Genomic DNA, 69,718 nt, shown 5'->3' with positions numbered 1-69,718 from the left:
GGCTGAAAGAGAGGGACTGAAACAGAGGGGCCCTAACAGAGGGCGAGAAACAGAGGGGCTGAAACAGAGGGCGAGAAACAGAGGGGCTGAAACAGAGGGCGAGAAACAAAGGGCGAGAAACAGAGGTGCTGAAACAGAGGGGCTGAAACAGAGGGGCTGAAACAGAGGGGCTGAAACAGAGGGCGAGAAACAGAGGGGCTGAAACAGAGGGGCTGAAACAGATGGCGAGAAACAGAGGGGCTGAAACAGTGGGCGAGAAACAGAGGGGCTGAAACAGAGGGCGAGAAACAGAGATCGAGAAACAGAGGGCGAGAAACAGAGGGGCTGAAACAGAGGGGCTGAAACAGAGGGGCTGAAACAGAGGGGCTGAAACAGATGGGCTGAAACAGAGGAACTGAAACCGAGGGGCTGAAACAGTGGGCGAGAAACAGAGGGCGAGAAACAGAGGGCGAGAAACAGAGGGGCTGAAACAGAGGGGCTGATACTGAGGGGCTGAAACAGAGGGTCTGAAACAGAGGGCGAGAAACAGAGGGGCTGAAACAGAGGGCGAGAAACAGAGGGGCTGAAACAGAGGGGCTGAAACAGAGGGGCTGATACAGAGGGGCTGAAACAGAGAGGCTGAAACAGAGGGGCTGAAACAGAGGGCGAGAAACAGAGGGGCTGAAACAGAGGGCGAGAAACAGAGGGGCTGAAACCGAGGGCGAGAAACAGAGGGCGAGAAACAGAGGGGCTGAAACAGAGGGGCTGAACAGAGGGGCTGAAACAGAGGGGCTGAAACAGAGGGCGAGAAACAGAGGGGCTGAAACAGAGGGGCTGAAACACAAGGGCTGAAACAGAGGGCGAGAAACAGAGGGCGAGAAACAGAGGGGCTGAAAGAGAGGGGCTGAAACAGAGGGGCTGAAACAGAGGGGCTGAAACAGAGGGGCTGCAACAGAGGGCGAGAAACAGAGGGGCGGAAACAGATGGCGAGAAACAGATGGGCTGAAACAGTGGGCGAGAAACAGAGGGGCTGAAACAGAGGGGCTGAAACAGAGGGGCTGAAACAGAGCGTCTGCAACAGAGGGCGAGAAAGAGAGGGGCTGAAAGAGAGGGCGAGAAACAGAGGGGCTGAAACAGAGGGCGAGAAACAGAGGGGCTGAAACTGAGGGGCTGAAACAGAGGGGCTGAAACAGAGGGCGAGAAACAGAGGGCGAGAAACAGAGGGGCTGAAACAGAGGGGCTGAAACAGAGGGGCTGAAACAGAGGGCGAGAAACAGAGGGCGAGAAACAGAGGGCGAGAAACAGAGGGCGAGAAACAGAGGGGCTGAAACAGAGGGGCTGAAACAGAGGGGATGAAACAGAGGGGCTGAAACAGAGGGGCTGAAACAGAGGGGCTGAAACAGAGGGCGAGAAACAGTGGGCGAGAAACAGAGGGGCTGAAACAGAGGGGCTGAAACAAAGGGGCTGAAACAGAGGGGCTGAAACTGAGGGCGAGAAACAGAGGGCGAGAAACAGAGGGCGAGAAACAGAGGGGCTGAAACAGAGGGGCTGAAACAGAGGGGCTGAAACAGAGGGATTGAAACAGAGGGGCTGAAACAGTGGGGCTGAAACAGATGGGCTGAAACAGATGGCGAGAAACAGAGGGGCTGAAACAGTGGGCGAGAAAATGAGGGGCTGAAACAGAGGGCGAGAAACAGAGAGCGAGAAACAGAGGGCGAGAAACAGAGGGGCTGAAACAGAGGGATTGAAACAGAGGGGCTGAAACAGTGGGGCTGAAACAGATGGGCTGAAACAGAGGGGCTGAAACAGAGCGGCTGAAACAGTGGGTGAGAAACAGAGGGCGAGAAACAGAGGGCGAGAAACAGAGGGGCTGAAACAGAGGGGCTTATACTGAGGGGCTGAAACAGAGGGTCTGAAACAGAGGGCGAGAAACAGAGGGGCTGAAACAGAGGGCGAGAAACAGAGGGGCTGAAACAGATGGGCTGAAACAGAAGGGCTGAAACAGAGGGGTTGAAACAGAGGGGCTGAAACAGATGGGCTGAAACAGAGGGCGAGAAACAGAGGGGCTGAAACAGAGGGGCTGAAACAAAGGGGCTGAAACAGAGGGGCTGAGACAGAGGGCGAGAAACAGAGAGCGAGAAACAGAGGGCGAGAAACAGAGGGCGAGAAACAGACGGCGAGAAACCGAGGGGCTGAAACAGAGGGGCTGAAACAGAGGGGCTGAAACAGAGGGCGAGAAACAGAGGGGCTGAAACAGAGGGCGAGAAACAGAGGGGCTGAAACCGAGGGCGAGAAACAGAGGGCGAGAAACAGTGGGGCTGAAACAGAGGGGCTGAAACAGAGGAGCTGAAACAGAGGGGCTGAAACAGAGGGGCTGAAACAGAAGGGCTGAAACAGAGGGGCTGAATCTGAGGGGCTGAAACAGAGGGGCTGAAACAATGGGCGAGAAACAGAGGGGCTGAAACAGAGGGCGAGAAACAGAGAGCGAGAAACAGAGGGCGAGAAACAGAGGGCGAGAAACAGAGGGCGAGAAACAGAGGGGCTGAAACAGAGGGGCTGAAACAGAGGGGCTGAAACAGAGGGGCTGAAATAGAGGGCGAGAAACAGAGGGCGAGAAACAGAGGGCGAGAAACAGAGGGGCTGAAACAGAGGGGCTGAAACAGAGGGGCTGAAACAGAGGGGCTGAAATAGAGGGCGAGAAACAGTGGGCGAGAAACAGAGGGCGAGAAACAGCGGGGCTGAAGCAGAGGGGCTGATATAGAGGGGCTGAAACAGAGGGCGAGAAACAGAGGGCGAGAAACAGAGAGCGAGAAACAGAGGGCAAGAAACAGAGGGCGAGAAACAGAGGGGCTGAAACAGAGGGGCTGATACAGAGGGGCTGATACAGAGGGGCTGAAACAGAGGGCGAGAAACAGAGGGGCTGAAACAGAGGGCGAGAAACAGAGGGCTGAAACAGAGGGGCTGAAACAGAGGGGCTGAAACAGAGGGGCTGAAACAGAGGGCGAGAAACAGAGGGAGAGAAACAGAGGGGCTGAAACAGAGGGGCTGAAACAGATGGCGAGAAACAGAGGGGCTGAAACAGTGGGCGAGAAACAGAGGGGCTGAATCAGATTGCGAGAAACAGAGAGCGAGAAACAGAGGGCGAGAAACAGAGGGCGAGAAACAGAGGGCGAGAATCTGAGGGGCTGAAACAGAGGGGCTGAAACAGAGGGGCTGAAACCGAGGGGCTGAAACAGAGGGCGAGAAACAGAGGGCGAGAAACAGAGGGGCTGAAACAGAGGTGCTGATACAGAGGGGCTGAAACAGAGGGGCTGAAACAGAGGGCGAGAAACAGAGGGGCTGAAACAGTGGGCGAGAAACAAAGGGCGAGAAACAGAGGTGCTGAAACAGAGGGGCTGAAACAGAGGGGCTGAAACAGAGGGGCTGAAACAGAGGTTCTGAAACAGAGGGCGAGAAACAGAGGGGCTGAAACAGAGGGGCTGAAACAGATGGTGAGAAACAGAGGGGCTGAAACAGTGGGCGAGAAACAGAGGGGCTGAAACAGAGGGCGAGAAACAGAGAGCGAGAAACAGAGGGCGAGAAACAGAGGGCGAGAAACAGAGGGGCTGTAACAGAGGGGCTGAAACTGAGGCGCTGAAACAGAGGGGCTGAAACAGAGGGGCTGAAACAGAGGGCGAGAAACAGAGGGCGAGAAACAGAGGGGCTGAAACAGAGGGGCTGATACAGAGGGGCTGAAACAGAGGGGATGAAACAGAGGGCGAGAAACAGAGGGGCTGAAACAGAGGGGCTGAAACAGAGGGCGTGAAACAGAGGGGCCCTAACAGAGGGGCTGAAACAGAGGGGCTGAAACAGAGGGCGAGAAACAGAGGGCGAGAAACAGAGGGGCTGAAACAGAGGGACTGAAACACAGGGGCTGAAACAGAGGGCGAGAAACAGAGGGCGAGAAACTGAGGGCGAGAAACAGAGGGGCTGAAACAGTGGGGCTGAAACAGAGGGGCTGAAACAGAGGGGCTGAAACAGATGGGCTGAAACAGAGGGCGAGAAACAGAGGGGCTGAAACAGAGGAGCTGAAACAAAGTGGCTTAAACTGAGGGGCTGAAACAGAGGGCGAGAAACAGAGGGCGAGAAACAGAGGGCGAGAAACAGAGGGTCTGAAACAGAGGGGCTGAAACAGAGGGGCTGAAACAGAGGGCGAGAACCAGATGGCGAGAAACAGAGAGCGAGAAACAGAGGGCGAGAAACAGAGGGCGAGAAACAGAGGGTCTGAAACAGAGGGGCTGAAACAGAGGGGCTGAAACAGAGGGGCTGAAACAGAGGGGCTGAAACAGAGGGCGAGAAACAGTGGGCGAGAAACAGAGGGCGAGAAACAGCGGCGCTGAAACAGAGGGGCTGAAACAGAGGGGCTGAAACAGAGGGCGAGAAACAGAGGGCGAGAAACAGAGAGCGAGAAACAGAGGGCGAGAAACAGAGGGCGAGAAACAGAGAGGCTGAAACAGTCGGGCTGATACAGAGGGGCTGAAACAGAGGGGCTGAAAAAGAGGGCGAGAAACAGAGGGGCTGAAACAGAGGGCGAGAAACAGAGGGGCTGAAACAGAGGGGCTGAAACAAAGGGTCTGAAACTGAGGGGCTGAAACAGAGGGCAAAGAAACAGAGGGCGAGAAACAGAGAGCGAGAAACAGAGGGCGAGAAACAGAGGGCGAGAAACAGAGGGGCTGAAACAGAGGGGCTGAAACAGAGGGGCTGAAACAGAGGGGCTGAAACAGAGGGCGAGAAACAGAGGGCGAGAAACAGAGGGGCTGAAACAGAGGGGCTGATACAGATGGGCTGAAACAGAGGGGCTGAAACAGAGGGCGAGAAACAGAGGGGCTGAAACAGAGGGGCTGAAACAGAGGACGTGAAACAGAGGGGCTGAAACAGAGGGGCTGAAACAGAGGGGCTGAAAGAGAGGGACTGAAACAGAGGGGCCCTAACAGAGGGCGAGAAACAGAGGGGCTGAAACAGAGGGCGAGAAACAGAGGGGCTGAAACAGAGGGCGAGAAACAAAGGGCGAGAAACAGAGGTGCTGAAACAGAGGGGCTGAAACAGAGGGGCTGAAACAGAGGGGCTGAAACAGAGGGCGAGAAACAGAGGGGCTGAAACAGAGGGGCTGAAACAGATGGCGAGAAACAGAGGGGCTGAAACAGTGGGCGAGAAACAGAGGGGCTGAAACAGAGGGCGAGAAACAGAGATCGAGAAACAGAGGGCGAGAAACAGAGGGGCTGAAACAGAGGGGCTGAAACAGAGGGGCTGAAACAGAGGGGCTGAAACAGATGGGCTGAAACAGAGGAACTGAAACCGAGGGGCTGAAACAGTGGGCGAGAAACAGAGGGCGAGAAACAGAGGGCGAGAAACAGAGGGGCTGAAACAGAGGGGCTGATACTGAGGGGCTGAAACAGAGGGTCTGAAACAGAGGGCGAGAAACAGAGGGGCTGAAACAGAGGGCGAGAAACAGAGGGGCTGAAACAGAGGGGCTGAAACAGAGGGGCTGATACAGAGGGGCTGAAACAGAGAGGCTGAAACAGAGGGGCTGAAACAGAGGGCGAGAAACAGAGGGGCTGAAACAGAGGGCGAGAAACAGAGGGGCTGAAACCGAGGGCGAGAAACAGAGGGCGAGAAACAGAGGGGCTGAAACAGAGGGGCTGAACAGAGGGGCTGAAACAGAGGGGCTGAAACAGAGGGCGAGAAACAGAGGGGCTGAAACAGAGGGGCTGAAACACAAGGGCTGAAACAGAGGGCGAGAAACAGAGGGCGAGAAACAGAGGGGCTGAAAGAGAGGGGCTGAAACAGAGGGGCTGAAACAGAGGGGCTGAAACAGATGGGCTGAAACAGAGGGCGAGAAACAGAGGGGCTGAAACAGAGGAGCTGAAACAAAGTGGCTTAAACTGAGGGGCTGAAACAGAGGGCGAGAAACAGAGGGCGAGAAACAGAGGGCGAGAAACAGAGGGTCTGAAACAGAGGGGCTGAAACAGAGGGGCTGAAACAGAGGGCGAGAACCAGATGGCGAGAAACAGAGAGCGAGAAACAGAGGGCGAGAAACAGAGGGCGAGAAACAGAGGGTCTGAAACAGAGGGGCTGAAACAGAGGGGCTGAAACAGAGGGGCTGAAACAGAGGGGCTGAAACAGAGGGCGAGAAACAGTGGGCGAGAAACAGAGGGCGAGAAACAGCGGCGCTGAAACAGAGGGGCTGAAACAGAGGGGCTGAAACAGAGGGCGAGAAACAGAGGGCGAGAAACAGAGAGCGAGAAACAGAGGGCGAGAAACAGAGGGCGAGAAACAGAGAGGCTGAAACAGTCGGGCTGATACAGAGGGGCTGAAACAGAGGGGCTGAAAAAGAGGGCGAGAAACAGAGGGGCTGAAACAGAGGGCGAGAAACAGAGGGGCTGAAACAGAGGGGCTGAAACAAAGGGTCTGAAACTGAGGGGCTGAAACAGAGGGCAAAGAAACAGAGGGCGAGAAACAGAGAGCGAGAAACAGAGGGCGAGAAACAGAGGGCGAGAAACAGAGGGGCTGAAACAGAGGGGCTGAAACAGAGGGGCTGAAACAGAGGGGCTGAAACAGAGGGCGAGAAACAGAGGGCGAGAAACAGAGGGGCTGAAACAGAGGGGCTGATACAGATGGGCTGAAACAGAGGGGCTGAAACAGAGGGCGAGAAACAGAGGGGCTGAAACAGAGGGGCTGAAACAGAGGACGTGAAACAGAGGGGCTGAAACAGAGGGGCTGAAACAGAGGGGCTGAAAGAGAGGGACTGAAACAGAGGGGCCCTAACAGAGGGCGAGAAACAGAGGGGCTGAAACAGAGGGCGAGAAACAGAGGGGCTGAAACAGAGGGCGAGAAACAAAGGGCGAGAAACAGAGGTGCTGAAACAGAGGGGCTGAAACAGAGGGGCTGAAACAGAGGGGCTGAAACAGAGGGCGAGAAACAGAGGGGCTGAAACAGAGGGGCTGAAACAGATGGCGAGAAACAGAGGGGCTGAAACAGTGGGCGAGAAACAGAGGGGCTGAAACAGAGGGCGAGAAACAGAGATCGAGAAACAGAGGGCGAGAAACAGAGGGGCTGAAACAGAGGGGCTGAAACAGAGGGGCTGAAACAGAGGGGCTGAAACAGATGGGCTGAAACAGAGGAACTGAAACCGAGGGGCTGAAACAGTGGGCGAGAAACAGAGGGCGAGAAACAGAGGGCGAGAAACAGAGGGGCTGAAACAGAGGGGCTGATACTGAGGGGCTGAAACAGAGGGTCTGAAACAGAGGGCGAGAAACAGAGGGGCTGAAACAGAGGGCGAGAAACAGAGGGGCTGAAACAGAGGGGCTGAAACAGAGGGGCTGATACAGAGGGGCTGAAACAGAGAGGCTGAAACAGAGGGGCTGAAACAGAGGGCGAGAAACAGAGGGGCTGAAACAGAGGGCGAGAAACAGAGGGGCTGAAACCGAGGGCGAGAAACAGAGGGCGAGAAACAGAGGGGCTGAAACAGAGGGGCTGAACAGAGGGGCTGAAACAGAGGGGCTGAAACAGAGGGCGAGAAACAGAGGGGCTGAAACAGAGGGGCTGAAACACAAGGGCTGAAACAGAGGGCGAGAAACAGAGGGCGAGAAACAGAGGGGCTGAAAGAGAGGGGCTGAAACAGAGGGGCTGAAACAGAGGGGCTGAAACAGAGGGGCTGCAACAGAGGGCGAGAAACAGAGGGGCGGAAACAGATGGCGAGAAACAGATGGGCTGAAACAGAGGGCGAGAAACAGAGGGGCTGAAACAGAGGGGCTGAAACAGAGGGGCTGAAACAGAGCGTCTGCAACAGAGGGCGAGAAAGAGAGGGGCTGAAAGAGAGGGCGAGAAACAGAGGGGCTGAAACAGAGGGCGAGAAACAGAGGGGCTGAAACTGAGGGGCTGAAACAGAGGGGCTGAAACAGAGGGCGAGAAACAGAGGGCGAGAAACAGAGGGGCTGAAACAGAGGGGCTGAAACAGAGGGGCTGAAACAGAGGGCGAGAAACAGAGGGCGAGAAACAGAGGGCGAGAAACAGAGGGCGAGAAACAGAGGGGCTGAAACAGAGGGGCTGAAACAGAGGGGATGAAACAGAGGGGCTGAAACAGAGGGGCTGAAACAGAGGGGCTGAAACAGAGGGCGAGAAACAGTGGGCGAGAAACAGAGGGGCTGAAACAGAGGGGCTGAAACAAAGGGGCTGAAACAGAGGGGCTGAAACTGAGGGCGAGAAACAGAGGGCGAGAAACAGAGGGCGAGAAACAGAGGGGCTGAAACAGAGGGGCTGAAACAGAGGGGCTGAAACAGAGGGATTGAAACATAGGGGCTGAAACAGTGGGGCTGAAACAGATGGGCTGAAACAGATGGCGAGAAACAGAGGGGCTGAAACAGTGGGCGAGAAAATGAGGGGCTGAAACAGAGGGCGAGAAACAGAGAGCGAGAAACAGAGGGCGAGAAACAGAGGGGCTGAAACAGAGGGATTGAAACAGAGGGGCTGAAACAGTGGGGCTGAAACAGATGGGCTGAAACAGAGGGGCTGAAACAGAGCGGCTGAAACAGTGGGTGAGAAACAGAGGGCGAGAAACAGAGGGCGAGAAACAGAGGGGCTGAAACAGAGGGGCTTATACTGAGGGGCTGAAACAGAGGGTCTGAAACAGAGGGCGAGAAACAGAGGGGCTGAAACAGAGGGCGAGAAACAGAGGGGCTGAAACAGATGGGCTGAAACAGAAGGGCTGAAACAGAGGGGTTGAAACAGAGGGGCTGAAACAGATGGGCTGAAACAGAGGGCGAGAAACAGAGGGGCTGAAACCGAGGGCGAGAAACAGAGGGCGAGAAACTGAGGGGCTGAAACAGAGGGGGTGATACTGAGGGGCTGAAACAGAGGGTCTGAAACAGAGGGCGGGAAACAGAGGGGCTGAAACAGAGGGGCTGAAACAGAGGGGCTGAAACAGAGGGCGAGAAACAGAGGGCGAGAAACAGAGGAGCTGAAACAGAGGGGCTGAAACAGAGGGGCGGAAACAGAGTAGCTGCAACAGAGTGCGAGAAACAGAGGGGCGGAAACAAAGTGCGAGAAACAGATGGGCTGAAACAGAGGGCGAGAAACAGAGAGGCTGAAACAGAGGGGCTGAAACAGAGGGGCTGAAACAGAGGGTCTGCAACAGAGGGCGAGAAAGAGAGGGGCTGAAAGAGAGGGCGAGAAACAGAGGGGCTGACACAGAGGGCGAGAAACAGAGGGGCTGAAACTGAGGGGCTGAAACAGAGGGGCTGAAACAGAGGGCGAGAAACAGAGGGCGAGATACAGAGGGGCTGAAACAGAGGGGCTTAAACTGAGGGGCTGAAACAGAGGGCGAGAAACAGATGGCGAGAAACAGAGGGGCTGAAACAGAGGGGCTGAAACAGAGGGGCTGAAACAGAGGGGCTGAAACAGTGGGGCTGAAACTGAGGGGCTGAAACAGAGGGGCTGAAACAGAGCGCGAGAAACAGTGGGCGAGAAACAGAGGGGCTGAAACAGAGGGGCTGAAACAAATGGGCTGAAACAGAGGGGCTGAAACTGAGGGCGAGAAACAGAGGGCGAGAAACAGAGGGGCTGAAACAGAGGGGCTGAAACAGAGGGGCTGAAACAGAGGGTCTGCAACAGAGGGCGAGAAAGAGAGGGGCTGAAAGAGAGGGCGAGAAACAGAGGGGCTGACATAGAGGGCGAGAAACAGAGGGGCTGAAACTGAGGGGCTGAAACAGAGGGGCTGAAACAGAGGGTCTGCAACAGAGGGCGAGAAAGAGAGGGGCTGAAAGAGAGGGCGAGAAACAGAGGGGCTGGCACAGAGGGCGAGAAACAGAGGGGCTGAAACTGAGGGGCTGAAACAGAGGGGCTGAAACAGAGGGCGAGAAACAGAGGGCGAGAAACAGAGGGGCTGAAACAGAGGGGCAGAAACAGAGGGGCTGAAACAGAGGGCGAGAAACAGAGGGCGAGAAACAGAGGGGCTGAAACAGAGGGGCTGAAACAGAGGGGCTGAAACAGAGGGGCGGAAACAGTGGGGCTGAAACAGAGGGGCTGAAACAGAGGGGCAGAAACAGAGGGCGAGAAACATTGGGCGAGAAACAGAGGTGCTGAAACAGAGGGGCTGAAACAAAGGTGCTGAAACAGAGGGGCTGAAACTGAGGGCGAGAAACAGAGGGCGAGAAACAGAGGGGCTGAAACAGAGGGGCTGAAACAGAGGGGCTGAAACAGACGGCGAGAAACAGAGGGCGAGAAACAGAGAGCGAGAAACAGAGGGCAAGAAACAGAGGGCGAGAAACAGAGGGCGAGAAACAGAGGGGCTGAGACAGAGGGGCTGAAACAGAGGGGCTGAAACAGAGGGGCTGAAACAGAGGGGTTGAAACAGAGGGCGAGAAACAGTGGGGGAGAAACAGAGGGCGAGAAACAGAGGGGCTGAAACAGAGGGGCTGAAACAGAGGGGCTGAAACAGAGGGCGAGAAACAGAGGGCGAGAATCAGAGAGCGAGAAACAGAGGTCGAGAAACAGAGGGCGAGAAACAGAGGGCGAGAAACAGAGGGGCTGGAACTGAGGGGCTGAAACAGAGGGGCTGAAACAGAGGGGCTGAAACAGAGGGCGAGAAACTTAGGGCGAGAAACAGTGGGGCTGAAACAGAGGGGCTGATACAGAGGGGCTGAAACAGAGGGGCTGAAACAGAGAGCGAGAAACAGAGTGGCTGAAACAGAGGGCGAGAAACAGAGGGGCTGAAACAGAGGGGCTGAAACAGAGGGGCTGAAACAGAGGGGCTGAAACAGAGGGCGAGAAACAGAGGGCGAGAAACAGAGAGCGAGAAACAGAGGGCGAGAAACAGAGGTCGAGAAACAGAGGGGCTGAAACAGAGGGGCTGGAACAGAGGGCTGAAACAGACGGGCTGAAACAGAGGGGCTGAAACAGAGGGGCTGAAACAGAGGGCGAGAAACAGAGGGCGAGAAACAGAGAGCGAGAAACAGAGGGCGAGAAACAGAGGGGCTGAAACAGAGGGGCTGAAACAGAGGGGCTGAAACAGCGGGGCTGAAACAGAGTGGCTGAAACAGAGTGCGAGAAACAGAGGGCGAGAAACAGAGGGGCTGAAACAGAGGGGCTGAAACAGCGGGGCTGAAACAGAGGAGCTGAAACAGAGGGCGAGAAACAGAGGGGCTGAAACAGAGGGGCTGAAACAGAGGGGCTGAAACAGAGGGCGAGAAACAGAGGGGCTGAAACAGAGGGGTTGAAACAGAGGGGCTGAAATAGAGGGCGAGAAACAGAGGGCGAGAAACAGAGGGGCTGAAACAGAGGGACTGAAACAGAGGGGCTGAAACAGAGGGCGAGAAACAGAGGGCGAGAAACAGAGGGCGAGAAACAGAGGGCGAGAAACAGAGGGGCTGAAACAGAGGGGCTGAAACAGAGGGGCTGAAACAGAGGGGCTGAAACAGAGGGCGAGAAACAGAGGGGCTGAAACAAAGGGACTGAAACTGATGGGCTGAAACAGAGGGCGAGAAACAGAGGGCGAGAAACAGAGGGCGAGAAACAGAGGGGCTGAAACAGAGGGGCTGAAACAGAGGGGCTGAAACAGAGGGCGAGAAACAGAGGGCGAGAAACAGAGAACGAGAAACAGAGGGCGAGAAACAGAGGGCGAGAAACAGAGGGGCTGAAACAGAGGGGCTGAAACAGAGGGGCTGAAACAGAGGGGCTGAAATAGAGGGCGAGAAACAGTGGGCGAGAAACAGAGGGCGAGAAACAGCGGGGCTGAAGCAGAGGGGCTGAAACAGAGGGGCTGAAACAGAGGGCGAGAAACAGAGGGCGAGAAACAGAGAGCGAGAAACAGAGGGCAAGAAACAGAGGGCGAGAAACAGAGGGGCTGAAACAGAGGGGCTGATACAGAGGGGCTGATACAGAGGGGCTGAAACAGAGGGCGAGAAACAGAGGGGCTGAAACAGAGGGCGAGAAACAGAGGGGCTGAAACAGAGGGGCTGAAACAGAGGGGCTGAAACAGAGGGGCTGAAACAGAGGGCGAGAAACAGAGGGAGAGAAACAGAGGGGCTGAAACAGAGGGGCTGAAACAGATGGCGAGAAACAGAGGGGCTGAAACAGTGGGCGAGAAACAGAGGGGCTGAATCAGATTGCGAGAAACAGAGAGCGAGAAACAGAGGGCGAGAAACAGAGGGCGAGAAACAGAGGGCGAGAATCTGAGGGGCTGAAACAGAGGGGCTGAAACAGAGGGGCTGAAACCGAGGGGCTGAAACAGAGGGCGAGAAACAGAGGGCGAGAAACAGAGGGGCTGAAACAGAGGTGCTGATACAGAGGGGCTGAAACAGAGGGGCTGAAACAGAGGGCGAGAAACAGAGGTGCTGAAACAGAGGGGCTGAAACAGAGGGCGAGAAACAGAGGGGTTGAAACAGAGGGCGAGAAACAGAGGGGCTGAAACAGAGGGCGAGAAACAAAGGTCGAGAAACAGAGGTGCTGAAACAGAGGGGCTGAAAGAGAGGGGCTGAAAGAGAGGGGCTGAAACAGAGGGTCTGAAACAGAGGAGCTGAAACAGATGGCGAGAAACAGAGGGGCTGAAACAGTGGGCGAGAAACAGAGGGGCTGAAACAGAGGGCGAGAAACAGAGAGCGAGAAACAGAGGGCGAGAAACAGAGGGCGAGAAACAGAGGGGCTGAAACAGAGTGGCTGAAACAGAGGGGCTGAAACAGAGGGGCTGAAACAGAGGGCGAGAAACAGAGGGGCTGAAACAGATGGGCTGAAACAGATGGCGAGAAACAGAGGGGCTGAAACAGTGGGCGAGAAACAGAGGGGCTGAAACAGAGGGCGAGAAACAGAGATCGAGAAACAGAGGGCGAGAAACAGAGGGGCTGAAACAGAGGGGCTGAAACAGAGGGGCTGAAACAGAGGGGCTGAAACAGATGGGCTGAAACAGAGGAACTGAAACAGAGGGGCTGAAACAGTGGGCGAGATACAGAGGGCGAGAAACAGAGGGCGAGAAACAGAGGGGCTGAAACAGAGGGGCTGATACTGAGGGGCTGAAACAGAGGGTCTGACACAGAGGGCGAGAAACAGAGGGGCTGAAACAGAGGGCGAGAAACAGAGGGGCTGAAACAGAGGGGCTGAAACAGAGGTGCTGAAACAGAGGGGCTGAAACAGAGAGGCTGAAACAGAGGGGCTGAAACAGAGGGCGAGAAACAGAGGGGCTGAAACAGAGGGCGAGAAACAGAGGGGCTGAAACCGAGGGCGAGAAACAGAGGGCGAGAAACAGAGGGGCTGAATCAGAGGGGCTGAACAGAGGGGCTGAAACAGAGGGGCTGAAACAGAGGGCGAGAAACAGAGGGGCTGAAACAGAGGTTCTGAAACACAAGGGCTGAAACAGAGGGCGAGAAACAGAGGGCGAGAAACAGAGGGGCTGAAAGAGAGGGGCTGAAACAGAGGGGCTGAAACAGAGGGGCTGAAACAGAGGGGCTGCAACAGAGGGCGAGAAACAGAGGGGCGGAAACAGAGGGCGAGAAACAGATGGGCTGAAACAGAGGGCGAGAAACAGAGGGGCTGAAACAGAGGGGCTGAAACAGAGGGGCTGAAACAGAGCGTCTGCAACAGAGGGCGAGAAAGAGAGGGGCTGAAAGTGAGGGCGAGAAACAGAGGGGCTGAAACAGAGGGCGAGAAACAGAGGGGCTGAAACTGAGGGGCTGAAACAGAGGGGCTGAAACAGAGGGCGAGAAACAGAGGGCGAGAAACAGAGGGGCTGAAACAGAGGGGCTGAAACAGAGGGGCTGAAACAGAGGGCGAGAAACAGAGGGCGAGAAACAGAGGGCGAGAAACAGAGGGCGAGAAACAGAGGGGCTGAAACAGAGGGGCTGAAACAGAGGGGATGAAACAGAGGGGCTGAAACAGAGGGGCTGAAACAGAGGGGCTGAAACAGAGGGCGAGAAACAGTGGGCGAGAAACAGAGGGGCTGAAACAGAGGGGCTGAAACAAAGGGGCTGAAACAGAGGGGCTGAAACTGAGGGCGAGAAACAGAGGGCGAGAAACAGAGGGCGAGAAACAGAGGGGCTGAAACAGAGGGGCTGAAACAGAGGGGCTGAAACAGAGGGATTGAAACAGAGGGGCTGAAACAGTGGGGCTGAAACAGATGGGCTGAAACAGATGGCGAGAAACAGAGGGGCTGAAACAGTGGGCGAGAAAATGAGGGGCTGAAACAGAGGGCGAGAAACAGAGAGCGAGAAACAGAGGGCGAGAAACAGAGGGGCTGAAACAGAGGGATTGAAACAGAGGGGCTGAAACAGTGGGAATGAAACAGATGGGCTGAAACAGAGGGGCTGAAACAGAGCGGCTGAAACAGTGGGTGAGAAACAGAGGGCGAGAAACAGAGGGCGAGAAACAGAGGGGCTGAAACAGAGGGGCTTATACTGAGGGGCTGAAACAGAGGGTCTGAAACAGAGGGCGAGAAACAGAGGGGCTGAAACAGAGGGCGAGAAACAGAGGGGCTGAAACAGATGGGCTGAAACAAAAGGGCTGAAACAGAGGGGTTGAAACAGAGGGGCTGAAACAGATGGGCTGAAACAGAGGGCGAGAAACAGAGGGGCTGAAACCGAGGGCGAGAAACAGAGGGCGAGAAACTGAGGGGCTGAAACAGAGGGGGTGATACTGAGGGGCTGAAACAGAGGGTCTGAAACAGAGGGCGGGAAACAGAGGGGCTGAAACAGAGGGGCTGAAACAGAGGGGCTGAAACAGAGGGCTAGAAACAGAGGGCGAGAAACAGATCAGCTGAAACAGAGGGGCTGAAACAGAGGGGCGGAAACAGAGGGGCTGCAACAGAGTGCGAGAAACAGAGGGGCGGAAACAAAGTGCGAGAAACAGATGGGCTGAAACAGAGGGCGAGAAACAGAGAGGCTGAAACAGAGGGGCTGAAACAGAGGGGCTGAAACAGAGGGTCTGCAACAGAGGGCGAGAAAGAGAGGGGCTGAAAGAGAGGGCGAGAAACAGAGGGGCTGAAACTGAGGGGCTGAAACGGAGGGGCTGAAACAGAGGGCGAGAAACAGAGGGCGAGATACAGAGGGGCTGAAACAGAGGGGCTGAAACTGAGGGGCTGAAACAGAGGGCGAGAAACAGACGGCGAGAAACAGAGGGGCTGAAACAGAGGGGCTGAAACAGAGGGGCTGAAACAGAGGGGCTGAAACAGTGGGGCTGAAACAGAGGGGCTGAAACAGAGGGGCTGAAACAGAGGGCGAGAAACAGTGGGCGAGAAACAGAGGGGCTGAAACAGAGGGGCTGAAACAAATGGGCTGAAACAGAGGGGCTGAAACTGAGGGCGAGAAACAGAGGGCGAGAAACAGAGGGGCTGAAACAGAGGGGCTGAAACAGAGGGGCTGAAACAGAGGGGCTGAAACAGAGGGTCTGCAACAGAGGGCGAGAAAGAGAGGGGCTGAAAGAGAGGGCGAGAAACAGAGGGGCTGACATAGAGGGCGAGAAACAGAGGGGCTGAAACTGAGGGGCTGAAACAGAGGGTCTGCAACAGAGGGCGAGAAAGAGAGGGGCTGAAAGAGAGGGCGAGAAACAGAGGGGCTGGCACAGAGGGCGAGAAACAGAGGGGCTGAAACTGAGGGGCTGAAACAGAGGGGCTGAAACAGAGGGCGAGAAACAGAGGGCGAGAAACAGAGGGGCTGAAACAGAGGGGCTGAAACAGAGGGGCTGAAACAGAGGGCGAGAAACAGAGGGCGAGAAACAGAGGGGCTGAAACAGAGGGGCTGAAACAGAGGGGCTGAAACAGAGGGGCGGAATCAGTGGGGCTGAAACAGAGGGGATGAAACAGAGGGGCTGAAACAGAGGGCGAGAAACATTGGGCGAGAAACAGAGGTGCTGAAACAGAGGGGCTGAAACAAAGGGGCTGAAACAGAGGGGCTGAAACTGAGGGCGAGAAACAGAGGGCGAGAACAAGAGGGCGACAAACAGAGGGGCTGAAACAGAGGGGCTGAAACAGAGGGGCTGAAACAGAGGGCGAGAAACAGAGGGCGAGAAACAGAGAGCGAGAAACAGAGGGCAAGAAACAGAGGGCGAGAAACAGAGGGCGAGAAACAGAGGGGCTGAGACAGAGGGGCTGAAACAGAGGGGCTGAAACAGAGGGGCTGAAACAGAGGGGTTGAAACAGAGGGCGAGAAACAGTGGGGGAGAAACAGAAGGCGAGAAACAGAGGGGCTGAAACAGAGGGGCTGAAACAGAGGGGCTGAAACAGAGGGCGAGAAACAAAGGGCGAGAATCAGAGAGCGAGAAACAGAGGTCGAGAAACAGAGGGCGAGAAACAGAGGGCGAGAAACAGAGGGGCTGGAACAGAGGGGCTGAAACAGAGGGGCTGAAACGGAGGGGCTGAAACAGAGGGCGAGAAACTTAGGGCGAGAAACAGTGGGGCTGAAACAGAGGGGCTGATACAGAGGGGCTGAAACAGAGGGGCTGAAACAGAGGGCGAGAAACAGAGGGACTGAAACAGAGGGCGAGAAACAGAGGGGCTGAAACAGAGGGGCTGAAACAGAGGGGCTGAAACAGAGGGGCTGAAACAGAGGGCGAGAAACAGAGGGCGAGAAACAGAGAGCGAGAAACAGAGGGCGAGAAACAGAGGTCGAGAAACAGAGGGGCTGAAACAGAGGGGCTGGAACAGAGGGCTGAAACAGAGGGGCTGAAACAGAGGGGCTGAAACAGAGGGGCTGAAACAGAGGGCGAGAAACAGAGGGCGAGAAACAGAGAGCGAGAAACAGAGGGCGAGAAACAGAGGGGCTGAAACAGAGGGGCTGAAACAGAGGGGCTGAAACAGCGGGGCTGAAACTGAGGGGCTGAAACAGAGTGCGAGAAACAGAGGGCGAGAAACAGAGGGGCTGAAACAGAGGGGCTGAAACAGCGGGGCTGAAACAGAGGAGCTGAAACAGAGGGCGAGAAACAGAGGGGCTGAAACAGAGGGGCTGAAACTGAGGGCGAGAAACAGAGGGGCTGAAACAAAGGGGCTGAAACAGAGGGACTGAAACAGTGGGGCTGCAACAGAGGGCGAGAAACAGAGGGGCGGAAACAGAGGGCGAGAAACAGAGGGGCTGAAACAGAGGGCGAGAAACAGAGGGGATGAAACAGAGGGGCTGAAACAGAGGGGCTGAAACAGAGGGTCTGCAACAGAGGGCGAGAAAGAGAGGGGCTGAAAGAGAGGGCGAGAAACAGAGGGGCTGAAACAGAGGGCGAGAAACAGAGGGGCTGAAACGGAGGGGCTGAAACAGAGGGGCTGAAACAGAGGGCGAGAAACAGAGCGCGAGAAACAGAGGGGCTGAAACAGAGGGGCTGAAACAGAGGGGCTGAAACAGTGGGCGAGAAACAGAGGGCAAGAAACAGAGGGCGATAAACAGAGGGGCTGAAACAGAGGGGCTGAAACAGAGGGGTTGAAACAGAGGGGCTGAAACAGAGGGGCTGAAACAGAGGGCGAGAAACAGAGGGCGAGAAAGAGAGAGCGAGAAACAGAGGGCGAGAAACAGAGGTCGAGAAACAGAGGGGCTGAAACAGAGGGCTGAAACAGAGGGGCTGAAACAGAGGGGCTGAAACAGAGGGGCTGAAACAGAGGGGCTGAAACAGAGGGGCTGAAACAGAGGGCGAGAAACAGAGGGGCTGAAACAGAGGGGCTGAAACAAAGTGGCTTAAACTGAGGGGCTGAAACAGAGGGCGAGAAACAGAGGGCGAGAAACAGAGGGTCTGAAACAGAGGGGCTGAAACAGAGGGGCTGAAACAGAGGGCGAGAACCAGAGGGCGAGAAACAGAGAGCGAGAAACAGAGGGCGAGAAACAGAGGGCGAGAAACAGAGGGGCTGAAACAGAGGGGCTGAAACAGAGGGGCTGAAACAGAGGGGCTGAAACAGAGGGGCTGAAACAGAGGGCGAGAAACAGTGGGCGAGAAACAGAGGGCGAGAAACAGCGGCGCTGAAACAGAGGGGCTGAAACAGAGGGGCTGAAACAGAGGGCGAGAAACAGAGGGCGAGAAACAGAGAGCGAGAAACAGAGGGCGAGAAACAGAGGGCGAGAAACAGAGAGGCTGAAACAGTCCGGCTGATACAGAGGGGCTGAGACAGAGGGGCTGAAAAAGAGGGCGAGAAACAGAGGGGCTGAAACAGAGGGCGAGAAACAGAGGGGCTGAAACAGAGGGGCTGAAACAAAGGGTCTGAAACTGAGGGGCTGAAACAGAGGGCAAAGAAACAGAGGGCGAGAAACAGAGAGCGAGAAACAGAGGGCGAGAAACAGAGGGCGAGAAACAGAGGGGCTGAAACAGAGGGGCTGAAACAGAGGGGCTGAAACAGAGGGGCTGAAACAGAGGGCGAGAAACAGAGGGCGAGAAACAGAGGGGCTGAAACAGAGGGGCTGATACAGATGGGCTGAAACAGAGGGGCTGAAACAGAGGGCGAGAAACAGAGGGGCTGAAACAGAGGGGCTGAAACAGAGGACGTGAAACAGAGGGGCTGAAACAGAGGGGCTGAAACAGAGGGGCTGAAAGAGAGGGACTGAAACAGAGGGGCCCTAACAGAGGGCGAGAAACAGAGGGGCTGAAACAGAGGGCGAGAAACAGAGGGGCTGAAACAGAGGGCGAGAAACAAAGGGCGAGAAACAGAGGTGCTGAAACAGAGGGGCTGAAACAGAGGGGCTGAAACAGAGGGGCTGAAACAGAGGGCGAGAAACAGAGGGGCTGAAACAGAGGGGCTAAAACAGATGGCGAGAAACAGAGGGGCTGAAACAGTGGGCGAGAAACAGAGGGGCTGAAACAGAGGGCGAGAAACAGAGATCGAGAAACAGAGGGCGAGAAACAGAGGGGCTGAAACAGAGGGGCTGAAACAGAGGGGCTGAAACAGAGGGGCTGAAACAGATGGGCTGAAACAGAGGAACTGAAACAGAGGGGCTGAAACAGTGGGCGAGAAACAGAGGGCGAGAAACAGAGGGCGAGAAACAGAGGGGCTGAAACAGAGGGGCTGATACTGAGGGGCTGAAACAGAGGGTCTGAAACAGAGGGCGAGAAACAGAGGGGCTGAAACAGAGGGCGAGAAACAGAGGGGCTGAAACAGAGGGGCTGAAACAGAGGTGCTGAAACAGAGGGGCTGAAACAGAGAGGCTGAAACAGAGGGGCTGAAACAGAGGGCGAGAAACAGAGGGGCTGAAACAGAGGGCGAGAAACAGAGGGGCTGAAACCGAGGGCGAGAAACAGAGGGCGAGAAACAGAGGGGCTGAAACAGAGGGGCTGAACAGAGGGGCTGAAACAGAGGGGCTGAAACAGAGGGCGAGAAACAGAGGGACTGAAACAGAGGGGCTGAAACACAAGGGCTGAAACAGAGGGCGAGAAACAGAGGGCGAGAAACAGAGGGGCTGAAAGAGAGGGGCTGAAACAGAGGGGCTGAAACAGAGGGGCTGAAACAGAGGGGCTGCAACAGAGGGCGAGAAACAGAGGGGCGGAAACAGAGGGCGAGAAACAGATGGGCTGAAACAGAGGGCGAGAAACAGAGGGGCTGAAACAGAGGGGCTGAAACAGAGGGGCTGAAACAGAGCGTCTGCAACAGAGGGCGAGAAAGAGAGGGGCTGAAAGTGAGGGCGAGAAACAGAGGGGCTGAAACAGAGGGCGAGAAACAGAGGGGCTGAAACTGAGGGGCTGAAACAGAGGGGCTGAAACAGAGGGCGAGAAACAGAGTGCGAGAAACAGAGGGGCTGAAACAGAGGGGCTGAAACAGAGGGGCTGAAACAGAGGGCGAGAAACAGAGGGCGAGAAACAGAGGGCGAGAAACAGAGGGGCTGAAAGAGAGGGGCTGAAACAGAGGGGATGAAACAGAGGGGCTGAAACAGAGGGGCTGAAACAGAGGGGCTGAAACAGAGGGCGAGAAACAGTGGGCGAGAAACAGAGGGGCTGAAACAGAGGGGCTGAAACAAAGGGGCTGAAACAGAGGGGCAGAAACTGAGGGCGAGAAACAGAGGGCGAGAAACAGAGGGCGAGAAACAGAGGGGCTGAAACAGAGGGGCTGAAACAGAGGGGCTGAAACAGAGGGATTGAAACAGAGGGGCTGAAACAGTGGGGCTGAAACAGATGGGCTGAAACAGAGGGGCTGAAACAGAGGGGCTTTAACAGAGGGCGAGAAACAGTGGGCGAGAAACAGAGGGCGAGAAACAGCGGCGCTGAAACAGAGGGGCTGAAACAGAGGGGCTGAAACAGATGGCGAGAAACAGAGGGCGAGAAACAGAGAGCGAGAAACAGAGGGCGAGAAACAGAGGGCGAGAAACAGAGAGGCTGAAACAGTCGGGCTGATACAGAGGGGCTGAAACAGAGGGGCTGAAAAAGAGGGCGAGAAACAGAGGGGCTGAAACAGAGGGCGAGAAACAGAGGGGCTGAAACAGAGGGGCTGAAACAAAGGGTCTGAAACTGAGGGGCTGAAACAGAGGGCAAAGAAACAGAGGGCGAGAAACAGAGAGCGAGAAACAGAGGGCGAGAAACAGAGGGCGAGAAACAGAGGGGCTGAAACAGAGGGGCTGAAACAGAGGGGCTGAAACAGAGGGGCTGAAACAGAGGGCGAGAAACAGAGGGCGAGAAACAGAGGGGCTGAAACAGAGGGGCTGATACAGATGGGCTGAAACAGAGGGGCTGAAACAGAGGGCGAGAAACAGAGGGGCTGAAACAGAGGGGCTGAAACAGAGGACGTGAAACAGAGGGGCTGAAACAGAGGGGCTGAAACAGAGGGGCTGAAAGAGAGGGACTGAAACAGAGGGGCCCTAACAGAGGGCGAGAAACAGAGGGGCTGAAACAGAGGGCGAGAAACAGAGGGGCTGAAACAGAGGGCGAGAAACAAAGGGCGAGAAACAGAGGTGCTGAAACAGAGGGGCTGAAACAGAGGGGCTGAAACAGAGGGGCTGAAACAGAGGGCGAGAAACAGAGGGGCTGAAACAGAGGGGCTGAAACAGATGGCGAGAAACAGAGGGGCTGAAACAGTGGGCGAGAAACAGAGGGGCTGAAACAGAGGGCGAGAAACAGAGATCGAGAAACAGAGGGCGAGAAACAGAGGGGCTGAAACAGAGGGGCTGAAACAGAGGGGCTGAAACAGAGGGGCTGAAACAGATGGGCTGAAACAGAGGAACTGAAACAGAGGGGCTGAAACAGTGGGCGAGAAACAGAGGGCGAGAAACAGAGGGCGAGAAACAGAGGGGCTGAAACAGAGGGGCTGATACTGAGGGGCTGAAACAGAGGGTCTGAAACAGAGGGCGAGAAACAGAGGGGCTGAAACAGAGGGCGAGAAACAGAGGGGCTGAAACAGAGGGGCTGAAACAGAGGTGCTGAAACAGAGGGGCTGAAACAGAGAGGCTGAAACAGAGGGGCTGAAACAGAGGGCGAGAAACAGAGGGGCTGAAACAGAGGGCGAGAAACAGAGGGGCTGAAACCGAGGGCGAGAAACAGAGGGCGAGAAACAGAGGGGCTGAAACAGAGGGGCTGAACAGAGGGGCTGAAACAGAGGGGCTGAAACAGAGGGCGAGAAACAGAGGGACTGAAACAGAGGGGCTGAAACACAAGGGCTGAAACAGAGGGCGAGAAACAGAGGGCGAGAAACAGAGGGGCTGAAAGAGAGGGGCTGAAACAGAGGGGCTGAAACAGAGGGGCTGAAACAGAGGGGCTGCAACAGAGGGCGAGAAACAGAGGGGCGGAAACAGAGGGCGAGAAACAGATGGGCTGAAACAGAGGGCGAGAAACAGAGGGGCTGAAACAGAGGGGCTGAAACAGAGGGGCTGAAACAGAGCGTCTGCAACAGAGGGCGAGAAAGAGAGGGGCTGAAAGTGAGGGCGAGAAACAGAGGGGCTGAAACAGAGGGCGAGAAACAGAGGGGCTGAAACTGAGGGGCTGAAACAGAGGGGCTGAAACAGAGGGCGAGAAACAGAGGGCGAGAAACAGAGGGGCTGAAACAGAGGGGCTGAAACAGAGGGGCTGAAACAGAGGGCGAGAAACAGAGGGCGAGAAACAGAGGGCGAGAAACAGAGGGCGAGAAACAGAGGGGCTGAAACAGAGGGGCTGAAACAGAGGGGATGAAACAGAGGGGCTGAAACAGAGGGGCTGAAACAGAGGGGCTGAAACAGAGGGCGAGAAACAGTGGGCGAGAAACAGAGGGGCTGAAACAGAGGGGCTGAAACAAAGGGGCTGAAACAGAGGGGCTGAAACTGAGGGCGAGAAACAGAGGGCGAGAAACAGAGGGCGAGAAACAGAGGGGCTGAAACAGAGGGGCTGAAACAGAGGGGCTGAAACAGAGGGATTGAAACAGAGGGGCTGAAACAGTGGGGCTGAAACAGATGGGCTGAAACAGATGGCGAGAAACAGAGGGGCTGAAACAGTGGGCGAGAAAATGAGGGGCTGAAACAGAGGGCGAGAAACAGAGAGCGAGAAACAGAGGGCGAGAAACAGAGGGGCTGAAACAGAGGGATTGAAACAGAGGGGCTGAAACAGTGGGAATGAAACAGATGGGCTGAAACAGAGGGGCTGAAACAGAGCGGCTGAAACAGTGGGTGAGAAACAGAGGGCGAGAAACAGAGGGCGAGAAACAGAGGGGCTGAAACAGAGGGGCTTATACTGAGGGGCTGAAACAGAGGGTCTGAAACAGAGGGCGAGAAACAGAGGGGCTGAAACAGAGGGCGAGAAACAGAGGGGCTGAAACAGATGGGCTGAAACAAAAGGGCTGAAACAGAGGGGTTGAAACAGAGGGGCTGAAACAGATGGGCTGAAACAGAGGGCGAGAAACAGAGGGGCTGAAACCGAGGGCGAGAAACAGAGGGCGAGAAACTGAGGGGCTGAAACAGAGGGGGTGATACTGAGGGGCTGAAACAGAGGGTCTGAAACAGAGGGCGGGAAACAGAGGGGCTGAAACAGAGGGGCTGAAACAGAGGGGCTGAAACAGAGGGCGAGAAACAGAGGGCGAGAAACAGAGGAGCTGAAACAGAGGGGCTGAAACAGAGGGGCGGAAACAGAGGGGCTGCAACAGAGTGCGAGAAACAGAGGGGCGGAAACAAAGTGCGAGAAACAGATGGGCTGAAACAGAGGGCGAGAAACAGAGAGGCTGAAACAGAGGGGCTGAAACAGAGGGGCTGAAACAGAGGGTCTGCAACAGAGGGCGAGAAAGAGAGGGGCTGAAAGAGAGGGCGAGAAACAGAGGGGCTGACACAGAGGGCGAGAAACAGAGGGGCTGAAACTGATGGGCTGAAACAGAGGGGCTGAAACAGAGGGCGAGAAACAGAGGGCGAGATACAGAGGGGCTGAAACAGAGGGGCTGAAACTGAGGGGCTGAAACAGAGGGCGAGAAACAGATGGCGAGAAACAGAGGGGCTGAAACAGAGGGGCTGAAACAGAGGGGCTGAAACAGAGGGGCTGAAACAGTGGGGCTGAAACAGAGGGGCTGAAACAGAGGGGCTGAAACAGAGGGCGAGAAACAGTGGGCGAGAAACAGAGGGGCTGAAACAGAGGGGCTGAAACAAATGGGCTGAAACAGAGGGGCTGAAACTGAGGGCGAGAAACAGAGGGCGAGAAACAGAGGGGCTGAAACAGAGGGGCTGAAACAGAGGGGCTGAAACAGAGGGGCTGAAACAGAGGGTCTGCAACAGAGGGCGAGAAAGAGAGGGGCTGAAAGAGAGGGCGAGAAACAGAGGGGCTGACATAGAGGGCGAGAAACAGAGGGGCTGAAACTGAGTGGCTGAAACAGAGGGGCTGAAACAGAGGGTCTGCAACAGAGGGCGAGAAAGAGAGGGGCTGAAAGAGAGGGCGAGAAACAGAGGGGCTGGCACACGGGGCGAGAAACAGAGGGGCTGAAACTGAGGGGCTGAAACAGAGGGGCTGAAACAGAGGGCGAGAAACAGAGGGCGAGAAACAGAGGGGCTGAAACAGAGGGGCTGAAACAGAGGGGCTGAAACAGAGGGCGAGAAACAGAGGGCGAGAAACAGAGGGGCTGAAACAGAGGGGCTGAAACAGAGGGGCTGAAACAGAGGGGCGGAAACAGTGGGGCTGAAACAGAGGGGATGAAACAGAGGGGCTGAAACAGAGGGCGAGAAACATTGGGCGAGAAACAGAGGTGCTGAAACAGAGGGGCTGAAACAAAGGGGCTGAAACAGAGGGGCTGAAACTGAGGGCGAGAAACAGAGGGCGAGAAACAGAGGGCGAGAAACAGAAGGCGAGAAACAGAGGGGCTGAAACAGAGGGGCTGAAACAGAGGGGCTGAAACAGAGGGCGAGAAACAGAGGGCGAGAAACAGAGAGCGAGAAACAGAGGGCAAGAAACAGAGGGCGAGAAACAGAGGGCGAGAAACAGAGGGGCTGAGACAGAGGGGCTGAAACAGAGGGGCTGAAACAGAGGGGCTGAAACAGAGGGGTTGAAACAGAGGGCGAGAAACAGTGGGGGAGAAACAGAAGGCGAGAAACAGAGGGGCTGAAACAGAGGGGCTGAAACAGAGGGGCTGAAACAGAGGGCGAGAAACAGAGGGCGAGAATCAGAGAGCGAGAAACAGAGGTCGAGAAACAGAGGGCGAGAAACAGAGGGCGAGAAACAGAGGGGCTGGAACAGAGGGGCTGAAACAGAGGGGCTGAAAAAGAGGGGCTGAAACAGAGGGCGAGAAACTTAGGGCGAGAAACAGTGGGGCTGAAACAGAGGGGCTGATACAGAGGGGCTGAAACAGAGGGGCTGAAACAGAGAGCGAGAAACAGAGTGGCTGAAACAGAGGGCGAGAAACAGAGGGGCTGAAACAGAGGGGCTGAATCAGAGGGGCTGAAACAGAGGGGCTGAAACAGAGGGCGAGAAACAGAGGGCGAGAAACAGAGAGCGAGAAACAGAGGGCGAGAAACAGAGGTCGAGAAACAGAGGGGCTGAAACAGAGGGGCTGGAACAGAGGGCTGAAACAGAGGGGCTGAAACAGAGGGGCTGAAACAGAGGGGCTGAAACAGAGGGCGAGAAACAGAGGGCGAGAAACAGAGAGCGAGAAACAGAGGGCGAGAAACAGAGGGGCTGAAACAGAGGGGCTGAAACAGAGGGGCTGAAACAGCGGGGCTGAAACAGAGGGGCTGAAACAGAGGAGCTGAAACAGAGGGCGAGAAACAGAGGGGCTGAAACAGAGGGGCTGAAACTGAGGGCGAGAAACAGAGGGGCTGAAACAAAGGGGCTGAAACAGAGGGACTGAAACAGTGGGGCTGCAACAGAGGGCGAGAAACAGAGGGGCGGAAACAGAGGGCGAGAAACAGAGGGGCTGAAACAGAGGGCGAGAAACAGAGGGGATGAAACAGAGGGGCTGAAACAGAGGGGCTGAAACAGAGGGTCTGCAACAGAGGGCGAGAAAGAGAGGGGCTGAAAGAGAGGGCGAGAAACAGAGGGGCTGAAACAGAGGGCGAGAAACAGAGGGGCTGAAACGGAGGGGCTGAAACAGAGGGGCTGAAACAGAGGGCGAGAAACAGAGCGCGAGAAACAGAGGGGCTGAAACAGAGGGGCTGAAACAGAGGGGCTGAAACAGTGGGGGAGAAACAGAGGGCAAGAAACAGAGGGCGATAAACAGAGGGGCTGAAACAGAGGGGCTGAAACAGAGGGGTTGAAACAGAGGGGCTGAAACAGAGGGGCTGAAACAGAGGGCGAGAAACAGAGGGCGAGAAAGAGAGAGCGAGAAACAGAGGGCGAGAAACAGAGGTCGAGAAACAGAGGGGCTGAAACAGAGGGCTGAAACAGAGGGGCTGAAACATAGGGGCTGAAACAGAGGGGCTGAAACAGATGGCGAGAAACAGAGGGCGAGAAACAGAGAGCGAGAAACAGAGGGCGAGAAACAGAGGGCGAGAAACAGAGGGCGAGAAACAGAGGCGCTGAAACAGCGGGGCTGAAACAGAGGGGCTGAAACAGAGGGCGAGAAACAGAGGGCGAGAAACAGAGGGGCTCTAACAGAGTGTCTGAAACAGCGGTGCTGAAACAGAGGGGCTGAAACAGAGGGCGAGAAACAGAGGGGCTGAAACAGAGGGGCTGAAACTGAGGGCGAGAAACAGAGTGGCTGAAACAGAGGGGCTGAAACAGAGGGACTGAAACAGAGGGGCTGAAACAGAGGGCGAGAAACAGAGGGGCTGAAACAGAGGGGCTGAAACAGAGGGGCTGAAACAGAGGGCGAGAAACAAAGGGCGAGAAACAGAGGTGCTGAAACAGAGGGGCTGAAACAGAGGGGCTGAAACAGAGGGGCTGAAACAGAGGGGCTGAAACAGAGGGCGAGAAACAGAGGGGTTGAATCAGAGGGGCTGAAACAGATGGCGAGGAACAGAGGGGAAGAAACAGGGGGCGAGAAACAGAGGGGCTGAAACAGAGGGCGAGAAACAGACAGCGAGAAACAGAGGGCGAGAAACAGAGGGCGAGAAACAGAGGGCGAGAAACAGAGGGGCTGAAACAGAGGGACTGAAACAGAGGGGCTGAAACAGAGGGCGAGAAACAGAGGGGCTGAAACAGAGGGGCTGAAACAGAGGGGCTGAAACAGAGGGCGAGAAACAAAGGGCGAGAAACAGAGGTGCTGAAACAGAGGGGCTGAAACAGAGGGGCTGAAACAGAGGGGCTGAAACAGAGGGCGAGAAACAGAGGGGTTGAAACAGAGGGCGAGAAACAGAGGGCGAGAAACAGAGAGGGAGGAACAGAGGGCGAGAAACAGAGGGCGAGAAACAGAGGGGCTGAAACAGAGGGGCTGAAACAGAGGGGCTGAAACAGAGGGCGATAAACAGAGGGCGAGAAACAGAGGGGCTGAAACAGAGGGGCTGATACAGAGGGGCTGAAACAGAGGGGCTGAAAAAGAGGGCGAGAAACAGAGGGGCTGAAACAGAGGGGCTGAAACAGTGGGCGTGAAACAGAGGGGCTGAAACAGAGGGGCTGAAACAGAGGGACTGAAACAGAGGGACTGAAACAGAGGGGCTGAAACAGAGGGCGAGAAACAGAGGGGCTGAAACAGAGGGCGAGAAACAGAGGGGCTGAAACAGAGGGCGAGAAACAAAGGGCGAGAAACAGAGGTGCTGAAACAGAGGGTCTGAAACAGAGGGGCTGAAACGGAGGGCGAGAAACAGAGGGGCTGAAACAGAGGGGTTGCAACAGATGGCGAGAAACAGAGGGGCTGAAACAGTGGGCGAGAAACAGAGGGGCTGAAACAGAGGGCGAGAAACAGAGAGCGAGAAACAGAGGGCGGGAAACAGAGGGGCTGAAACAGAGGAATTGAAACAGAGGGGCTGAAACAGTGGGGCTGAAACAGATGGGCTGAAACAGAGGGGCTGAAACAGAGGGGCTGAAACAGTGGGTGAGAAACAGAGGGCGATTAACAGAGGGCGAGAAACAGAGGGGCTGAAACAGAGGGGCTGATACTGAGGGGCTGAAACAGAGGGTCTGAAACAGAGGGCGAGATACAGAGGGGCTGAAACAGAGGGCGAGAAACAGAGGGGCTGAAACAGAGGGGCTGAAACAGAAGGGCTGAAACAGAGGGCGAGAAACAGAGGGCGAGAAACAGAGGAGCTGAAACAGAGGGGCTGAACCAGAGGGGCGGAAACAGAGGGGCTGCAACAGAGTGCGAGAAACAGAGGGGCGGAAACAAAGGGCGAGAAACAGATGGGCTGAAACAGAGGGCGAGAAACAGAGGGGCTGAAACAAAGGGTCTGCAACAGAGGGCGAGAAAGAGAGGGGCTGAAAGAGAGGGCGAGAAACAGACGGGCTGAAACTGAGGGGCTGAAACAGAGGGGCTGAAACAGAGGGCGAGAAACAGAGGGCGAGAAACAGAGGGGCTGAAACAGAGGGGCTGAAACAGAGGGGCTGAAACAGAGGGCGAGAAACAGAGGGCGAGAAACAGAGCGGCTGAAACAGAGGGGCTGAAACAGAGGGGCTGAAACAGAGGGGCTGAAACAGTGGGGCTGAAACAGAGGGGCTGAAACAGAGGGGCTGAAACAGAGGGCGAGAAACAGTGGGCGAGAAACAGAGGGGCTGAAACAGAGGGGCTGAAACAAAGGGGCTGAAACAGAGGGGCTGAAACTGAGGGCGAGAAACAGAGGGCGAGAAACAGAGGGGCTGAAACAGAGGGGCTGAAACAGAGGGGCTGAAACAGAGGGGCTGAAAAAGAGGGTCTGCAACAGAGGGCGAGAAAGAGAGGGGCTGAAAGAGAGGGCAAGAAACAGAGGGGCTGACACAGAGGGCGAGAAACAGAGGGGCTGAAACTGAGGGGCTGAAACAGAGGGGCTGAAACAGAGGGTCAGCAACAGAGGGCGAGAAAGAGAGGGGCTGAAAGAGAGGGCGAGAGACAGAGGGGCTGGCACAGAGGGCGAGAAACAGAGGGGCTGAAACTGAGGGGCTGAAACAGAGGGGCTGAAAGAGAGGGCGAGAAACAGTGGGCGTAAAACAGAGGGGCTGAAACAGAGGGGCTGAAACAAAGGGGCTGAAACAGAGGGGCTGAAACTGAGCGCGAGAAACAGAGGGCGAGAAACAGAGGGCGAGAAACAGAGGGGCTGAAACAGAGGGGCTGAAACAGAGGGGCTGAAACAGAGGGCGAGAAACAGAGGGCGAGAAACAGAGGCGTTGAAACAGAGGGGCTGAAACAGAGGGGCTGAAACAGAGGGGCTGAAACAGAGGGGCTGAAACAGAGGGCGAGAAACAGAGGGGCTGAAACAGAGGGGCTGAAACAGTGGGCGTGAAACAGAGGGGCTGAAACAGAGGGGCTGAAACAGAGGGGCTGAAACAGAGGGACTGAAACAGAGGGGCTGAAACAGAGGGCGAGAAACAGAGGGGCTGAAACAGAGGGCGAGAAACAGAGGGGCTGAAACAGAGGGCGAGAAACAAAGGGCGAGAAACAGAGGTGCTGAAACAGAGGGTCTGAAACAGAGGGGCTGAAACAGAGGGGCTGAAACAGAGGGCGAGAAACAGAGGGGCTGAAACAGAGGGGTTGAAACAGATGGCGAGAAACAGAGGGGCTGAAACAGTGGGCGAGAAACAGAGGGGCTGAAACAGAGGGCGAGAAACAGAGAGCGAGAAACAGAGGGCGAGAAACAGAGGGGCTGAAACAGAGGGATTGAAACAGAGGGGCTGAAACAGTGGGGCTGAAACAGATGGGCTGAAACAGAGGGGCTGAAACAGAGGGGCTGAAACATTGGGTGAGAAACAGAGGGCGATTAACAGAGGGCGAGAAACAGAGGGGCTGAAACAGAGGGGCTGATACTGAGGGGCTGAAACAGAGGGTCTGAAACAGAGGGCGAGAAACAGAGGGGCTGAAACAGAGGGCGAGAAACAGATGGGCTGAAACAGAGGGGCTGAAACAGAAGGGCTGAAACAGAGGGGCTGAAACAGAGGGGCTTAAACAGAGGGGCTGAAACAGAGGGCGAGAAACAGAGGGGCTGAAACAGAGGGCGAGAAACAAAGGGCGAGAAACAGAGGTGCTGAAACAGAGGGTCTGAAACAGAGGGGCTGAAACAGAGGGGCTGAAACTGAGGGCGAGAAACAGAGGGGCTGAAACAGAGGGGTTGAAACAGATGGCGAGAAACAGAGGGGCTGAAACAGTGGGCGAGAAACAGAGGGGCTGAAACAGAGGGCGAGAAACAGAGAGCGAGAAACAGAGGGCGAGAAACAGAGGGGCTGAAACAGAGGGATTGAAACAGAGGGGCTGAAACAGTGGGGCTGAAACAGATGGGCTGAAACAGAGGGGCTGAAACAGAGGGGCTGAAACATTGGGTGAGAAACAGAGGGCGATTAACAGAGGGCGAGAAACAGAGGGGCTGAAACAGAGGGGCTGATACTGAGGGGCTGAAACAGAGGGTCTGAAACAGAGGGCGAGAAACAGAGGGGCTGAAACAGAGGGCGAGTAACAGATGGGCTGAAACAGAGGGGCTGAAACAGAAGGGCTGAAACAGAGGGGCTGAAACAGAGGGGCTTAAACAGAGGGGCTGAAACAGAGGGCGAGAAACAGAGGGGCTGAAACCGAGGGCGAGAAACAGAGGGCGATAAACAGAGGGGCTGAAACAGAGGGGCTGATACTGAGGGGCTGAAACAGAGGGTCTGAAACAGAGGGCGAGAAACAGAGGGGCTGAAACAGAGGGGCTGAAACAGAGGGGCTGAAACAGAGGGCGAGAAACAGAGGGCGAGAAACAGAGGAGCTGAAACAGAGGGGCTGAAACAGAGGGGCGGAAACAGAGGGGCTGCAACAGAGTGCGAGAAACAGAGGGGCGGAAACAAAGGGCGAGAAACAGATGGGCTGAAACAGAGGGCGAGAAACAGAGGGGCTGAAACAGAGGGGCTGAAACAGAGGGGCTGAAACAGAGGGTCTGCAACAGAGGGCGAGAAAGAGAGGGGCTGAAAGAGAGGGCGAGAAACAGAGGGGCTGGCACAGAGGGCGAGAAACAGAGGGGCTGAAACTGAGGGGCTGAAACAGAGGGGCTGAAACAGAGGGCGAGAAACAGAGGGCGAGAAACAGAGGGGCTGAAACAGAGGGGCTGAAACAGAGGGGCTGAAACAGAGGGGCTGAAACAGAGCGGCTGAAACAGAAGGCGACAAACAGAGGGGCTGAAACAGAGGGGCTGAAATAAAGGGGCTGAAACTGATGGGCTGAAACTGAGGGCGAGAAACAGAGGGGCTGAAACAGAGGGGCTGAACTGAGGGGCTGAAACAGAGGGGCTGAAACAGAGGGCGAGAAACAGAGGGGCTGAAACAGAGGGGCTGAAACACAAGGGCAGAAACAGAGTGCGAGAAACAGAGGGCGAGAAACAGAGGGCAAGAAACAGAGGGCGATAAACAGAGGGGCTGAAACAGAGGGGCTGAAACAGAGGGGTTGAAACAGAGGGGCTGAAACAGAGGGGCTGAAACAGAGGGCGAGAAACAGAGGGCGAGAAAGAGAGAGCGAGAAACAGAGGGCGAGAAACAGAGGTCGAGAAACAGAGGGGCTGAAACAGAGGGCTGAAACAGAGGGGCTGAAACAGAGGGGCTGAAACAGAGGGGCTGAAACAGAGGGGCTGAAACAGAGGGGCTGAAACAGAGGGCGAGAAACAGAGGGGCTGAAACAGAGGGGCTGAAACAAAGTGTCTTAAACTGAGGGGCTGAAACAGAGGGCGAGAAACAGAGGGCGAGAAACAGAGGGTCTGAAACAGAGGGGCTGAAACAGAGGGGCTGAAACAGAGGGCGAGAAACAGAGGGCGAGAAACAGAGGGCGAGAAACAGAGGGGCTGAAACAGAGGGGCTGAAACAGAGGGGCTGAAACAGAGGGCGAGAAACTGAGGGCGAGAAACAGAGGAGCTGAAACAGAGGGGCTGAAACAGAGGGATTGAAACAGAGGGGCTGAAACAGTGGGGCTGAAACAGAGGGGCTGAAACAGTGGGCGAGAAACAGAGGGCAAGAAACAGAGGGCGATAAACAGAGGGGCTGAAACAGAGGGGCTGAAACAGAGGGGTTGAAACAGAGGGGCTGAAACAGAGGGGCTGAAACAGAGGGCGAGAAACAGAGGGCGAGAAAGAGAGAGCGAGAAACAGAGGGCGAGAAACAGAGGTCGAGAAACAGAGGGGCTGAAACAGAGGGCTGAAACAGAGGGGCTGAAACAGAGGGGCTGAAACAGAGGGGCTGAAACAGAGGGGCTGAAACAGAGGGGCTGAAACAGAGGGCGAGAAACAGAGGGGCTGAAACAGAGGGGCTGAAACAAAGTGGCTTAAACTGAGGGGCTGAAACAGAGGGCGAGAAACAGAGGGCGAGAAACAGAGGGTCTGAAACAGAGGGGCTGAAACAGAGGGGCTGAAACAGAGGGCGAGAACCAGAGGGCGAGAAACAGAGAGCGAGAAACAGAGGGCGAGAAACAGAGGGCGAGAAACAGAGGGGCTGAAACAGAGGGGCTGAAACAGAGGGGCTGAAACAGAGGGGCTGAAACAGAGGGGCTGAAACAGAGGGCGAGAAACAGTGGGCGAGAAACAGAGGGCGAGAAACAGCGGCGCTGAAACAGAGGGGCTGAAACAGAGGGGCTGAAACAGAGGGCGAGAAACAGAGGGCGAGAAACAGAGAGCGAGAAACAGAGGGCGAGAAACAGAGGGCGAGAAACAGAGAGGCTGAAACAGTCCGGCTGATACAGAGGGGCTGAAACAGAGGGGCTGAAAAAGAGGGCGAGAAACAGAGGGGCTGAAACAGAGGGCGAGAAACAGAGGGGCTGAAACAGAGGGGCTGAAACAAAGGGTCTGAAACTGAGGGGCTGAAACAGAGGGCAAAGAAACAGAGGGCGAGAAACAGAGAGCGAGAAACAGAGGGCGAGAAACAGAGGGCGAGAAACAGAGGGGCTGAAACAGAGGGGCTGAAACAGAGGGGCTGAAACAGAGGGGCTGAAACAGAGGGCGAGAAACAGAGGGCGAGAAACAGAGGGGCTGAAACAGAGGGGCTGATACAGATGGGCTGAAACAGAGGGGCTGAAACAGAGGGCGAGAAACAGAGGGGCTGAAACAGAGGGGCTGAAACAGAGGACGTGAAACAGAGGGGCTGAAACAGAGGGGCTGAAACAGAGGGGCTGAAAGAGAGGGACTGAAACAGAGGGGCCCTAACAGAGGGCGAGAAACAGAGGGGCTGAAACAGAGGGCGAGAAACAGAGGGGCTGAAACAGAGGGCGAGAAACAAAGGGCGAGAAACAGAGGTGCTGAAACAGAGGGGCTGAAACAGAGGGGCTGAAACAGAGGGGCTGAAACAGAGGGCGAGAAACAGAGGGGCTGAAACAGAGGGGCTGAAACAGATGGCGAGAAACAGAGGGGCTGAAACAGTGGGCGAGAAACAGAGGGGCTGAAACAGAGGGCGAGAAACAGAGATCGAGAAACAGAGGGCGAGAAACAGAGGGGCTGAAACAGAGGGGCTGAAACAGAGGGGCTGAAACAGAGGGGCTGAAACAGATGGGCTGAAACAGAGGAACTGAAACAGAGGGGCTGAAACAGTGGGCGAGAAACAGAGGGCGAGAAACAGAGGGCGAGAAACAGAGGGGCTGAAACAGAGGGGCTGATACTGAGGGGCTGAAACAGAGGGTCTGAAACAGAGGGCGAGAAACAGAGGGGCTGAAACAGAGGGCGAGAAACAGAGGGGCTGAAACAGAGGGGCTGAAACAGAGGTGCTGAAACAGAGGGGCTGAAACAGAGAGGCTGAAACAGAGGGGCTGAAACAGAGGGCGAGAAACAGAGGGGCTGAAACAGAGGGCGAGAAACAGAGGGGCTGAAACCGAGGGCGAGAAACAGAGGGCGAGAAACAGAGGGGCTGAAACAGAGGGGCTGAACAGAGGGGCTGAAACAGAGGGGCTGAAACAGAGGGCGAGAAACAGAGGGACTGAAACAGAGGGGCTGAAACACAAGGGCTGAAACAGAGGGCGAGAAACAGAGGGCGAGAAACAGAGGGGCTGAAAGAGAGGGGCTGAAACAGAGGGGCTGAAACAGAGGGGCTGAAACAGAGGGGCTGCAACAGAGGGCGAGAAACAGAGGGGCGGAAACAGAGGGCGAGAAACAGATGGGCTGAAACAGAGGGCGAGAAACAGAGGGGCTGAAACAGAGGGGCTGAAACAGAGGGGCTGAAACAGAGCGTCTGCAACAGAGGGCGAGAAAGAGAGGGGCTGAAAGTGAGGGCGAGAAACAGAGGGGCTGAAACAGAGGGCGAGAAACAGAGGGGCTGAAACTGAGGGGCTGAAACAGAGGGGCTGAAACAGAGGGCGAGAAACAGAGTGCGAGAAACAGAGGGGCTGAAACAGAGGGGCTGAAACAGAGGGCGAGAAACAGAGGGCGAGAAACAGAGGGCGAGAAACAGAGGGGCTGAAAGAGAGGGGCTGAAACAGAGGGGATGAAACAGAGGGGCTGAAACAGAGGGGCTGAAACAGAGGGGCTGAAACAGAGGGCGAGAAACAGTGGGCGAGAAACAGAGGGGCTGAAACAGAGGGGCTGAAACAAAGGGGCTGAAACAGAGGGGCAGAAACTGAGGGCGAGAAACAGGGGGCGAGAAACAGAGGGCGAGAAACAGAGGGGCTGAAACAGAGGGGCTGAAACAGAGGGGCTGAAACAGAGGGATTGAAACAGAGGGGCTGAAACAGTGGGGCTGAAACAGATGGGCTGAAACAGAGGGGCTGAAACAGAGGGGCTTTAACAGAGGGCGAGAAACAGTGGGCGAGAAACAGAGGGCGAGAAACAGCGGCGCTGAAACAGAGGGGCTGAAACAGAGGGGCTGAAACAGATGGCGAGAAACAGAGGGCGAGAAACAGAGAGCGAGAAACAGAGGGCGAGAAACAGAGGGCGAGAAACAGAGAGGCTGAAACAGTCGGGCTGATACAGAGGGGCTGAAACAGAGGGGCTGAAAAAGAGGGCGAGAAACAGAGGGGCTGAAACAGAGGGCGAGAAACAGAGGGGCTGAAACAGAGGGGCTGAAACAAAGGGTCTGAAACTGAGGGGCTGAAACAGAGGGCAAAGAAACAGAGGGCGAGAAACAGAGAGCGAGAAACAGAGGGCGAGAAACAGAGGGCGAGAAACAGAGGGGCTGAAACAGAGGGGCTGAAACAGAGGGGCTGAAACAGAGGGGCTGAAACAGAGGGCGAGAAACAGAGGGCGAGAAACAGAGGGGCTGAAACAGAGGGGCTGATACAGATGGGCTGAAACAGAGGGGCTGAAACAGAGGGCGAGAAACAGAGGGGCTGAAACAGAGGGGCTGAAACAGAGGACGTGAAACAGAGGGGCTGAAACAGAGGGGCTGAAACAGAGGGGCTGAAAGAGAGGGACTGAAACAGAGGGGCCCTAACAGAGGGCGAGAAACAGAGGGGCTGAAACAAAGGGCGAGAAACAGAGGGGCTGAAACAGAGGGCGAGAAACAAAGGGCGAGAAACAGAGGTGCTGAAACAGAGGGGCTGAAACAGAGGGGCTGAAACAGAGGGGCTGAAACAGAGGGCGAGAAACAGAGGGGCTGAAACAGAGGGGCTGAAACAGATGGCGAGAAACAGAGGGGCTGAAACAGTGGGCGAGAAACAGAGGGGCTGAAACAGAGGGCGAGAAACAGAGATCGAGAAACAGAGGGCGAGAAACAGAGGGGCTGAAACAGAGGGGCTGAAACAGAGGGGCTGAAACAGAGGGGCTGAAACAGATGGGCTGAAACAGAGGAACTGAAACAGAGGGGCTGAAACAGTGGGCGAGAAACAGAGGGCGAGAAACAGAGGGCGAGAAACAGAGGGGCTGAAACAGAGGGGCTGATACTGAGGGGCTGAAACAGAGGGTCTGAAACAGAGGGCGAGAAACAGAGGGGCTGAAACAGAGGGCGAGAAACAGAGGGGCTGAAACAGAGGGGCTGAAACAGAGGTGCTGAAACAGAGGGGCTGAAACAGAGAGGCTGAAACAGAGGGGCTGAAACAGAGGGCGAGAAACAGAGGGGCTGAAACAGAGGGCGAGAAACAGAGGGGCTGAAACCGAGGGCGAGAAACAGAGGGCGAGAAACAGAGGGGCTGAAACAGAGGGGCTGAACAGAGGGGCTGAAACAGAGGGGCTGAAACAGAGGGCGAGAAACAGAGGGACTGAAACAGAGGGGCTGAAACACAAGGGCTGAAACAGAGGGCGAGAAACAGAGGGCGAGAAACAGAGGGGCTGAAAGAGAGGGGCTGAAACAGAGGGGCTGAAACAGAGGGGCTGAAACAGAGGGGCTGCAACAGAGGGCGAGAAACAGAGGGGCGGAAACAGAGGGCGAGAAACAGATGGGCTGAAACAGAGGGCGAGAAACAGAGGGGCTGAAACAGAGGGGCTGAAACAGAGGGGCTGAAACAGAGCGTCTGCAACAGAGGGCGAGAAAGAGAGGGGCTGAAAGTGAGGGCGAGAAACAGAGGGGCTGAAACAGAGGGCGAGAAACAGAGGGGCTGAAACTGAGGGGCTGAAACAGAGGGGCTGAAACAGAGGGCGAGAAACAGAGGGCGAGAAACAGAGGGGCTGAAACAGAGGGGCTGAAACAGAGGGGCTGAAACAGAGGGCGAGAAACAGAGGGCGAGAAACAGAGGGCGAGAAACAGAGGGCGAGAAACAGAGGGGCTGAAACAGAGGGGCTGAAACAGAGGGGATGAAACAGAGGGGCTGAAACAGAGGGGCTGAAACAGAGGGGCTGAAACAGAGGGCGAGAAACAGTGGGCGAGAAACAGAGGGGCTGAAACAGAGGGGCTGAAACAAAGGGGCTGAAACAGAGGGGCTGAAACTGAGGGCGAGAAACAGAGGGCGAGAAACAGAGGGCGAGAAACAGAGGGGCTGAAACAGAGGGGCTGAAACAGAGGGGCTGAAACAGAGGGATTGAAACAGAGGGGCTGAAACAGTGGGGCTGAAACAGATGGGCTGAAACAGATGGCGAGAAACAGAGGGGCTGAAACAGTGGGCGAGAAAATGAGGGGCTGAAACAGAGGGCGAGAAACAGAGAGCGAGAAACAGAGGGCGAGAAACAGAGGGGCTGAAACAGAGGGATTGAAACAGAGGGGCTGAAACAGTGGGAATGAAACAGATGGGCTGAAACAGAGGGGCTGAAACAGAGCGGCTGAAACAGTGGGTGAGAAACAGAGGGCGAGAAACAGAGGGCGAGAAACAGAGGGGCTGAAACAGAGGGGCTTATACTGAGGGGCTGAAACAGAGGGTCTGAAACAGAGGGCGAGAAACAGAGGGGCTGAAACAGAGGGCGAGAAACAGAGGGGCTGAAACAGATGGGCTGAAACAAAAGGGCTGAAACAGAGGGGTTGAAACAGAGGGGCTGAAACAGATGGGCTGAAACAGAGGGCGAGAAACAGAGGGGCTGAAACCGAGGGCGAGAAACAGAGGGCGAGAAACTGAGGGGCTGAAACAGAGGGGGTGATACTGAGGGGCTGAAACAGAGGGTCTGAAACAGAGGGCGGGAAACAGAGGGGCTGAAACAGAGGGGCTGAAACAGAGGGGCTGAAACAGAGGGCGAGAAACAGAGGGCGAGAAACAGAGGAGCTGAAACAGAGGGGCTGAAACAGAGGGGCGGAAACAGAGGGGCTGCAACAGAGTGCGAGAAACAGAGGGGCGGAAACAAAGTGCGAGAAACAGATGGGCTGAAACAGAGGGCGAGAAACAGAGAGGCTGAAACAGAGGGGCTGAAACAGAGGGGCTGAAACAGAGGGTCTGCAACAGAGGGCGAGAAAGAGAGGGGCTGAAAGAGAGGGCGAGAAACAGAGGGGCTGACACAGAGGGCGAGAAACAGAGGGGCTGAAACTGATGGGCTGAAACAGAGGGGCTGAAACAGAGGGCGAGAAACAGAGGGCGAGATACAGAGGGGCTGAAACAGAGGGGCTGAAACTGAGGGGCTGAAACAGAGGGCGAGAAACAGATGGCGAGAAACAGAGGGGCTGAAACAGAGGGGCTGAAACAGAGGGGCTGAAACAGAGGGGCTGAAACAGTGGGGCTGAAACAGAGGGGCTGAAACAGAGGGGCTGAAACAGAGGGCGAGAAACAGTGGGCGAGAAACAGAGGGGCTGAAACAGAGGGGCTGAAACAAATGGGCTGAAACAGAGGGGCTGAAACTGAGGGCGAGAAACAGAGGGCGAGAAACAGAGGGGCTGAAACAGAGGGGCTGAAACAGAGGGGCTGAAACAGAGGGGCTGAAACAGAGGGTCTGCAACAGAGGGCGAGAAAGAGAGGGGCTGAAAGAGAGGGCGAGAAACAGAGGGGCTGACATAGAGGGCGAGAAACAGAGGGGCTGAAACTGAGGGGCTGAAACAGAGGGGCTGAAACAGAGGGTCTGCAACAGAGGGCGAGAAAGAGAGGGGCTGAAAGAGAGGGCGAGAAACAGAGGGGCTGGCACAGAGGGCGAGAAACAGAGGGGCTGAAACTGAGGGGCTGAAACAGAGGGGCTGAAACAGAGGGCGAGAAACAGAGGGCGAGAAACAGAGGGGCTGAAACAGAGGGGCTGAAACAGAGGGGCTGAAACAGAGGGCGAGAAACAGAGGGCGAGAAACAGAGGGGCTGAAACAGAGGGGCTGAAACAGAGGGGCTGAAACAGAGGGGCGGAAACAGTGGGGCTGAAACAGAGGGGATGAAACAGAGGGGCTGAAACAGAGGGCGAGAAACATTGGGCGAGAAACAGAGGTGCTGAAACAGAGGGGCTGAAACAAAGGGGCTGAAACAGAGGGGCTGAAACTGAGGGCGAGAAACAGAGGGCGAGAAACAGAGGGCGAGAAACAGAAGGCGAGAAACAGAGGGGCTGAAACAGAGGGGCTGAAACAGAGGGGCTGAAACAGAGGGCGAGAAACAGAGGGCGAGAAACAGAGAGCGAGAAACAGAGGGCAAGAAACAGAGGGCGAGAAACAGAGGGCGAGAAACAGAGGGGCTGAGACAGAGGGGCTGAAACAGAGGGGCTGAAACAGAGGGGCTGAAACAGAGGGGTTGAAACAGAGGGCGAGAAACAGTGGGGGAGAAACAGAAGGCGAGAAACAGAGGGGCTGAAACAGAGGGGCTGAAACAGAGGGGCTGAAACAGAGGGCGAGAAACAGAGGGCGAGAATCAGAGAGCGAGAAACAGAGGTCGAGAAACAGAGGGCGAGAAACAGAGGGCGAGAAACAGAGGGGCTGGAACAGAGGGGCTGAAACAGAGGGGCTGAAAAAGAGGGGCTGAAACAGAGGGCGAGAAACTTAGGGCGAGAAACAGTGGGGCTGAAACAGAGGGGCTGATACAGAGGGGCTGAAACAGAGGGGCTGAAACAGAGAGCGAGAAACAGAGTGGCTGAAACAGAGGGCGAGAAACAGAGGGGCTGAAACAGAGGGGCTGAAACAGAGGGGCTGAAACAGAGGGGCTGAAACAGAGGGCGAGAAACAGAGGGCGAGAAACAGAGAGCGAGAAACAGAGGGCGAGAAACAGAGGTCGAGAAACAGAGGGGCTGAAACAGAGGGGCTGGAACAGAGGGCTGAAACAGAGGGGCTGAAACAGAGGGGCTGAAACAGAGGGGCTGAAACAGAGGGCGAGAAACAGAGGGCGAGAAACAGAGAGCGAGAAACAGAGGGCGAGAAACAGAGGGGCTGAAACAGAGGGGCTGAAACAGAGGGGCTGAAACAGCGGGGCTGAAACAGAGGGGCTGAAACAGAGTGCGAGAAACAGAGGGCGAGAAACAGAGGGGCTGAAACAGAGGGGCTGAAACAGCGGGGCTGAAACAGAGGAGCTGAAACAGAGGGCGAGAAACAGAGGGGCTGAAACAGAGGGGCTGAAACTGAGGGCGAGAAACAGAGGGGCTGAAACAAAGGGGCTGAAACAGAGGGACTGAAACAGTGGGGCTGCAACAGAGGGCGAGAAACAGAGGGGCGGAAACAGAGGGCGAGAAACAGAGGGGCTGAAACAGAGGGCGAGAAACAGAGGGGATGAAACAGAGGGGCTGAAACAGAGGGGCTGAAACAGAGGGTCTGCAACAGAGGGCGAGAAAGAGAGGGGCTGAAAGAGAGGGCGAGAAACAGAGGGGCTGAAACAGAGGGCGAGAAACAGAGGGGCTGAAACGGAGGGGCTGAAACAGAGGGGCTGAAACAGAGGGCGAGAAACAGAGCGCGAGAAACAGAGGGGCTGAAACAGAGGGGCTGAAACAGAGGGGCTGAAACAGTGGGGGAGAAACAGAGGGCAAGAAACAGAGGGCGATTAACAGAGGGGCTGAAACAGAGGGGCTGAAACAGAGGGGTTGAAACAGAGGGGCTGAAACAGAGGGGCTGAAACAGAGGGCGAGAAACAGAGGGCGAGAAAGAGAGAGCGAGAAACAGAGGGCGAGAAACAGAGGTCGAGAAACAGAGGGGCTGAAACAGAGGGCTGAAACAGAGGGGCTGAAACATAGGGGCTGAAACAGAGGGGCTGAAACAGATGGCGAGAAACAGAGGGCGAGAAACAGAGAGCGAGAAACAGAGGGCGAGAAACAGAGGGCGAGAAACAGAGGGCGAGAAACAGAGGCGCTGAAACAGCGGGGCTGAAACAGAGGGGCTGAAACAGAGGGCGAGAAACAGAGGGCGAGAAACAGAGGGGCTCTAACAGAGTGTCTGAAACAGCGGTGCTGAAACAGAGGGGCTGAAACAGAGGGCGAGAAACAGAGGGGCTGAAACAGAGGGGCTGAAACTGAGGGCGAGAAACAGAGTGGCTGAAACAGAGGGGCTGAAACAGAGGGACTGAAACAGAGGGGCTGAAACAGAGGGCGAGAAACAGAGGGGCTGAAACAGAGGGGCTGAAACAGAGGGGCTGAAACAGAGGGCGAGAAACAAAGGGCGAGAAACAGAGGTGCTGAAACAGAGGGGCTGAAACAGAGGGGCTGAAACAGAGGGGCTGAAACAGAGGGGCTGAAACAGAGGGCGAGAAACAGAGGGGTTGAAACAGAGGGGCTGAAACAGATGGCGAGGAACAGAGGGGAAGAAACAGGGGGCGAGAAACAGAGGGGCTGAAACAGAGGGCGAGAAACAGACAGCGAGAAACAGAGGGCGAGAAACAGAGGGCGAGAAACAGAGGGCGAGAAACAGAGGGGCTGAAACAGAGGGACTGAAACAGAGGGGCTGAAACAGAGGGCGAGAAACAGAGGGGCTGAAACAGAGGGGCTGAAACAGAGGGGCTGAAACAGAGGGCGAGAAACAAAGGGCGAGAAACAGAGGTGCTGAAACAGAGGGGCTGAAACAGAGGGGCTGAAACAGAGGGGCTGAAACAGAGGGCGAGAAACAGAGGGGTTGAAACAGAGGGCGAGAAACAGAGGGCGAGAAACAGAGAGGGAGGAACAGAGGGCGAGAAACAGAGGGCGAGAAACAGAGGGGCTGAAACAGAGGGGCTGAAACAGAGGGGCTGAAACAGAGGGCGATAAACAGAGGGCGAGAAACAGAGGGGCTGAAACAGAGGGGCTGATACAGAGGGGCTGAAACAGAGGGGCTGAAAAAGAGGGCGAGAAACAGAGGGGCTGAAACAGAGGGGCTGAAACAGTGGGCGTGAAACAGAGGGGCTGAAACAGAGGGGCTGAAACAGAGGGACTGAAACAGAGGGACTGAAACAGAGGGGCTGAAACAGAGGGCGAGAAACAGAGGGGCTGAAACAGAGGGCGAGAAACAGAGGGGCTGAAACAGAGGGCGAGAAACAAAGGGCGAGAAACAGAGGTGCTGAAACAGAGGGTCTGAAACAGAGGGGCTGAAACGGAGGGCGAGAAACAGAGGGGCTGAAACAGAGGGGTTGCAACAGATGGCGAGAAACAGAGGGGCTGAAACAGTGGGCGAGAAACAGAGGGGCTGAAACAGAGGGCGAGAAACAGAGAGCGAGAAACAGAGGGCGGGAAACAGAGGGGCTGAAACAGAGGAATTGAAACAGAGGGGCTGAAACAGTGGGGCTGAAACAGATGGGCTGAAACAGAGGGGCTGAAACAGAGGGGCTGAAACAGTGGGTGAGAAACAGAGGGCGATTAACAGAGGGCGAGAAACAGAGGGGCTGAAACAGAGGGGCTGATACTGAGGGGCTGAAACAGAGGGTCTGAAACAGAGGGCGAGATACAGAGGGGCTGAAACAGAGGGCGAGAAACAGAGGGGCTGAAACAGAGGGGCTGAAACAGAAGGGCTGAAACAGAGGGCGAGAAACAGAGGGCGAGAAACAGAGGAGCTGAAACAGAGGGGCTGAACCAGAGGGGCGGAAACAGAGGGGCTGCAACAGAGTGCGAGAAACAGAGGGGCGGAAACAAAGGGCGAGAAACAGATGGGCTGAAACAGAGGGCGAGAAACAGAGGGGCTGAAACAAAGGGTCTGCAACAGAGGGCGAGAAAGAGAGGGGCTGAAAGAGAGGGCGAGAAACAGACGGGCTGAAACTGAGGGGCTGAAACAGAGGGGCTGAAACAGAGGGCGAGAAACAGAGGGCGAGAAACAGAGGGGCTGAAACAGAGGGGCTGAAACAGAGGGGCTGAAACAGAGGGCGAGAAACAGAGGGCGAGAAACAGAGCGGCTGAAACAGAGGGGCTGAAACAGAGGGGCTGAAACAGAGGGGCTGAAACAGTGGGGCTGAAACAGAGGGGCTGAAACAGAGGGGCTGAAACAGAGGGCGAGAAACAGTGGGCGAGAAACAGAGGGGCTGAAACAGAGGGGCTGAAACAAAGGGGCTGAAACAGAGGGGCTGAAACTGAGGGCGAGAAACAGAGGGCGAGAAACAGAGGGGCTGAAACAGAGGGGCTGAAACAGAGGGGCTGAAACAGAGGGGCTGAAAAAGAGGGTCTGCAACAGAGGGCGAGAAAGAGAGGGGCTGAAAGAGAGGGCAAGAAACAGAGGGGCTGACACAGAGGGCGAGAAACAGAGGGGCTGAAACTGAGGGGCTGAAACAGAGGGGCTGAAACAGAGGGTCAGCAACAGAGGGCGAGAAAGAGAGGGGCTGAAAGAGAGGGCGAGAGACAGAGGGGCTGGCACAGAGGGCGAGAAACAGAGGGGCTGAAACTGAGGGGCTGAAACAGAGGGGCTGAAAGAGAGGGCGAGAAACAGTGGGCGTAAAACAGAGGGGCTGAAACAGAGGGGCTGAAACAAAGGGGCTGAAACAGAGGGGCTGAAACTGAGCGCGAGAAACAGAGGGCGAGAAACAGAGGGCGAGAAACAGAGGGGCTGAAACAGAGGGGCTGAAACAGAGGGGCTGAAACAGAGGGCGAGAAACAGAGGGCGAGAAACAGAGGCGTTGAAACAGAGGGGCTGAAACAGAGGGGCTGAAACAGAGGGGCTGAAACAGAGGGGCTGAAACAGAGGGCGAGAAACAGAGGGGCTGAAACAGAGGGGCTGAAACAGTGGGCGTGAAACAGAGGGGCTGAAACAGAGGGGCTGAAACAGAGGGGCTGAAACAGAGGGACTGAAACAGAGGGGCTGAAACAGAGGGCGAGAAACAGAGGGGCTGAAACAGAGGGCGAGAAACAGAGGGGCTGAAACAGAGGGCGAGAAACAAAGGGCGAGAAACAGAGGTGCTGAAACAGAGGGTCTGAAACAGAGGGGCTGAAACAGAGGGGCTGAAACAGAGGGCGAGAAACAGAGGGGCTGAAACAGAGGGGTTGAAACAGATGGCGAGAAACAGAGGGGCTGAAACAGTGGGCGAGAAACAGAGGGGCTGAAACAGAGGGCGAGAAACAGAGAGCGAGAAACAGAGGGCGAGAAACAGAGGGGCTGAAACAGAGGGATTGAAACAGAGGGGCTGAAACAGTGGGGCTGAAACAGATGGGCTGAAACAGAGGGGCTGAAACAGAGGGGCTGAAACATTGGGTGAGAAACAGAGGGCGATTAACAGAGGGCGAGAAACAGAGGGGCTGAAACAGAGGGGCTGATACTGAGGGGCTGAAACAGAGGGTCTGAAACAGAGGGCGAGAAACAGAGGGGCTGAAACAGAGGGCGAGAAACAGATGGGCTGAAACAGAGGGGCTGAAACAGAAGGGCTGAAACAGAGGGGCTGAAACAGAGGGGCTTAAACAGAGGGGCTGAAACAGAGGGCGAGAAACAGAGGGGCTGAAACAGAGGGCGAGAAACAAAGGGCGAGAAACAGAGGTGCTGAAACAGAGGGTCTGAAACAGAGGGGCTGAAACAGAGGGGCTGAAACAGAGGGCGAGAAACAGAGGGGCTGAAACAGAGGGGTTGAAACAGATGGCGAGAAACAGAGGGGCTGAAACAGTGGGCGAGAAACAGAGGGGCTGAAACAGAGGGCGAGAAACAGAGAGCGAGAAACAGAGGGCGAGAAACAGAGGGGCTGAAACAGAGGGATTGAAACAGAGGGGCTGAAACAGTGGGGCTGAAACAGATGGGCTGAAACAGAGGGGCTGAAACAGAGGGGCTGAAACATTGGGTGAGAAACAGAGGGCGATTAACAGAGGGCGAGAAACAGAGGGGCTGAAACAGAGGGGCTGATACTGAGGGGCTGAAACAGAGGGTCTGAAACAGAGGGCGAGAAACAGAGGGGCTGAAACAGAGGGCGAGAAACAGATGGGCTGAAACAGAGGGGCTGAAACAGAAGGGCTGAAACAGAGGGGCTGAAACAGAGGGGCTTAAACAGAGGGGCTGAAACAGAGGGCGAGAAACAGAGGGGCTGAAACCGAGGGCGAGAAACAGAGGGCGATAAACAGAGGGGCTGAAACAGAGGGGCTGATACTGAGGGGCTGAAACAGAGGGTCTGAAACAGAGGGCGAGAAACAGAGGGGCTGAAACAGAGGGGCTGAAACAGAGGGGCTGAAACAGAGGGCGAGAAACAGAGGGCGAGAAACAGAGGAGCTGAAACAGAGGGGCTGAAACAGAGGGGCGGAAACAGAGGGGCTGCAACAGAGTGCGAGAAACAGAGGGGCGGAAACAAAGGGCGAGAAACAGATGGGCTGAAACAGAGGGCGAGAAACAGAGGGGCTGAAACAGAGGGGCTGAAACAGAGGGGCTGAAACAGAGGGTCTGCAACAGAGGGCGAGAAAGAGAGGGGCTGAAAGAGAGGGCGAGAAACAGAGGGGCTGGCACAGAGGGCGAGAAACAGAGGGGCTGAAACTGAGGGGCTGAAACAGAGGGGCTGAAACAGAGGGCGAGAAACAGAGGGCGAGAAACAGAGGGGCTGAAACAGAGGGGCTGAAACAGAGGGGCTGAAACAGAGGGGCTGAAACAGAACGGCTGAAACAGAAGGCGACAAACAGAGGGGCTGAAACAGAGGGGCTGAAATAAAGGGGCTGAAACTGATGGGCTGAAACTGAGGGCGAGAAACAGAGGGGCTGAAACAGAGGGGCTGAACTGAGGGGCTGAAACAGAGGGGCTGAAACAGAGGGCGAGAAACAGAGGGGCTGAAACAGAGGGGCTGAAACACAAGGGCAGAAACAGAGTGCGAGAAACAGAGGGCGAGAAACAGAGGGGCTGAAACAGAGGGGCTGAAACAGAGGGGCTGAAACAGAGGGGCTGAAACAGAGGGACTGCAACAGAGGGCGAGAAACAGAGGGGCGGAAACAGAGGGCGAGAAACAGATGGGCTGAAACAGAGGGCGAGAAACAGAGGGGCTGAAACAGAGGGGCTGAAACAGAGGGGCTGAAGCAGAGCGTCTGCAACAGAGGGCGAGAAAGAGAGGGGCTGAAAGAGAGGGCGAGAAACAGAGGGGCTGAAACAGAGGGCGAGAAACAGAGGGGCTGAAACTGAGGTGCTGAAACAGAGGGGCTGAAACAGAGGGGCTGAAACAGAGGGGCTGAAACAGAGGGCGAGAAACAGTGGGCGAGAAACAGAGGGGCTGAAACAGAGGGGCTGTAACAAAGGGGCTGAAACAGAGGGGCTGAAACTGAGGGCGAGAAACAGAGGGCGAGAAACAGAGGGCGAGAAACAGAGGGGCTGAAACAGAGGGGCTGAAACAGAGGGGCTGAAACAGAGGGCGAGAAACTGAGGGCGAGAAACAGAGGAGCTGAAACAGAGGGGCTGAAACAGAGGGATTGAAACAGAGGGGCTGAAACAGTGGGGCTGAAACAGATGGGCTGAAACAGATGGCGTGAAACAGAGGGGCTGAAACAGTGGGCGAGAAAATGAGTGGCTGAAACAGAGGGCGAGAAACAGAGAGCGAGAAACAGAGGGCGAGAAACAGAGGGGCTGAAACAGAGGGATTGAAACAGAGGGGCTGAAACAGTGGGGCTGAAACAGATGGGCTGAAACAGAGGGGCTGAAACAGAGCGGCTGAAACAGTGGGTGAGAAACAGAGGGCGAGAAACAGAGGGCGAGAAACAGAGGGGCTGAAACAGAGTGGCTTATACTGAGGGGCTGAAACAGAGGGTCTGAAACAGAGGGCGAGAAACAGAGGGGCTGAAACAGAGGGCGAGAAACAGAGGGGCTGAAACAGATGGGCTGAAACAGAAGGGCTGAAACAGAGGGGTTGAAACAGAGGGGCTGAAACAGATGGGCTGAAACAGAGGGCGAGAAACAGAGGGGCTGAAACCGAGGGCGAGAAACAGAGGGCGAGAAACAGAGGGGCTGAAACAGAGGGGCTGATACTGAGGGGCTGAAACAGAGGGTCTGAAACAGAGTGCGGGAAACAGAGGGGCTGAAACAGAGGGGCTGAAACAGAGGGAGAGAAACAGAGGGCGAGAAACAGAGGAGCTGAAACAGAGGGGCTGAAACAGAGGGGCGGAAACAGAGGGGCTGCAACAGAGTGCGAGAAACAGAGGGGCGGAAACAAAGGGCGAGAAACAGATGGGCTGAAACAGAGGGCGAGAAACAGAGAGGCTGAAACAGAGGGGCTGAAACAGAGGGACTGAAACAGAGGGTCTGCAACAGAGGGCGAGAAAGAGAGGGGCTGAAAGAGAGGGCGAGAAACAGAGGGGCTGACACAGTGGGCGAGAAACAGAGGGGCTGAAACTGAGGGGCTGAAACAGAGGGGCTGAAACAGAGGGCGAGAAACAGAGGGCGAGATACAGAGCGGCTGAAACAGAGGGGCTGAAACTGAGGGGCTGAAACAGAGGGCGAGAAACAGATGGCGAGAAACAGAGGGGCTGAAACAGAGGGGCTGAAACAGAGGGGCTGAAACAGAGGGGCTGAAACAGTGGGGCTGAAACAGAGGGGCTGAAACAGAGGGGCTGAAACAGAGGGCGAGAAACAGTGGGCGAGAAACAGAGGGGCTGAAACAGAGGGGCTGAAACAAATGGGCTGAAACAGAGGGGCTGAAACTGAGGGCGAGAAACAGAGGGCGAGAAACAGAGGGGCTGAAACAGAGGGGCTGAAACAGAGGGGCTGAAACAGAGGGGCTGAAACAGAGGGTCTGCAACAGAGGGCGAGAAAGAGAGGGGCTGAAAGAGAGGGCGAGAAACAGAGGGGCTGACATAGAGGGCGAGAAACAGAGGGGCTGAAACTGAGGGGCTGAAACAGAGGGGCTGAAACAGAGGGTCTGCAACAGAGGGCGAGAAAGAGAGGGGCTGAAAGAGAGGGCGAGAAACAGAGGGGCTGGCACAGAGGGCGAGAAACAGAGGGGCTGAAACTGAGGGGCTGAAACAGAGGGCGAGAAACAGAGGGCGAGAAACAGAGGGGCTGAAACAGAGGGGCAAAAACAGAGGGGCTGAAACAGAGGGCGAGAAACAGAGGGCGAGAAACAGAGGGGCTGAAACAGAAGGGCTGAAACAGAGGGGCTGAAACAGAGGGGCGGAAACAGTGGGGCTGAAACAGAGGGGCTGAAACAGAGGGGCTGAAACAGAGGGCGAGAAACATTGGGCGAGAAACAGAGGGGCTGAAACAGAGGGGCTGAAACAAAGGGGCTGAAACAGAGGGGCTGAAACTGAGGGCGAGAAACAGAGGGCGAGAAACAGAGGGCGAGAAACAGAGGGGCTGAAACAGAGGGGCTGAAACAGAGGGGCTGAAACAGAGGGCGAGAAACAGAGGGCGAGAAACAGAGAGCGAGAAACAGAGGACAAGAAACAGAGGGCGAGAAACAGAGGGCGAGAAACAGAGGGGCTGAGACAGAGGGGCTGAAACAGAGGGGCTGAAACAGAGGGGCTGAAACAGAGGGGTTGAAACAGAGGGCGAGAAACAGTGGGGGAGAAACAGAGGGCGAGAAACAGAGGGGCTGAAACAGAGGGGCTGAAACAGAGGGGCTGAAACAGAGGGCGAGAAACAGAGGGCGAGAATCAGAGAGCGAGAAACAGAGGTCGAGAAACAGAGGGCGAGAAACAGAGGGCGAGAAACAGAGGGGCTGGAACAGAGGGGCTGAAACAGAGGGGCTGAAACAGAGGGGCTGAAACAGAGGGCGAGAAACTTAGGGCGAGAAACAGTGGGGCTGAAACAGAGGGGCTGATACAGAGGGGCTGAAACAGAGGGGCTGAAACAGAGAGCGAGAAACAGAGTGGCTGAAACAGAGGGCGAGAAACAGAGGGGCTGAAACAGAGGGGCTGAAACAGAGGGGCTGAAACAGAGGGGCTGAAACAGAGGGCGAGAAACAGAGGGCGAGAAACAGAGAGCGAGAAACAGAGGGCGAGAAACAGAGGTCGAGAAACAGAGGGGCTGAAACAGAGGGGCTGGAACAGAGGGCTGAAACAGAGGGGCTGAAACAGAGGGGCTGAAACAGAGGGGCTGAAACAGAGGGCGAGAAACAGAGGGCGAGAAACAGAGAGCGAGAAACATAGGGCGAGGAACAGAGGGGCTGAAACAGAGGGGCTGAAACAGAGGGGCTGAAACAGCGGGGCTGAAACAGAGGGGCTGAAACAGAGTGCGAGAAACAGAGGGCGAGAAACAGAGGGGCTGAAACAGAGGGGCTGAAACAGCGGGGCTGAAACAGAGGAGCTGAAACAGAGGGCGAGAAACAGAGGGGCTGAAACAGAGGGGCTGAAACTGAGGGCGAGAAACAGAGGGGCTGAAACAGAGGGGCTGAAACAGAGGGACTGAAACAGAGGGGCTGCAACAGAGGGCGAGAAACAGCGGGGCGGAAACAGAGGGCGAGAAACAGAGGGGCTGAAACAGAGGGCGAGAAACAGAGGGGATGAAACAGAGGGGCTGAAACAGAGGGGCTGAAACAGAGGGTCTGCAACAGAGGGCGACAAAAAGAGAGGGGCTGAAAAAGAGGGCGAGAAACAGAGGGGCTAAAACAGAGGGCGAGAAACAGAGGGGCTGAAACAGAGGGGCTGAAACAGAGGGGCTGAAACAGTGGGCGAGAAACAGAGGGCAAGAAACAGAGGGCGATAAACAGAGGGGCTGAAACAGTGGGTCTGAAACAGAGGGGTTGAAACAGAGGGGCTGAAACAGAGGGGCTGAAACAGAGGTCGAGAAACAGAGGGCGAGAAAGAGAGAGCGAGAAACAGAGGGCGAGAAACAGAGGTCGAGAAACAGAGGGGCTGAAACAGAGGGCTGAAACAGAGGGGCTGAAACATAGGGGCTGAAACAGAGGGGCTGAAACAGATGGCGAGAAACAGAGGGCGAGAAACAGAGAGCGAGAAACAGAGGGCGAGAAACAGAGGGCGAGAAACAGAGGGCGAGAAACAGAGGCGCTGAAACAGCGGGGCTGAAACAGAGGGGCTGAAACAGAGGGCGAGAAACAGAGGGCGAGAAACAGAGGGGCTGAAACAGAGTGTCTGAAACAGCGGTGCTGAAACAGAGGGGCTGAAACAGAGGGCGAGAAACAGAGGGGCTGAAACAGAGGGGCTGAAACTGAGGGCGAGAAACAGAGTGGCTGAAACAGAGGGGCTGAAACAGAGGGACTGAAACAGAGGGGCTGAAACAGAGGGCGAGAAACAGAGGGGCTGAAACAGAGGGGCTGAAACAGAGGGGCTGAAACAGAGGGCGAGAAACAAAGGGCGAGAAACAGAGGTGCTGAAACAGAGGGGCTGAAACAGAGGGGCTGAAACAGAGGGGCTGAAACAGAGGGCGAGAAACAGAGGGGTTGAAACAGAGGGGCTGAAACAGATGGCGAGGAACAGAGGGGCTGAAACAGGGGGCGAGAAACAGAGGGGCTGAAACAGAGGGCGAGAAACAGACAGCGAGAAACAGAGGGCGAGAAACAGAGGGCGAGAAACAGAGGGCGAGAAACAGAGGGGCTGAAACAGAGGGGCTGAAACAGAGGGGCTGAAACAGAGGTGCTGAAACAGAGGGGCTGAAACAGAGGGCGAGAAACAGAGGGCGAGAAACAGAGGGGCTGAAACAGAGGCGCTGATACAGAGGGGCTGAAACAGAGGGGCTGAAACAGAGGGCGAAAAACAGAGGGGCTGAAACAGAGGGGCTGAAACATAGGGCGAGAAACAGAGGGGCTGAAACAGAGGGGCTGAAAAAGAGGGGCTGAAACAGAGGGCGAGAAACAGAGGGCGAGAAACAGAGGGGCTGAAACAGAGGGGCTGAAACAGAGGGGCTGAAACAGAGGGCGAGAAACAGAGGGCGAGAAACAGAGGGGCTGAAACAGAGGGGCTGAAACAGAGGGGCTGAAACAGGTGGGCTGAAACAGAGGTGCTGAAACAGAGGGCGAGAAACAGAGGGGCTGAAACAGAGGGGCTGAAACAAAGGGGCTGAAACAGAGGGGCTGAAACAGAGGGCGAGAAACAGAGGGCGAGAAACAGAGGGCGAGAAACAGCGGGGCTGAAACAGAGGGGCTGAATCAGAGGGGCTGAAACAGAGGACGAGAAACAGAGGGCGAGAAACAGAGAGCGAGAAACAGAGGGCGAGAAACAGAGGGCGAGAAACAGTGGGGCTGAAACAGAGGGGCTGAAACAGAGTTGCTGAAACAGAGGGGCTGAAACAGAGGGCGAGAAACAGAAGGCGAGAAACGGTGGGGCTGAAAAAGAGGGGCTGATACAGAGGGGCTGAAACAGAGGGGCTGAAACAGAGGGCGAGAAACAGAGGGGCTGAAACAGAGGGCGAGAAACAGAGGGGCTGAAACAGAGGGGCTGAAACAGAGGGGCTGAAACAGAGGTCGAGAAACAGAGGGCGAGAAACAGAGAGGGAGAAACAGAGGGCGAGAAACAGAGGGCGAGAAACAGAGGGGCTGAAACAGAGGGCGAGAAACAGAGGGCGAGAAACAGAGAGGGAGAAACAGAGGGCGAGAAACAGAGGGCGAGAAACAGAGGGGCTGAAACAGAGGGGCTGAAACAGAGGGGCTGAAACAGAGGGCGATAAACAGAGGGCGAGAAACAGAGGGGCTGAAACAGAGGGGCTGATACAGAGGGGCTGAAACAGAGGGGCTGAAAAAGAGGGCGAGAAACAGAGGGGCTGAAACAGAGGGCGAGAAACAGAGGTGCTGAAACAGAGGGTCTGCAACAGAGGGCGAGAAAGAGAGGGGCTGAAAGAGAGGGCGAGAAACAGAGGGGCTGACACAGAGGGCGAGAAACAGAGGGGCTGAAACTGAGGGGCTGAAACAGAGGGGCTGAAACAGAGGGCGAGAAACAGAGGGCGAGAAACAGAGGAGCTGAAACAGAGGGGCTGAAACAGAGGGGCTGAAACAGAGGGCGAGAAACAGAGGGCCAGAAACAGAGGGGCTGAAACAGAGGGGCTGAAACAGAGGGGCTGAAACAATGGGGCTGAAACAGAGGGGCTGAAACAGAGGGGCTGAATCAGAGGGCGAGAAACAGTGGGCGAGAAACAGAGGGGCTGAAACAGAGGGGCTGAAACAAAGGGGCTGAAACAGAGGGCGAGAAACAGAGGGCGAGAAACAGAGGGGCTGAAACAGAGGCGCTGATACAGAGGGGCTGAAACAGAGGGGCTGAAACAGAGGGCGAAAAACAGAGGGGCTGAAACAGAGGGGCTGAAACATAGGGCGAGAAACAGAGGGGCTGAAACAGAGGGGCTGAAAAAGAGGGGCTTTAACAGAGGGCGAGAAACAGAGGGCGAGAAACAGAGGGGCTGAAACAGAGGGGCTGAAACAGATGGGCTGAAACAGAGGGCGAGAAACAGAGGGCGAGAAACAGAGGGGCTGAAACAGAGGGGCTGAAACAGAGGGGCTGAAACAGGTGGGCTGAAACAGAGGGGCTGAAACAGAGGGCGAGAAACAGAGGGGCTGAAACAGAGGGGCTGAAACAAAGGGGCTGAAACAGAGGGGCTGAAACAGAGGGCGAGAAACAGAGGGCGAGAAACAGAGGGCGAGAAACAGCGGGGCTGAAACAGAGGGGCTGAATCAGAGGGGCTGAAACAGAGGACGAGAAACAGAGGGCGAGAAACAGAGAGCGAGAAACAGAGGGCGAGAAACAGAGGGCGAGAAACAGTGGGGCTGAAACAGAGGGGCTGAAACAGAGTGGCTGAAACAGAGGGGCTGAAACAGAGGGCGAGAAACAGAAGGCGAGAAACGGTGGGGCTGAAAAAGAGGGGCTGATACAGAGGGGCTGAAACAGAGGGGCTGAAACAGAGGGCGAGAAACAGAGGGGCTGAAACTGAGGGCGAGAAACAGAGGGGCTGAAACAGAGGGGCTGAAACAGAGGGGCTGAAACAGAGGTCGAGAAACAGAGGGCGAGAAACAGAGAGGGAGAAACAGAGGGCGAGAAACAGAGGGCGAGAAACAGAGGGGCTGAAACAGAGGGCGAGAAACAGAGGGCGAGAAACAGAGAGGGAGAAACAGAGGGCGAGAAACAGAGGGCGAGAAACAGAGGGGCTGAAACAGAGGGGCTGAAACAGAGGGGCTGAAACAGAGGGCGATAAACAGAGGGCGAGAAACAGAGGGGCTGAAACAGAGGGGCTGATACAGAGGGGCTGAAACAGAGGGGCTGAAAAAGAGGGCGAGAAACAGAGGGGCTGAAACAGAGGGCGAGAAACAGAGGTGCTGAAACAGAGGGTCTGCAACAGAGGGCGAGAAAGAGAGGGGCTGAAAGAGAGGGCGAGAAACAGAGGGGCTGACACAGAGGGCGAGAAACAGAGGGGCTGAAACTGAGGGGCTGAAACAGAGGGGCTGAAACAGAGGGCGAGAAACAGAGGGCGAGAAACAGAGGAGCTGAAACAGAGGGGCTGAAACAGAGGGGCTGAAACAGAGGGCGAGAAACAGAGGGCCAGAAACAGAGGGGCTGAAACAGAGGGGCTGAAACAGAGGGGCTGAAACAATGGGGCTGAAACAGAGGGGCTGAAACAGAGGGGCTGAATCAGAGGGCGAGAAACAGTGGGCGAGAAACAGAGGGGCTGAAACAGAGGGGCTGAAACAAAGGGGCTGAAACAGAGGGGCTGAAACTGAGGGCGAGAAACAGAGGGCGAGAAACAGAGGGGCTGAAACAGAGGTGCTGAAACAGAGGGGCTGAAACAGAGGGGCTGAAACAGAGGGTCTGCAACAGAGGGCGAGAAAGAGAGGGGCTGAAAGAGAGGGCGAGAAACAGAGGGGCTGACACAGAGGGCGAGAAACAGAGGGGCTGAAACTGAGGGGCTGAAACAGAGGGGCTGAAACAGAGGGTCTGCAACAGAGGGCGAGAAAGAGAGGGGCTGAAAGAGAGGGCGAGAAACAGAGGGGCTGGCACAGAGGGCGAGAAACAGAGGGGCTGAAACTGAGGGGCTGAAACAGAGGGGCTGAAACAGAGGGCGAGAATCAGTGGCCGAAAAACAGAGGGGCTGAAACAGAGGGGCTGAAACAAAGGGGCTGAAACAGAGGGGCTGAAACTGAGCGCGAGAAACAGAGGGCGAGAAACAGAGGGCGAGAAACAGAGGGGCTGAAACAGAGGGGCTGAAACAGAGGGGCTGAAACAGAGGGCGAGAAACAGAGGGCGAGAAACAGAGGGGCTGAAACAGAGGGGCTGAAACAGAGGGGCTGAAACAGAGGGGCTGAAACAGAGGGCGAGAAACAGAGGGGCTGAAACAGAGGGGCTGAAACAGTGGGCGTGAAACAGAGAGGCTGAAACAGAGGGGCTGAAACAGAGGGGCTGAAACAGAGGGACTGAAACAGAGGGGCTGAAACAGAGGGCGAGAAACAGAGGGGCTGAAACAGAGGGCGAGAAACAGAGGGGCTGAAACAGAGGGCGAGAAACAAAGGGCGAGAAACAGAGGTGCTGAAACAGAGGGTCTGAAACAGAGGGGCTGAAACAGAGGGGCTGAAACAGAGGGCGAGAAACAGAGGGGCTGAAACAGAGGGGTTGAAACAGATGGCGAGAAACAGAGGGGCTGAAACAGAGGTGCTGAAACAGAGGGGCTGAAACAGAGGGCGAGAAACAAAGGGCGAGAAACAGAGGTGCTGAAACAGAGGGGCTGAAACAGAGGGGCTGAAACAGAGGGCGAGAAACAGAGGGGTTGAAACAGAGGGGCTGAAACAGATGGCGAGGAACAGAGGGGCTGAAACAGGGGGCGAGAAACAGAGGGGCTGAAACAGAGGGCGAGAAACAGACAGCGAGAAACAGTGGGCGAGAAACAGAGGGCGAGAAACAGAGGGCGAGAAACAGAGGGGCTGAAACAGAGGGGCTGAAACAGAGGGGCTGAAACAGAGGTGCTGAAACAGAGGGGCTGAAACAGAGGGCGAGAAACAGAGGGCGAGAAACAGAGGGGCTGAAACAGAGGCGCTGATACAGAGGGGCTGAAACAGAGGGGCTGAAACAGAGGGCGAAAAACAGAGGGGCTGAAACAGAGGGGCTGAAACATAGGGGCTGAAACAGAGTGGCTGAAACAGAGGGGCTGAAACAGAGGACGAGAAACAGAGGGCGAGAAACAGAGAGCGAGAAACAGAGGGCGAGAAACAGAGGGCGAGAAACAGTGGGGCTGAAACAGAGGGGCTGAAACAGAGTGGCTGAAACAGAGGGGCTGAAACAGAGGGCGAGAAACAGAAGGCGAGAAACGGTGGGGCTGAAAAAGAGGGGCTGATACAGAGGGGCTGAAACAGAGGGGCTGAAACAGAGGGCGAGAAACAGAGGGGCTGAAACAGAGGGCGAGAAACAGAGGGGCTGAAACAGAGGGGCTGAAAGAGACGGGCTGAAACAGAGGTCGAGAAACAGAGGGCGAGAAACAGAGAGGGAGAAACAGAGGGCGAGAAACAGAGGGCGAGAAACAGAGGGGCTGAAACAGAGGGCGAGAAACAGAGGGCGAGAAACAGAGAGGGAGGAACAGAGGGCGAGAAACAGAGGGCGAGAAACAGAGGGGCTGAAACAGAGGGGCTGAAACAGAGGGGCTGAAACAGAGGGCGATAAACAGAGGGCGAGAAACAGAGGGGCTGAAACAGAGGGGCTGATACAGAGGGGCTGAAACAGAGGGGCTGAAAAAGAGGGCGAGAAACAGAGGGGCTGAAACAGAGGGCGAGAAACAGAGGGGCTGAAACAGAGGGTCTGCAACAGAGGGCGAGAAAGAGAGGGGCTGAAAGAGAGGGCGAGAAACAGAGGGGCTGACACAGAGGGCGAGAAACAGAGGGGCTGAAACTGAGGGGCTGAAACAGAGGGGCTGAAACAGAGGGCGAGAAACAGAGGGCGAGAAACAGAGGAGCTGAAACAGAGGGGCTGAAATAGATGGGCTGAAACAGAGGGCGAGAAACAGAGGGCCAGAAACAGAGGGGCTGAAACAGAGGGGCTGAAACAGAGGGGCTGAAACAATGGGGCTGAAACAGAGGGGCTGAAACAGAGGGGCTGAATCAGAGGGCGAGAAACAGTGGGCGAGAAACAGAGGGGCTGAAACAGAGGGGCTGAAACAAAGGGGCTGAAACAGAGGGGCTGAAACTGAGGGCGAGAAACAGAGGGCGAGAAACAGAGGGGCTGAAACAGAGGTGCTGAAACAGAGGGGCTGAAACAGAGGGGCTGAAACAGAGGGTCTGCAACAGAGGGCGAGAAAGAGAGGGGCTGAAAGAGAGGGCGAGAAACAGAGGGGCTGACACAGAGGGCGAGAAACAGAGGGGCTGAAACTGAGGGGCTGAAACAGAGGGGCTGAAACAGAGGGTCTGCAACAGAGGGCGAGAAAGAGAGGGGCTGAAAGAGAGGGCGAGAAACAGAGGGGCTGGCACAGAGGGCGAGAAACAGAGGGGCTGAAACTGAGGGGCTGGAACAGAGGGGCTGAAACAGAGGGGCTGAAACAGAGGGGCTGAAACAGAGGGGCTGAAACAGAGGGCGAGAAACAGAGGGCGAGAAACAGAGAGCGAGAAACATAGGGCGAGGAACAGAGGGGCTGAAACAGAGGGGCTGAAACAGAGGGGCTGAAACAGCGGGGCTGAAACAGAGGGGCTGAAACAGAGTGCGAGAAACAGAGGGCGAGAAACAGAGGGGCTGAAACAGAGGGGCTGAAACAGCGGGGCTGAAACAGAGGAGCTGAAACAGAGGGCGAGAAACAGAGGGGCTGAAACAGAGGGGCTGAAACTGAGGGCGAGAAACAGAGGGGCTGAAACAGAGGGGCTGAAACAGAGGGACTGAAACAGAGGGGCTGCAACAGAGGGCGAGAAACAGCGGGGCGGAAACAGAGGGCGAGAAACAGAGGGGCTGAAACAGAGGGCGAGAAACAGAGGGGATGAAACAGAGGGGCTGAAACAGAGGGGCTGAAACAGAGGGTCTGCAACAGAGGGCGAGAAAGAGAGGGGCTGAAAAAGAGGGCGAGAAACAGAGGGGCTAAAACAGAGGGCGAGAAACAGAGGGGCTGAAACAGAGGGGCTGAAACAGAGGGGCTGAAACAGTGGGCGAGAAACAGAGGGCAAGAAACAGAGGGCGATAAACAGAGGGGCTGAAACAGTGGGTCTGAAACAGAGGGGTTGAAACAGAGGGGCTGAAACAGAGGGGCTGAAACAGAGGTCGAGAAACAGAGGGCGAGAAAGAGAGAGCGAGAAACAGAGGGCGAGAAACAGAGGTCGAGAAACAGAGGGGCTGAAACAGAGGGCTGAAACAGAGGGGCTGAAACATAGGGGCTGAAACAGAGGGGCTGAAACAGATGGCGAGAAACAGAGGGCGAGAAACAGAGAGCGAGAAACAGAGGGCGAGAAACAGAGGGCGAGAAACAGAGGGCGAGAAACAGAGGCGCTGAAACAGCGGGGCTGAAACAGAGGGGCTGAAACAGAGGGCGAGAAACAGAGGGCGAGAAACAGAGGGGCTGAAACAGAGTGTCTGAAACAGCGGTGCTGAAACAGAGGGGCTGAAACAGAGGGCGAGAAACAGAGGGGCTGAAACAGAGGGGCTGAAACTGAGGGCGAGAAACAGAGTGGCTGAAACAGAGGGGCTGAAACAGAGGGACTGAAACAGAGGGGCTGAAACAGAGGGCGAGAAACAGAGGGGCTGAAACAGAGGGGCTGAAACAGAGGGGCTGAAACAGAGGGCGAGAAACAAAGGGCGAGAAACAGAGGTGCTGAAACAGAGGGGCTGAAACAGAGGGGCTGAAACAGAGGGGCTGAAACAGAGGGCGAGAAACAGAGGGGTTGAAACAGAGGGGCTGAAACAGATGGCGAGGAACAGAGGGGCTGAAACAGGGGGCGAGAAACAGAGGGGCTGAAACAGAGGGCGAGAAACAGACAGCGAGAAACAGAGGGCGAGAAACAGAGGGCGAGAAACAGAGGGCGAGAAACAGAGGGGCTGAAACAGAGGGGCTGAAACAGAGGGGCTGAAACAGAGGTGCTGAAACAGAGGGGCTGAAACAGAGGGCGAGAAACAGAGGGCGAGAAACAGAGGGGCTGAAACAGAGGCGCTGATACAGAGGGGCTGAAACAGAGGGGCTGAAACAGAGGGCGAAAAACAGAGGGGCTGAAACAGAGGGGCTGAAACATAGGGCGAGAAACAGAGGGGCTGAAACAGAGGGGCTGAAAAAGAGGGGCTGAAACAGAGGGCGAGAAACAGAGGGCGAGAAACAGAGGGGCTGAAACAGAGGGGCTGAAACAGAGGGGCTGAAACAGAGGGCGAGAAACAGAGGGCGAGAAACAGAGGGGCTGAAACAGAGGGGCTGAAACAGAGGGGCTGAAACAGGTGGGCTGAAACAGAGGTGCTGAAACAGAGGGCGAGAAACAGAGGGGCTGAAACAGAGGGGCTGAAACAAAGGGGCTGAAACAGAGGGGCTGAAACAGAGGGCGAGAAACAGAGGGCGAGAAACAGAGGGCGAGAAACAGCGGGGCTGAAACAGAGGGGCTGAATCAGAGGGGCTGAAACAGAGGACGAGAAACAGAGGGCGAGAAACAGAGAGCGAGAAACAGAGGGCGAGAAACAGAGGGCGAGAAACAGTGGGGCTGAAACAGAGGGGCTGAAACAGAGTTGCTGAAACAGAGGGGCTGAAACAGAGGGCGAGAAACAGAAGGCGAGAAACGGTGGGGCTGAAAAAGAGGGGCTGATACAGAGGGGCTGAAACAGAGGGGCTGAAACAGAGGGCGAGAAACAGAGGGGCTGAAACAGAGGGCGAGAAACAGAGGGGCTGAAACAGAGGGGCTGAAACAGAGGGGCTGAAACAGAGGTCGAGAAACAGAGGGCGAGAAACAGAGAGGGAGAAACAGAGGGCGAGAAACAGAGGGCGAGAAACAGAGGGGCTGAAACAGAGGGCGAGAAACAGAGGGCGAGAAACAGAGAGGGAGAAACAGAGGGCGAGAAACAGAGGGCGAGAAACAGAGGGGCTGAAACAGAGGGGCTGAAACAGAGGGGCTGAAACAGAGGGCGATAAACAGAGGGCGAGAAACAGAGGGGCTGAAACAGAGGGGCTGATACAGAGGGGCTGAAACAGAGGGGCTGAAAAAGAGGGCGAGAAACAGAGGGGCTGAAACAGAGGGCGAGAAACAGAGGTGCTGAAACAGAGGGTCTGCAACAGAGGGCGAGAAAGAGAGGGGCTGAAAGAGAGGGCGAGAAACAGAGGGGCTGACACAGAGGGCGAGAAACAGAGGGGCTGAAACTGAGGGGCTGAAACAGAGGGGCTGAAACAGAGGGCGAGAAACAGAGGGCGAGAAACAGAGGAGCTGAAACAGAGGGGCTGAAACAGAGGGGCTGAAACAGAGGGCGAGAAACAGAGGGCCAGAAACAGAGGGGCTGAAACAGAGGGGCTGAAACAGAGGGGCTGAAACAATGGGGCTGAAACAGAGGGGCTGAAACAGAGGGGCTGAATCAGAGGGCGAGAAACAGTGGGCGAGAAACAGAGGGGCTGAAACAGAGGGGCTGAAACAAAGGGGCTGAAACAGAGGGCGAGAAACAGAGGGCGAGAAACAGAGGGGCTGAAACAGAGGCGCTGATACAGAGGGGCTGAAACAGAGGGGCTGAAACAGAGGGCGAAAAACAGAGGGGCTGAAACAGAGGGGCTGAAACATAGGGCGAGAAACAGAGGGGCTGAAACAGAGGGGCTGAAAAAGAGGGGCTTTAACAGAGGGCGAGAAACAGAGGGCGAGAAACAGAGGGGCTGAAACAGAGGGGCTGAAACAGATGGGCTGAAACAGAGGGCGAGAAACAGAGGGCGAGAAACAGAGGGGCTGAAACAGAGGGGCTGAAACAGAGGGGCTGAAACAGGTGGGCTGAAACAGAGGGGCTGAAACAGAGGGCGAGAAACAGAGGGGCTGAAACAGAGGGGCTGAAACAAAGGGGCTGAAACAGAGGGGCTGAAACAGAGGGCGAGAAACAGAGGGCGAGAAACAGAGGGCGAGAAACAGCGGGGCTGAAACAGAGGGGCTGAATCAGAGGGGCTGAAACAGAGGACGAGAAACAGAGGGCGAGAAACAGAGAGCGAGAAACAGAGGGCGAGAAACAGAGGGCGAGAAACAGTGGGGCTGAAACAGAGGGGCTGAAACAGAGTGGCTGAAACAGAGGGGCTGAAACAGAGGGCGAGAAACAGAAGGCGAGAAACGGTGGGGCTGAAAAAGAGGGGCTGATACAGAGGGGCTGAAACAGAGGGGCTGAAACAGAGGGCGAGAAACAGAGGGGCTGAAACTGAGGGCGAGAAACAGAGGGGCTGAAACAGAGGGGCTGAAACAGAGGGGCTGAAACAGAGGTCGAGAAACAGAGGGCGAGAAACAGAGAGGGAGAAACAGAGGGCGAGAAACAGAGGGCGAGAAACAGAGGGGCTGAAACAGAGGGCGAGAAACAGAGGGCGAGAAACAGAGAGGGAGAAACAGAGGGCGAGAAACAGAGGGCGAGAAACAGAGGGGCTGAAACAGAGGGGCTGAAACAGAGGGGCTGAAACAGAGGGCGATAAACAGAGGGCGAGAAACAGAGGGGCTGAAACAGAGGGGCTGATACAGAGGGGCTGAAACAGAGGGGCTGAAAAAGAGGGCGAGAAACAGAGGGGCTGAAACAGAGGGCGAGAAACAGAGGTGCTGAAACAGAGGGTCTGCAACAGAGGGCGAGAAAGAGAGGGGCTGAAAGAGAGGGCGAGAAACAGAGGGGCTGACACAGAGGGCGAGAAACAGAGGGGCTGAAACTGAGGGGCTGAAACAGAGGGGCTGAAACAGAGGGCGAGAAACAGAGGGCGAGAAACAGAGGAGCTGAAACAGAGGGGCTGAAACAGAGGGGCTGAAACAGAGGGCGAGAAACAGAGGGCCAGAAACAGAGGGGCTGAAACAGAGGGGCTGAAACAGAGGGGCTGAAACAATGGGGCTGAAACAGAGGGGCTGAAACAGAGGGGCTGAATCAGAGGGCGAGAAACAGTGGGCGAGAAACAGAGGGGCTGAAACAGAGGGGCTGAAACAAAGGGGCTGAAACAGAGGGGCTGAAACTGAGGGCGAGAAACAGAGGGCGAGAAACAGAGGGGCTGAAACAGAGGTGCTGAAACAGAGGGGCTGAAACAGAGGGGCTGAAACAGAGGGTCTGCAACAGAGGGCGAGAAAGAGAGGGGCTGAAAGAGAGGGCGAGAAACAGAGGGGCTGACACAGAGGGCGAGAAACAGAGGGGCTGAAACTGAGGGGCTGAAACAGAGGGGCTGAAACAGAGGGTCTGCAACAGAGGGCGAGAAAGAGAGGGGCTGAAAGAGAGGGCGAGAAACAGAGGGGCTGGCACAGAGGGCGAGAAACAGAGGGGCTGAAACTGAGGGGCTGAAACAGAGGGGCTGAAACAGAGGGCGAGAATCAGTGGCCGAAAAACAGAGGGGCTGAAACAGAGGGGCTGAAACAAAGGGGCTGAAACAGAGGGGCTGAAACTGAGCGCGAGAAACAGAGGGCGAGAAACAGAGGGCGAGAAACAGAGGGGCTGAAACAGAGGGGCTGAAACAGAGGGGCTGAAACAGAGGGCGAGAAACAGAGGGCGAGAAACAGAGGGGCTGAAACAGAGGGGCTGAAACAGAGGGGCTGAAACAGAGGGGCTGAAACAGAGGGCGAGAAACAGAGGGGCTGAAACAGAGGGGCTGAAACAGTGGGCGTGAAACAGAGAGGCTGAAACAGAGGGGCTGAAACAGAGGGGCTGAAACAGAGGGACTGAAACAGAGGGGCTGAAACAGAGGGCGAGAAACAGAGGGGCTGAAACAGAGGGCGAGAAACAGAGGGGCTGAAACAGAGGGCGAGAAACAAAGGGCGAGAAACAGAGGTGCTGAAACAGAGGGTCTGAAACAGAGGGGCTGAAACAGAGGGGCTGAAACAGAGGGCGAGAAACAGAGGGGCTGAAACAGAGGGGTTGAAACAGATGGCGAGAAACAGAGGGGCTGAAACAGAGGTGCTGAAACAGAGGGGCTGAAACAGAGGGCGAGAAACAAAGGGCGAGAAACAGAGGTGCTGAAACAGAGGGGCTGAAACAGAGGGGCTGAAACAGAGGGCGAGAAACAGAGGGGTTGAAACAGAGGGGCTGAAACAGATGGCGAGGAACAGAGGGGCTGAAACAGGGGGCGAGAAACAGAGGGGCTGAAACAGAGGGCGAGAAACAGACAGCGAGAAACAGTGGGCGAGAAACAGAGGGCGAGAAACAGAGGGCGAGAAACAGAGGGGCTGAAACAGAGGGGCTGAAACAGAGGGGCTGAAACAGAGGTGCTGAAACAGAGGGGCTGAAACAGAGGGCGAGAAACAGAGGGCGAGAAACAGAGGGGCTGAAACAGAGGCGCTGATACAGAGGGGCTGAAACAGAGGGGCTGAAACAGAGGGCGAAAAACAGAGGGGCTGAAACAGAGGGGCTGAAACATAGGGGCTGAAACAGAGTGGCTGAAACAGAGGGGCTGAAACAGAGGACGAGAAACAGAGGGCGAGAAACAGAGAGCGAGAAACAGAGGGCGAGAAACAGAGGGCGAGAAACAGTGGGGCTGAAACAGAGGGGCTGAAACAGAGTGGCTGAAACAGAGGGGCTGAAACAGAGGGCGAGAAACAGAAGGCGAGAAACGGTGGGGCTGAAAAAGAGGGGCTGATACAGAGGGGCTGAAACAGAGGGGCTGAAACAGAGGGCGAGAAACAGAGGGGCTGAAACAGAGGGCGAGAAACAGAGGGGCTGAAACAGAGGGGCTGAAAGAGACGGGCTGAAACAGAGGTCGAGAAACAGAGGGCGAGAAACAGAGAGGGAGAAACAGAGGGCGAGAAACAGAGGGCGAGAAACAGAGGGGCTGAAACAGAGGGCGAGAAACAGAGGGCGAGAAACAGAGAGGGAGGAACAGAGGGCGAGAAACAGAGGGCGAGAAACAGAGGGGCTGAAACAGAGGGGCTGAAACAGAGGGGCTGAAACAGAGGGCGATAAACAGAGGGCGAGAAACAGAGGGGCTGAAACAGAGGGGCTGATACAGAGGGGCTGAAACAGAGGGGCTGAAAAAGAGGGCGAGAAACAGAGGGGCTGAAACAGAGGGCGAGAAACAGAGGGGCTGAAACAGAGGGTCTGCAACAGAGGGCGAGAAAGAGAGGGGCTGAAAGAGAGGGCGAGAAACAGAGGGGCTGACACAGAGGGCGAGAAACAGAGGGGCTGAAACTGAGGGGCTGAAACAGAGGGGCTGAAACAGAGGGCGAGAAACAGAGGGCGAGAAACAGAGGAGCTGAAACAGAGGGGCTGAAACAGATGGGCTGAAACAGAGGGCGAGAAACAGAGGGCCAGAAACAGAGGGGCTGAAACAGAGGGGCTGAAACAGAGGGGCTGAAACAATGGGGCTGAAACAGAGGGGCTGAAACAGAGGGGCTGAATCAGAGGGCGAGAAACAGTGGGCGAGAAACAGAGGGGCTGAAACAGAGGGGCTGAAACAAAGGGGCTGAAACAGAGGGGCTGAAACTGAGGGCGAGAAACAGAGGGCGAGAAACAGAGGGGCTGAAACAGAGGTGCTGAAACAGAGGGGCTGAAACAGAGGGGCTGAAACAGAGGGTCTGCAACAGAGGGCGAGAAAGAGAGGGGCTGAAAGAGAGGGCGAGAAACAGAGGGGCTGACACAGAGGGCGAGAAACAGAGGGGCTGAAACTGAGGGGCTGAAACAGAGGGGCTGAAACAGAGGGTCTGCAACAGAGGGCGAGAAAGAGAGGGGCTGAAAGAGAGGGCGAGAAACAGAGGGGCTGGCACAGAGGGCGAGAAACAGAGGGGCTGAAACTGAGGGGCTGAAACAGAGGGGCTGAAACAGAGGGCGAGAAACAGTGGGCGAAAAACAGAGGGGCTGAAACAGAGGGGCTGAAACAAAGGGGCTGAAACAGAGGGGCTGAAACTGAGCGCGAGAAACAGAGGGCGAGAAACAGAGGGAGAGAAACAGAGGGGCTGAAACAGAGGGGCTGAAACAGAGGGGCTGAAACAGAGGGCGAGAAACAGAGGGCGAGAAACAGAGGGGCTGAAACAGAGGGGCTGAAACAGAGGGGCTGAAACAGAGGGGCTGAAACAGAGGGCGAGAAACAGAGGGGCTGAAACAGAGGGGCTGAAACAGTGGGCGTGAAACAGAGGGGCTGAAACAGAGGGGCTGAAACAGAGGGGCTGAAACAGAGGGACTGAAACAGAGGGGCTGAAACAGAGGGCGAGAAACAGAGGGGCTGAAACAGAGGGCGAGAAACAAAGGGCGAGAAACAGAGGTGCTGAAACAGAGGGTCTGAAACAGAGGGGCTGAAACAGAGGGCGAGAAACAGAGGGGCTGAAACAGAGGGGTTGAAACAGATGGCGAGAAACAGAGGGGCTGAAACAGTGGGCGAGAAACAGAGGGGCTGAAACAGAGGGCGAGAAACAGAGAGCGAGAAACAGAGGGCGAGAAACAGAGGGGCTGAAACAGAGGGATTGAAACAGAGGGGCTGAAACAGTGGGGCTGAAACAGATTGGCTGAAACAGAGGGGCTGAAACAGAGGGGCTGAAACAGTGGGTGAGAAACAGAGGGCGATTAACAGAGGGCGAGAAACAGAGGGGCTGAAACAGAGGGGCTGATACTGAGGGGCTGAAACAGAGGGTCTGAAACAGAGGGCGAGAAACAGAGGGGCTGAAACAGAGGGCGAGAAACAGAGGGGCTGAAACAGAGGGGCTGAAACAGAAGGGCTGAAACAGAGGGGCTGAAACAGAGGGGCTGAAACAGAGGGCGAGAAACAGAGGGCGAGAAACAGAGGGGCTGAAACCGAGGGCGAGAAACAGAGGGCGATAAACAGAGGGGCTGAAACAGAGGGGCTGATACTGAGGGGCTGAAACAGAGGGTCTGAAACAGAGGGCGAGAAACAGAGGGGCTGAAACAGAGGGGCTGAAACAGAGGGGCTGAAACAGAGGGCGAGAAACAGAGGGCGAGAAACAGAGGAGCTGAAACAGAGGGGCTGAAACAGAGGGGCGGAAACAGAGGGGCTGCAACAGAGTGCGAGAAACAGAGGGGCGGAAACAAAGGGCGAGAAACAGATGGGCTGAAACAGAGGGCGAGAAACAGAGGGGCTGAAACAGAGGGGCTGAAACAGAGGGGCTGAAACAGAGGGTCTGCAACAGAGGGCGAGAAAGAGAGGGGCTGAAAGAAAGGGCGAGAAACAGAGGGGCTGGCACAGAGGGCGAGAAACAGAGGGGCTGAAACTGAGGGGCTGAAACAGAGGGGCTGAAACAGAGGGCGAGAAACAGAGGGCGAGAAACAGAGGGGCTGAAACAGAGGGGCTGAAACAGAGGGCGAGGAACAGAGGGCGAGAAACAGAGGGGCTGAAACAGAGGGGCTGATACTGAGGAGCTGAAACAAGGGTCTGAAACAGAGGGCGAGAAACAGAGGGGCTGAAACAGAGGACGAGAAACAGAGGGGCTGAAACAGAGGGGCTGAAACAGAGGGGCTGAAACAGAGGGGCTGATAGAGAGGGGCTGAAACAGAGGGGCTGAAACAGAGGGCGAGAAACAGAGGGGCTGAAACAGAGGGGCTGAAACAGAGGGGCTGAAACAGAGGGCGAGAAACAGTGGGCGAGAAACAGAGGGGCTGAAACAGAGGGGCTGAAACAAAGGGGCTGAAACAGAGGGGCTGAAACTGAGGGCGAGAAACAGAGGGCGAGAAACAGAGGGGCTGAAACAGAGGGGCTGAAACAGAGGGGCTGAAACAGAGGGGCTGAAAAAGAGGGTCTGCAACAGAGGGCGAGAAAGAGAGGGGCTGAAAGAGAGGGCGAGAAACAGAGGGGCTGACACAGAGGGCGAGAAACAGAGGGGCTGAAACTGAGGGGCTGAAACAGAGGGGCTGAAACAGAGGGTCAGCAACAGAGGGCGAGAAAGAGAGGGGCTGAAAGAGAGGGCGAGAAACAGAGGGGCTGGCACAGAGGGCGAGAAACAGAGGGGCTGAAACTGAGGGGCTGAAACAGAGGGGCTGAAAGAGAGGGCGAGAAACAGTGGGCGTAAAACAGAGGGGCTGAAACAGAGGGGCTGAAACAAAGGGGCTGAAACAGAGGGGCTGAAACTGAGCGCGAGAAACAGAGGGCGAGAAACAGAGGGCGAGAAACAGAGGGGCTGAAACAGAGGGGCTGAAACAGAGGGGCTGAAACAGAGGGCGAGAAACAGAGGGCGAGAAACAGAGGCGTTGAAACAGAGGGGCTGAAACAGAGGGGCTGAAACAGAGGGGCTGAAACAGAGGGGCTGAAACAGAGGGCGAGAAACAGAGGGGCTGAAACAGAGGGGCTGAAACAGTGGGCGTGAAACAGAGGGGCTGAAACAGAGGGGCTGAAACAGAGGGGCTGAAACAGAGGGACTGAAACAGAGGGGCTGAAACAGAGGGCGAGAAACAGAGGGGCTGAAACAGAGGGCGAGAAACAGAGGGGCTGAAACAGAGGGCGAGAAACAAAGGGCGAGAAACAGAGGTGCTGAAACAGAGGGTCTGAAACAGAGGGGCTGAAACAGAGGGGCTGAAACAGAGGGCGAGAAACAGAGGGGCTGAAACAGAGGGGTTGAAACAGATGGCGAGAAACAGAGGGGCTGAAACAGTGGGCGAGAAACAGAGGGGCTGAAACAGAGGGCGAGAAACAGAGAGCGAGAAACAGAGGGCGAGAAACAGAGGGGCTGAAACAGAGGGATTGAAACAGAGGGGCTGAAACAGTGGGGCTGAAACAGATGGGCTGAAACAGAGGGGCTGAAACAGAGGGGCTGAAACATTGGGTGAGAAACAGAGGGCGATTAACAGAGGGCGAGAAACAGAGGGGCTGAAACAGAGGGGCTGATACTGAGGGGCTGAAACAGAGGGTCTGAAACAGAGGGCGAGAAACAGAGGGGCTGAAACAGAGGGCGAGAAACAGATGGGCTGAAACAGAGGGGCTGAAACAGAAGGGCTGAAACAGAGGGGCTGAAACAGAGGGGCTTAAACAGAGGGGCTGAAACAGAGGGCGAGAAACAGAGGGGCTGAAACCGAGGGCGAGAAACAGAGGGCGATAAACAGAGGGGCTGAAACAGAGGGGCTGATACTGAGGGGCTGAAACAGAGGGTCTGAAACAGAGGGCGAGAAACAGAGGGGCTGAAACAGAGGGGCTGAAACAGAGGGGCTGAAACAGAGGGCGAGAAACAGAGGGCGAGAAACAGAGGAGCTGAAACAGAGGGGCTGAAACAGAGGGGCGGAAACAGAGGGGCTGCAACAGAGTGCGAGAAACAGAGGGGCGGAAACAAAGGTCGAGAAACAGATGGGCTGAAACAGAGGGCGAGAAACAGAGGGGCTGAAACAGAGGGGCTGAAACAGAGGGGCTGAAACAGAGGGTCTGCAACAGAGGGCGAGAAAGAGAGGGGCTGAAAGAGAGGGCGAGAAACAGAGGGGCTGGCACAGAGGGCGAGAAACAGAGGGGCTGAAACTGAGGGGCTGAAACAGAGGGGCTGAAACAGAGGGCGAGAAACAGAGGGCGAGAAACAGAGGGGCTGAAACAGAGGGGCTGAAACAGAGGGGCTGAAACAGAGGGGCTGAAACAGAGGGGCTGAAACAGAAGGCGACAAACAGAGGGGCTGAAACAGAGGGGCTGAAATAAAGGGGCTGAAACTGATGGGCTGAAACTGAGGGCGAGAAACAGAGGGGCTGAAACAGAGGGGCTGAACTGAGGGGCTGAAACAGAGGGGCTGAAACAGAGGGCGAGAAACAGAGGGGCTGAAACAGAGGGGCTGAAACACAAGGGCAGAAACAGAGTGCGAGAAACAGAGGGCGAGAAACAGAGGGGCTGAAAGATAGGGGCTGAAACAGAGGGGCTGAAACAGAGGGGCTGAAACAGAGGGACTGCAACAGAGGGCGAGAAACAGAGGGGCGGAAACAGAGGGCGAGAAACAGATGGGCTGAAACAGAGGGCGAGAAACAGAGGGGCTGAAACAGAGGGGCTGAAACAGAGGGGCTGAAACAGAGCGTCTGCAACAGAGGGCGAGAAAGAGAGGGGCTGAAAGAGAGGGCGAGAAACAGAGGGGCTGAAACAGAGGGCGAGAAACAGAGGGGCTGAAACTGAGGTGCTGAAACAGAGGGGGTGAAACAGAGGGGCTGAAACAGAGGGGCTGAAACAGAGGGCGAGAAACAGTGGGCGAGAAACAGAGGGGCTGAAACAGAGGGGCTGTAACAAAGGGGCTGAAACAGAGGGGCTGAAACTGAGGGCGAGAAACAGAGGGCGAGAAACAGAGGGCGAGAAACAGAGGGGCTGAAACAGAGGGGCTGAAACAGAGGGGCTGAAACAGAGGGCGAGAAACTGAGGGCGAGAAACAGAGGAGCTGAAACAGAGGGGCTGAAACAGAGGGATTGAAACAGAGGGGCTGAAACAGTGGGGCTGAAACAGATGGGCTGAAACAGATGGCGTGAAACAGAGGGGCTGAAACAGTGGGCGAGAAAATGAGTGGCTGAAACAGAGGGCGAGAAACAGAGAGCGAGAAACAGAGGGCGAGAAACAGAGGGGCTGAAACAGAGGGATTGAAACAGAGGGGTTGAAACAGTGGGGCTGAAACAGATGGGCTGAAACAGAGGGGCTGAAACAGAGCGGCTGAAACAGTGGGTGAGAAACAGAGGGCGAGAAACAGAGGGCGAGAAACAGAGGGGCTGAAACAGAGGGGCTTATACTGAGGGGCTGAAACAGAGGGTCTGAAACAGAGGGCGAGAAACAGAGGGGCTGAAACAGAGGGCGAGAAACAGAGGGGCTGAAACAGATGGGCTGAAACAGAAGGGCTGAAACAGAGGGGTTGAAACAGAGGGGCTGAAACAGATGGGCTGAAACAGAGGGCGAGAAACAGAGGGGCTGAAACCGAGGGCGAGAAACAGAGGGCGAGAAACAGAGGGGCTGAAACAGAGGGGCTGATACTGAGGGGCTGAAACAGAGGGTCTGAAACAGAGTGCGGGAAACAGAGGGGCTGAAACAGAGGGGCTGAAACAGAGGGGCTGAAACAGAGGGAGAGAAACAGAGGGCGAGAAACAGAGGAGCTGAAACAGAGGGGCTGAAACAGAGGGGCGGAAACAGAGGGGCTGCAACAGAGTGCGAGAAACAGAGGGGCGGAAACAAAGGGCGAGAAACAGATGGGCTGAAACAGAGGGCGAGAAACAGAGAGGCTGAAACAGAGGGGCTGAAACAGAGGGGCTGAAACAGAGGGTCTGCAACAGAGGGCGAGAAAGAGAGGGGCTGAAAGAGAGGGCGAGAAACAGAGGGGCTGACACAGTGGGCGAGAAACAGAGGGGCTGAAACTGAGGGGCTGAAACAGAGGGGCTGAAACAGAGGGCGAGAAACAGAGGGCGAGATACAGAGGGGCTGAAACAGAGGGGCTGAAACTGAGGGGCTGAAACAGAGGGCGAGAAACAGATGGCGAGAAACAGAGGGGCTGAAACAGAGGGGCTGAAACAGAGGGGCTGAAACAGAGGGGCTGAAACAGTGGGGCTGAAACAGAGGGGCTGAAACAGAGGGGCTGAAACAGAGGGCGAGAAACAGTGGGCGAGAAACAGAGGGGCTGAAACAGAGGGGCTGAAACAAATGGGCTGAAACAGAGGGGCTGAAACTGAGGGCGAGAAACAGAGGGCGAGAAACAGAGGGGCTGAAACAGAGGGGCTGAAACAGAGGGGCTGAAACAGAGGGGCTGAAACAGAGGGTCTGCAACAGAGGGCGAGAAAGAGAGGGGCTGAAAGAGAGGGCGAGAAACAGAGGGGCTGACATAGAGGGCGAGAAACAGAGGGGCTGAAACTGAGGGGCTGAAACAGAGGGGCTGAAACAGAGGGTCTGCAACAGAGGGCGAGAAAGAGAGGGGCTGAAAGAGAGGGCGAGAAACAGAGGGGCTGGCACAGTGGGCGAGAAACAGAGGGGCTGAAACTGAGGGGCTGAAACAGAGGGGCTGAAACAGAGGGCGAGAAACAGAGGGGCTGAAACAGAGGGCGAGAAACAGAGGGCGAGAAACAGAGGGGCTGAAACAGAAGGGCTGAAACAGAGGGGCTGAAACAGAGGGGCGGAAACAGTGGGGCTGAAACAGAGGGGCTGAAACAGAGGGGCTGAAACAGAGGGCGAGAAACATTGGGCGAGAAACAGAGGGGCTGAAACAGAGGGGCTGAAACAAAGGCGCTGAAACAGAGGGGCTGAAACTGAGGGCGAGAAACAGAGGGCGAGAAACAGAGGGCGAGAAACAGAGGGGCTGAAACAGAGGGGCTGAAACAGAGGGGCTGAAACAGAGGGCGAGAAACAGAGGGCGAGAAACAGAGAGCGAGAAACAGAGGACAAGAAACAGAGGGCGAGAAACAGAGGGCGAGAAACAGAGGGGCTGAGACAGAGGGGCTGAAACAGAGGGGCTGAAACAGAGGGGCTGAAACAGAGGGGTTGAAACAGAGGGCGAGAAACAGTGGGGGAGAAACAGAGGGCGAGAAACAGAGGGGCTGAAACAGAGGGGCTGAAACAGAGGGGCTGAAACAGAGGGCGAGAAACAGAGGGCGAGAATCAGAGAGCGAGAAACAGAGGTCGAGAAACAGAGGGCGAGAAACAGAGGGCGAGAAACAGAGGGGCTGGAACAGAGGGGCTGAAACAGAGGGGCTGAAACAGAGGGGCTGAAACAGAGGGCGAGAAACTTAGGGCGAGAAACAGTGGGGCTGAAACAGAGGGGCTGATACAGAGGGGCTGAAACAGAGGGGCTGAAACAGAGAGCGAGAAACAGAGTGGCTGAAACAGAGGGCGAGAAACAGAGGGGCTGAAACAGAGGGGCTGAAACAGAGGGGCTGAAACAGAGGGGCTGAAACAGAGGGCGAGAAACAGAGGG

Source organism: Stegostoma tigrinum, chromosome 42 (assembly GCF_030684315.1).
Source record: "Stegostoma tigrinum isolate sSteTig4 chromosome 42, sSteTig4.hap1, whole genome shotgun sequence".
NCBI lineage: Eukaryota > Metazoa > Chordata > Chondrichthyes > Orectolobiformes > Stegostomatidae > Stegostoma > Stegostoma tigrinum.
Note: the sequence above shows the minus strand (reverse complement) of the source record.